At 36.2% G+C, this 72,089-nt stretch overlaps 2 protein-coding genes across 5 annotated transcripts; both read left to right on the plus strand.

The window, feature by feature from the left end:
* The first annotated feature begins 21,022 nt into the window (after positions 1-21,022).
* LOC114745827 (peptidyl-prolyl cis-trans isomerase CYP18-1) lies at positions 21,023-39,740 on the plus strand. Of its 2 annotated transcripts, XM_028933991.1 has the most exons (5): positions 21,023-21,174; positions 21,260-21,334; positions 22,179-22,340; positions 38,655-38,813; positions 39,027-39,740. In XM_028933991.1, exons 1-5 carry the CDS (start codon positions 21,172-21,174, stop codon positions 39,108-39,110), a joined length of 483 nt encoding a protein of 160 aa, XP_028789824.1. In that variant the 5' UTR covers positions 21,023-21,171; the 3' UTR covers positions 39,111-39,740. The 2 variants fall into 2 exon arrangements, with proteins under 2 accessions (XP_028789824.1, XP_028789833.1); XM_028934000.1 differs by lacking the exon at positions 21,260-21,334.
* A 4,876-nt stretch (positions 39,741-44,616) lies between these two features.
* Positions 44,617-51,472, plus strand: LOC114745811 (uncharacterized). Of its 3 annotated transcripts, none has more exons than XR_003740233.1 (2): positions 44,617-45,242; positions 50,724-50,977. XR_003740233.1 is itself a non-coding variant. In XM_028933977.1 (2 exons), exons 1-2 carry the CDS (start codon positions 44,810-44,812, stop codon positions 51,027-51,029), a joined length of 468 nt encoding a protein of 155 aa, XP_028789810.1. In that variant the 5' UTR covers positions 44,617-44,809; the 3' UTR covers positions 51,030-51,472. The 3 variants fall into 3 exon arrangements, 1 of the variants encoding a protein (XP_028789810.1); XR_003740234.1 differs by having other exon boundaries at positions 44,617-44,960; XM_028933977.1 differs by having other exon boundaries at positions 44,617-44,971; positions 50,724-51,472.
* The last annotated feature ends 20,617 nt before the right edge of the window (positions 51,473-72,089 follow it).

The following is a 72,089-nucleotide window of genomic DNA, read 5'->3' on the forward strand; positions in this document are numbered from 1 at the left end:
TTCTTTTGCTTTTACTTCATTCCATCTCATCTTTCTCTACTCCTAGCTGTTATGGTTGATGATTCTACTCCGATTGGAGCTATTCCAAAAGCTATAGAGGGCTATGGTTCCACCTTCTTGAAGATGGAAGATGGTGCTTGAGTTCCCAAGCTCATTAGGGGAGTTTCTTGTTTCTATCCTTAGTCTAGCAATAGATTTATGATTTCTTAGGTCTTAGGAGTTATGGTCTATAGTTAAACTCTTTGCTTATAATTGTAATCACAGTTGGATGGTTAATTTGTGTTTTGGATTGGTTAATGAGGATTTATGCTCTTCAATATATACGATTGTATATATATTCAGTTTTGACTACTTACTTCCCTTTAATTCAACATGATCATGTTAGCTTTTTTTTTTTTTAAAGAAAAGGGTTTTAATTGAATCTAATGTATTGACTAATCACAAGCACACATTAAGAGGATTTCACAATGTCTTAAGGATTGGGTTCATGAATTAAGTCATTGGACTCAATGATAATCGAGGTTTGTTATTTAAGAAGCGTAGTGAGAATAAACTCCCATTATCTTTTATGAACAATGATTGCATTATTCCATTTCAAGAGGCTCACTATCATCCATCTCTATTCTATTACCATTTTATCAAAAATCCAAAAATATAGTAGTTTAGGTTTATTTTTATTGCATATGTTGTAGTCACAATTCAATTTACTCTTCAAAACCTAAACCCCTTTCATCGCACTGCATGGCATGTAGTCAAGCTTAGGTCATCAATAAAGGCTCCACATAAAAACGACCTGGATTGTACTGCTATACTGCATCTCTCGGATCCGGTTATAAATTTCGTGCATTTGACCTTAAGGCATAACGACATGGTCAAATCACTTCCTCTTCTCCTTCTCCTGTTGACCAGCATGGCCTCCCCTCTCTCTTTTCTCATTTGGCCGAAACATTACATAGAATGGGAGATAGGGGTATTTATAATAAGCAAGATTGAATCTTGGCTATTGATCTTGTGTATGTGTGGCTTCATCTTGGCCATCTATTTGATCTTTCCTTAGGATCTTGCCAAGTGTAATCAAGATTGACAAGTGTCCTCATGACATCATGCTTACATCACCTTGCTTACATCATCAAGCCACTTATCTCTTATCCAACCGTACACGTAATACCTTCTTTTCCCATCTAACCGTACACATAATCCTTTACATGTCCCTTTATCATTTTGGCATGAAAATAGGGAGGAAATTAATAAGAAATTCGTGCAAAATGCAGCCTCTAGGTATTCCTCCACCTATCTTGCCATTCTGTACTGTATCGGGTACTTTTTCGGGTCCTAACTTACCTACTACCACTGGGATAAGTTCTAGCATCTTTTTCTCATCTCAATTAAGTCCACATATAGCACCATCTTAGAGAAGCATAGAGGAAAATAGTTAGTTCCACTGATGGGCTTCTTAGCCTTAATGAGTCACATAGTAGAGATTTCACAGTATCGGATTGATAGAAGATGTCTAAAACATACCTGTATTGCATTCTACTTTTTGTACTATCCATAAATATCCCCTGGTGACTCAGCATGATGACTCAGAGGTGTCATAATTGTGCCATAAATGCACTTGGCCCAAGCCATTATGATTGCTTTTAGATATTTTCTTTGATATTGTCTCTTATTTAGGAGACAAAATTGTTTAATATTTGACTGAAGCATTTTATTCAGTCTAAAGCTTTCAAAATTCATCCATCCATACCATAAAATTTCTTAAATTCTAGAAAAAATCTGTGAATTTTCTTAGGCCATAACTGAATTCGTAGGCATTTATTTTTGAATTTCTCATAAAACACCCTTTTTTGCACAGCTAGCCTTTAAATATTTTTAAAGCCATTTTGCTGGCCTTCTAGGGATGAGACTAATTTTATAATTTTTTATAGTCTCTTAACTCCTGAATGCCCATTTTTACTTATTTTTCTGATGCCTCCTTATAACTCAAATAATTAAATCTAATTTTACACCTTAAAGTGAGCCATAATTTTAAAATTCAATTAAAGTTAACTCAAGGGTATTTTTGTCAATTTTAATCTCAAATAAGCCTCAAAATCTCATGTTCCATTTTATGGGAATTTTCTGAAATTTTTCCTGAAATTTCTGGGCTTATTTTCCAATATGCCCTTTTTGCCTCGATATTTCTCAATTTTGCGATTTAGTCTCTGTTCGGACTTAACCTCAAGAATCATTCCTTTAAGGTCTCTAACACAACCTCTAGCCTATATTCATCTCCCTTTCTCATTCCCAGGCCTTGAGACTCTATCAGAGTCTCTAACTCTATTCACATTTTAATCCCTAGAAGCCCTATTATTTCCATTTCACATTTCTAGACTCTTGCTAAATGGGGTGTAGTAACCTATCCTTTTTAGGCTAATTCTGGTACTTTGAGGCTCAAAATTTGGGATGTTACACCAGTTGTCAGACACAATTACATAACACCAACTCACAGCTTATGCTCGCATCACACATCAAACACACAAGGCAATTACTAACACTGATCATATCTCGTGTTCTCGGGCGTCTTATGAGCCTCCTCCTATGTGAGGGTAAATGCTCATCCCTGATCATCGGGTGTGAAACTGTCTCTACCTTGGATGTACTCCCAGCTAAGTGTCCAGGCTTGTCGTATCTATGGCATACATACTGCCTTAACACACACGGCCGATCCCCGCGTTCCCTCCCACAAATCTCACATTCTTTATCTTCCCTGCTAATGTCTAGTCCCCCTCATCATCTGTCACCCCCTTCTGGCTTTCCACTAAAATCGATCCTCTTCCTCTTCTTGTTGTTAAATGTGGTCTCCTCTATATCATCCTGACTTTTGGACCTAGAAGTACCAGACCTTTTTTTAGCAAAGGTCCTAAAGATGAGAAAGGAAGTCAAAGCAGTTTTAGGGACTAAACTGCAAAGTGAAAGTTTTAGGGGCTAAAGTGTAATCAAAGTTAGAGACTTTAGTAAAGTCTTAAAGGCCCAAAAAGAGAAAAAAGGCTAGATACAGGCTAAAGGTTAAGTTAGAAGCCTCAAAGAGATAGTTTTATGAGGTTAAGTCTAAGCAAGGACAAAACCATAAATTTCAAAAAGTTATGACCAAGGGGTAAAAATGAAAAATATACAGAAAATTCCAGAAAAATCCCAGAAAATGGGAAATAATATTCTAAGACTTTTTTGTAAAATGAAATGACAAAAATACCCTTGAGGCAACTTAAATGGAATTTATTAGGTTATAGCTAGTAAAAAGTACACTGTTTGAGGTAATTATTTAAAATAGCAAGAAACCTCAAAAATATATGTAAAAATGAGGTTAAATAGTTAAGAGGTTGTACTAATTTAAAAAAATTAGTTCTACAACCAAAATGCTAGTGGAATGGCATTAATAAAATATAAAGCCAATTATGCCAATAAAAGGGTATTTTCGTAAATAACTTTTATGCAAGTTTAAAGAAAGTGTTATGGCCTAAGAAAATTCATAGATATTCTCTAAAATTAAAGAGAATTTATGGAGTAGATAGAAGAATTTTTTGAGCTCCAGAAGGCCATTAAGAAAGCCGGATAAATGTGAGCCAAGTAAATTGGAAGGAAACTTGGAGATTAAGTTTAATTCAATGGCTAAGATTCATTCTCCTTTCTTTTCCACTAGATTTTTGACACCTAGCACTTCTAGAAGGATGATGTAAGAGGATGAGGCAATAATGATGCACAAGTGTACTTGATGTTCCAAGTTTGCCCTTATCCTTTCTATTAGCTTCCAAGGACATTTTGGTCTATTCAAAGCTAAGTTTTGGCTATAAATAGAACCCTTCCCCCTTCACTTTTCAACCATGATGAGAATAAGAGGGGAAACTCTTGCCATTTTATTTCTTGAAGTCTAATCAAGAGGAAGACACCACCTTTGATCAACCAAGTTTGGATCTAAGGCTAGTAAGTTGTTCCCTCTTGTTTCTTACTTGGATTCCTTGGTTTATATGGTTGAAAAATCTAGTTTCCCTTATGGTGTGATTCTGGCTAAATTATATGGGGTTAGGGGAAGGAAGTTTTGATGTTATATCTAGTTAAAACACATTGATTGGCGGCTGTTTCAAGTGGTATTATGTTGAAATTTGATAGATTGCATGTTATGGAATCTAAGTATGCTATTTAGCTAGATTTGTTTATGCCCCTTAGGATGTAATTTTGATGATTCTAAGGCCTCCAATGGATTTACAATAGAAAATGGTATAGGGTAAACCTAAAGGACAAGCATGGGAAGCATTGGAATTAAAGTTAGAATTTTTGGATTTCAAAACCCCCTATTCGGCCAACGCTAGTTTTTATGGAAAGAGTTAGATTTTCAAGAATCTAAGCTCATATTTGGATTCCTTAGGCAAAATTGTGTAGGATTGGCCTAAGGGAATAATTGTTACGAAGCTAGAACATTAATCTAAAAATTAAGAGAAAGGGTTAAGTTCAAGAAAGCTAGTCTTGAACATTATCTAATCTCTTGGTTCTAATAGATTGTATGATCATTATGGTTATGTTTAGAACCTTGAAACATCCAAGAGGATGTTTGAGGATGTTGATCGAAAGCTAACATGGTTGGGAAGTCAAGGGAGTCAAAGGAAAAGTAAGAGGAAAGCTTGAAGTACAAGGTCACTTACCTATTATCATTGCTTGATGTTGTATTTAAGATGAGTAAATTATGTCTCTACGGTCATGTATCAAAAAGACAGCTTTAGGTATGCTAATATGTCACTAACTAGGAAGACAATAAGCAAGTTGCATTCAATGCATTAGCATCCATCTAGCATGATTAATGTGGTATTGTTTACTACTGAGATTATGTTATGGATGCCAATAATACCATGTAATTAATTATAATGCTTATGGCATGAATGGAAATATATGAGAATAAATGGGAAAGAGTAAGCCCAAGTTATACATGCCAAAGCAATAAAAAGAATTAAAGTAAGAAGTGGTTAAGGGGTAAAACGTAGGTCCTTGAGCAGTTAGTTTTGAGCTTCAGTTCGACATGTCAAATGAATGAATTAAGCCATGAAATTTGGTAAGCTTATAGTACACATCCCAAGATTTAAAATGAGAGGTAGATCATCTCAATTAGATGTGTACACAAGGAGATACGAATTTCTAAAGTTGAGGCACAGAATCTGGAAGTTCCAGAATTTACCAAATGAATTGTAAAGTTAATGAATAAACTGTATGAATTGGGAAGGGATAAGTCCAGTTTGATATTTTCCCCTTAAAGAGCATTTAAAGAGCATTTAAAGAGCTTTCTGTGGAATTTTGGAACATCTCCATACAATTTTTCTAGAATTAGTTATGATTTTTTAAAATTGGACTTGTAATTTGGAAACTACACAATGAACAGTATTTTTCCGTAAATCAGCGTCCAATTACATTTTTATGAGCCTAAGGCCACCCAAAATGGTTAGAAATAGTTCTCAATGGATTCTAAGGTATAATAGAAGTAAGGTGTAACACCCTCTTGCCCAACCCTAAAAGCTTTCTCAGCTTTGAGTATTGCCCTAGCTAGCCCTTGATAGTTCTGAATGCTTTCTATGATTTGGTAGGCCTATACTACCTTATTGAATTTCTCGATTTGTTGAGGGGCCACTTTCTTTCATTAATGTAGGTTTTAGTCTCTTGACCATCTTTTCCGTGTACTACTTCTATTGTTAATATGTTGTAAGTAGGTAGAGTATCGAGACAACTTGATGTACCTTGCTAGATACTCGTTAAATAGTTCATCATCTACTTGTTTCACGGTAAGGAATTTTGCTTTTTTCTGATCCCTTATAGATCGCGAAAAATATTTTTGATAGAATTGCTCTTTAAATATCTCCCACATGATTGGGTATTGTTGGCTTGGAAGACCAATTTTGTATCCCTCCACTATCAGTCAGCCTCTGTCTCTAACTCGTATATGGCCACCTGGGCTTCCTCTCTAGGGAGCAGTCCATTACCCCAACAGATCTTTTCTAGCCTATCTAGTCCTTGTCAATCTGCACATCCAACGTACCCTTAAAAGCAAGTGGGTTATTGATTGAGCTCAAATTGTTTATATTATTTGATGGTATTTTCTAGGTTTTTGTTACACTTTTTGGCTCATTTTAATGATATTTGTACTTAGTTGAGATTGAGAGTCTTTATTCTGAGTTAGTGTTGTTTGAGGATAAAATTACCATATTTATTCATTAATTGCATTCAATTGATTTTTGGGACAATCGATACCTCAAACCATTACTTTTTATTTCAGGACACTCAAGAAGGAGAGCCAAGAGTGAAGACTAAGGAAGTGCAGCACACAAGATGCAACAACGCCTCTGCCAGGTTTTGCCACGACCAACTCATGTTTTTTTGTGATGAAGCAAGGATTTTCCAGCAGAAGATTCCTCTGGGAAGGTTCACCATAGCCAACTTATGTCTTCGTTGCGGCAAAGACAAGACACATCAGCAAGAAGAAGAGCTCTTGACCATGGTTCACCACAGCGAAACCATATCTTTGTCGCGGCGAACCCCTCAAATCAGCAACCCAGACATAAACCATTTTTGGAAATTTTACCTACCTACTCACATAAATTGACCCAGTACACCTTATTACTGATTTAGAAACCCTGTTTTTGTGCAAGTGACATCATACACTCTGACCACAGCCTCCATCTTCGTTCTCTCTCATCTTTCTCTCATCTAACCCTAATTTCTTCCATTTTCCACTGTCAAACCTCCACCATGGGAAGCTCAAATTCATTCCTAGTTGAGATGTTTCAGATTTCTATGTGTGGCTAGGCGTTTTCCTTTCTCTTAAAGGCGTAGCAATGGCTGGAGTTCAATGAGCTAAGAAGGGGAGTAGATTTATCCTAGTTTAGCTTTGAATTTACTAATTTCTAGGTTTAGGATTTGTAACTTGTAGCTGAACTACCTGATTATAGTTGTAATCAGCTTTGAATATTCATTTGTGTAGTGGATTGGTTATTGTAGAACTTTTGAGCTTAAATATATGAAGTATCATGTATGTCAATTGTGATCTTTTGATTCTCTCTACTCTTACATGGTTGTGTCTTGATATTGAGTTGATTTTGACCTGTTGCATTAATCAATCTTTCTACACACACTAAGAGCACTTAACAGGATCTTGAGAAATGGAGTTCATTGATATAAATTCTGGACTTAAAGAGTAATTTAAGGTTTATCATTTTGAAACTCAGTGATTTCTACTCCCATATCAATTGATTTTGAACTATGATAGCCTGAGCACACTTTTGAAAGGATCTTCATCATTGTTTGGTTATCTGTTTATCATTATTCATTACTCATTTCCCTAAAATCCATTCCTATTATTCAATTTTGAATGGAAACATCTCCATCCACTGTTGTTAACATGATATATTAATTAATTTATTGAAAGAGGATAAACTAATCCATGTAAAATTATACATGTGTTTATTTAAATATATTTTGTATAGTGGAAAGAGACACTCACATGCATGCATGTATAACAAGAAAACTTCCATACTAATTGTTTATATCTATAGTGCCTCTTAAACTCTTCCATCCACTGTTAATATATACACATACATATAAATTAATTTGGTATTTTGTGTGTGTGTGTGTTGGTGTGTGTCCATGTATAAGAGAAACAAAAGAGCTTGCTATTCTAGTATTTAAACTTCCTTGTATTTGTAAGCAAGCAGGGATGTTTTTGTATTTTATATTGTCCTTGATATTTCATTTAGTTATAATACGCCTATATATAATATAATATGATTTTAGTTTAAAATAAAATAAAAGAAACTAAAATGTGAAAATTCAAGAATCTATATAAATCGGAGAACTATATGTAACTTATTATTATAATATGAACGATTAAGTTATATATAAAGGGATACATATTTAAAAGAGGATTTTGAGTTCCATGGAGTGATTTTTAAAGTCCTAGGGTAGCTTTAGAGTAACCTAAGAGAAGCTTAGGACAATTCTTTAGTTGTTTTGATTTATACATTAGCATTTTTTTTAATATTTGTGTGACTTTTGTAAACTATCATTGAGAGCTATTGTTGTTTGGATGTGTCGTTTGTCTACTTGTAAGCTAAAAAAGTTCCAGTAACTTAAGGTTTTCCCATATATATGTAAGTCTTGTTTTCTATGATTAAATATATAGACTTTAATGTATAATACTTTGTCTTATGAAGCAAGATATGGTTAAATTGTTGAGGCTGCCCAATGGTAAGGGATGTGATTATGTTATTTTGTTACTCGAATTCCTTTTAAGCATGCTTGTGTTGTAATTGTTGCTGGGGAAAATTATCACAGTTTATATTCTTCCAAGCATGCTTATGACTAATTATATTGATTTAGTGAAGTGCTTAAATTCATTTCTCAAGCATGCTTGTATGTGAGGTATTTATTGGACATGCTTGATAGGTATTGGTGATGGGTTAAGAGATGACAATGATGATGGTCTTATATGAATGTGATTATATGGCTTGCCTCTACTTCACCAAAGTGGTTGGCCTCCTGTAGGGTCACGTTCCATGGGAACATGTGATTGTAATTTGTAAGGCCCCTTTCCCTAATACTTATCCTAGTCAGGTTCATAGCGAGGGAGACGTAGTAGTGACACCTCCTGTGTTAGGCTTTTTAAGGAGGGGAGTCATAATTTGGGTATTGGGCTCTGTAATATTGATTAGGCATATTTAGAGTATCGAAGTAGCTTGGTCAACTTAGTGTGTGGTTTAGGCTATAAACAAGCCTATGGCTCCAAGTTAGCTAAATAAGGCTGGACAGAAGAATAAGGAAGGGTGTATGCATTGCATATTAACTTTTCTTGTCTATGATTACTGTAACATCCCAAAATTTCTAACCTAGAAATAGGAAAATATGTCATACCCTGATATCTTTAGTATGATTAATGAAAGGTTTAGGGTTGACCAAGGCTAGGTGAGATAGACGATAGATGAACAACACAACAATTGAAGTGAGAACTGAAAAAGGACCAAATTGTCATTTTTAAAATGATTGGTCTATAAAAGGCATTATCGTAATTAGTGTCTGGAAATCCTAAAAATTTCCAGTAAATCATGGAAAATAGAATTAATGCCATAGAACAGTATTTAAAGTCTAGAAAGTAAATACAGGTTGAAAATAATTTATGAAAAAATTATTTTAATTATTAATATTCTAGCTAAATTAAGAAAAATTAGCCAATATTAATTATTAAAAATATCTAGAGATCTCAGAAAATTATGAAAATTTAAAGGAAATTCATTTGGGAATTATGGAAATTTATAAAATTAATTCCAACCCTAAATAATGAGGAGGTTAGCTTTAATTGAATTTAGAGCTAAATTAATATAAGTAGATTGTCTGTTTTTACAGAAACGGCACTTTAAGGAGTTATACAGGGAGAAAAATTATGAAATTAATCAAGGAAGTTTCCTTTACTAAGATATAATTAATGGTGAACTAATATAAGAATTTTGAGATACTAGAATTTTTTGGCTATCAGATAAAATAAACCAGTATTGTATTAAGACTCAGTGGACTGTCAGGACAACAGGGGTGATAAAATTTCTTACAGATTGCCAAGGACACATGTCAAGTCCAAATTGGCCAAGAAAGGGAAAAAGAAAATAAAAAGAAAAAGAAAAAGGAAAAAAATAATAAATAAAATTAGATTAAAATCTAATTAGGGATAAGTAAGATGATTAAGGTTTAAGCCATCTTCCATAAGATCTTGACACATGGCAAACATAGTTCATTGGATGGCTAGGATTTAACCATCTAACTTTGAAAAGTTAAAAGTTTCTAGAAGGGCAATTAGCTAAGTTAATCAAGGAATTAAGAGAGTTAACCTTGATTAAGGCCTAATTAATCTTAATGGATAATAAGAGATGACATAAGCCCTAATGACTCATCATCCAAGTGTCAACATACTAAGCTACATAGCCTAAGATTTGTATATGTGGAAAGAGGTAAAAATTGGAGGGCTAAGATTAAGTCTTATGCAAGAAGGGCATATGTGGAATTAGTGAAATATGAAGCCTATAAATACCCCCCACATGTTCATTTCATGCAAGATCTTTCAAGTAGGAAACCTCTTGCAAATTTTCGTATAGAGAGAGAAAGAGAAGAATTCTAGTAAGAGAAAGTCATTTGGAAGCAAGGCAAGCCTCTATAACTCTTTCATTTCAAGTTATAATGATGGTATGTTAGTTTTAGGCTATTTTAAGTATGATAGAAAGTCATTTTTCTAAGGGGAAGTGCTGCCTAAATTTCCTCAAAATGGATAGGAAGGGTTTAGGTTATGTATGGTTAAGATTAAGCATGGTTAAAGGTTAAGGATTAGGTGATTACATGTTAGTTTTGTTGAAAATCCTTTTCCCTATCACTATAATATGGTTCGGCCAAGTCAAGTTCAATGGGAAGGGATTGGATTTTCATAAAACTAATATGATAAATGGATTCTACATGAAAAATGATATAGGAAAAGCCCAAGAAAGTTCAAGAATCAAAGCTAGAAAAATAAACCCTATAAACTAAGAAAAAGGGGTTTAAGGGGTTATGTCAAGCTGTGAAGTTGCAATGATACTTAATGTTGTGTCATTGGTTGCCTAATAGGCTATACACAACAAAGGGGCAAAGATCTAGTCAAGAGGAAAGAGTTCAAAAGGAAGGAAAGCATTCAAGGTAGCTTTTGCAATTCATTATGTTAGAGTGTCACCTTACTTTGTATGATTATGGCTATGTGTTTTGCTAACCTGTTATGCTATGAGGTGGATGAGAATGTTATGTTATATGATGTTGCCTCCATGCAAATTATGCCTTGGCTTATGCTATGTTGAGTGCCATGAATGTTTATGATGATATGTCCTTGCCATAGCATGAACATAAAGTTAAAGTATGCATGCATGTAGGTTGATTTACAATATATTGTGTGACCTTGATAATGTATGCAATTGCTACTAAGATTTCCCAAGAATCTTACCCCAATATTTAAACAAACCCTAGGGCCTTCAACATCCAATGGCAACGAAAAGGAGTTGGCTCTTACTTGAAGAGGTAGTAAGCCATAGTAACTTTATATGGCTTTGAACCTTTCTATTTGGAGGAATGTAATATGAAGCATGCTTTAAGTTTCCAATAGTATGATTAAGGCTTGAGGTATACAAGCATAAGTAGAATAGTCCAAGCATGATTAGAAATAGCTAATATAGCTAAGGAGAGTATATTATGACGTTAAGTGGTCAATTAAGTTAAGTTACTCTTCCAAAAAGGGTAAAAAGTCAACTAAAAGGGATTAAAGTTTGACCAATGACCCTTTGAGTAAACGAGTGAGTTAGGTTTTGAAATTTGGCGAGCAAAGAGATCTTATTTTTCTCTTTAAAATGAGGGTAGTTCGCCTAATTTCGATAACCGAGCAGAAGGTTATGCCTTTCCAAAGTTAGACAAAAATAAAGTAAAAATCCGAAAATGACCAAATGAACAGTAACTTTTTTTAAAAAATTGGGCTCGAATTTCAAGGCAATAAGTCCAGAAACTATTTTTCTTCAAAATTTTATCCAAAGAGCTTTCCATAGAACTTAGAATCACTCCATTTTTATTTTTCTACAATTAGTTATGAATTTTCAAAGTTGTCATATTTTAGGGTGACAATGAATAGTAACCCGTAAATGAAAATTTTCAAACTTGATTTTTCATAACTTGTAGTCTTCAAAAGTGATTCCAAATGCTTCTGCAAGATAAGTTATTTGGTATAAACATAAGGTGTTACAATTATTATGAATTTATCATATGATATTGCTAAATGGAATGAAATGATGATGACTTAATTTTATGTTTATGATTACCTCTATTTGTTGGCTTCTACGTACATGATAGAACTTTAGATTACTGAGATATTAATACTCACTTCATTCTTTAACATTTTTTAGGTAAAAGATCTCATAGGAGGTAAGAAAAGACACTAGAGAAGTGAGCCTTTGGCTCTAGTGCTCTCTGAGCACATGTTGGGCTAAAATTGACTTTGTCATACCATAGAATATTGATGAGTTTTTATGGATAATAAGTCTTTTTTATTTTGCTTAATTTTTTTTTGTGTGGGTAAAATTGACTTGGTTACGCTTAAGCTATAACATTTAAATTTATCTTAGAGTTTAATTGACATGAATAAAAAGGGCAGAACCAATAAATGTTATGAACCATTGAATTTTATTCCAAGACTAAAGGTATTGAGATTGTTGGATTAAATTGATAGTAAGGCGGTATTACAAAACCTCTTCTCCCATGGAAAAAAAAAGACTCATATCGACCCCTACTTACCCATATATGGTATTACCTCCTTTATAAAAGGAGGCATGGGGTGGCAACTCTTCCAACAAACTCTTTGAACATGAATCTTAATGCAATGTTTGAGATAATCCAAAAATGGTTTTTAGAAAATAAATAAAAAGGTACTCATCGTTCTCTTTCTATTCTAAATTTCTAGCCTGAATACCACTTTTCTTATACCAAACATTGCTTTGTTAAGTATTCTATTACTTAACTCTTGCATCATATGTTGAAAAGAATGGTAACATTATTAATATCTCTTTTTTTTTTTTGAATAACAAGGCAAGCAAAGCTTGTAAAAAGGTAAAGGAGATAAACTTCTAACTACTAGCCAGATGTACTAATACTATTGGCAAGGTCTCTATCCATCTAATTCACACAAAAAGTCGGGGGCATATGAATTAGCCTTATCTCCTCATTCCCCTCGTGAGCTATCTATGCAAGGTAGTCAGTGCATCTGTTTGCTTCCCTATAAACGTGGCGTACTTCTAGGTCCCAATTTGAGAATATTATACTCCTAGTCTCGACAATTTCCTCATGAAAAGGGTGTGAGGGATTATAGTTTAAGACAAGCAACTAAACCGCTTCCCAAAAGTCGGAGTAAAGCTTCACTTTAGAGTACCCTTTAGTCTTGCATAATCAAAGACCAGCTTAAATTGCCATTAGTTCTGCAGTTGATCCTGTATGACCAAGTTTTTGTTGAAAGCCCACCAGCCAAGCACCCTAGCGGTCTTTGATTATTCCACCACAGGCTCCCATTCCATTACTCGATACAGAGCCGTCTACATCAAGTCGGATATAGGATGTAGGTAGCAGGATCCATCTGCACTCATCTCTGGCCTGAGTTTGAAAAACCTTGTGTATAAGGCGTCCATTCTCTACCTCTTCCATGAGAAGGAAGAGGCATTTGTTAACTACTTCTTAGGGTTGTTCTTGGGTTTCACCGAAAGCCTTCCTACATCGATTCTTCCAGATTAGCTAGCATAGTAAGGTGAAGACTTTGTTCCAAGGCCATCATGCAAACTTCCCTAAACCAAGTTCATTTTCCATATTCCAGTGAAGCCATTCCTGCAAGTTACCATTAAAGAAAGTACATACATATAAGGGGTTAATGACAGAAAGCCACACATTGTTTGCACTCCTACATTCTCTCAAAGTATGTAAGATTTATTCCTCACACAGACACTCAAAAGGGCATTCAACTGAAGTATTCGGATTTCTCTTTGCTCTAAGGTTATTCGTAGGAATTCTCTCATGAAAAACTTTCCACATGAAGAATTTAACTTGTTCGAGAACGTTCCCTTCCAAAGATTGTGCCAATCCAAACCTCTACTTTGCTGAATTTGATTGGAGATCATTTGGTAGGCTAAGCTAATAGTGAAGTTGCCATCCGTTGACTTCCTCTAGTTGAAGATGTCATCTCCTATAAGTCTTAGGGGTTGAATCTTCTGAATCATTTAAGTGATCCAGTCTAGCAGAAAGGTTTCCCATTTTTGCATGTCCTATGAGCCCGCATTGTCTATGAACTGGGCCACTTTGTCGTTAGTGTTATAACCTAACCAGTTGCTAATCACATAATCTTTGAGTAGACGGTCTAGAGGTATCCATAGATCCTCCCATGATTTTGTATTTCTACCATTTCTCATTCTTTTCCCCAGTCCTTGTAAGAAGAGATCCCACACATCTGTGATGCTTTTTTAAACCCTCGACTGATTCCTCTTTGCCTTCACCGCGTTAAGGTTTTCCCTATTCTAATTGTATTTGTATTGAGGACACTGGACCTATAAAGCATTTGGTCTTACCATCATCCCCCAGCATAGTTTCATAATGAAAGCAATATTCTGTGAGAGAAGGTCCTTTATGCATATTTATGTATGCTCTTTGTCAAGCTTGAGAGTGTTCTAAGAAATAAGGTGCATTTTCTTTGTACCATGCTCCTAGTTCCAGAAAAACTCCTTGTTTAACTTCTCTATGTCTTCCAGGACTCCTTTCAGAAGGAGTAGAGTTTGCATTTGATAAGAGGGAATCGACAAAAGGGTAGATTTGATTAAAACTTTCCTCCTTGCCATGCTGAGATATCTACCTTTCCACCTTGTTAGTTTCATACGAATTTTCTACAGAATAGGCACGAAGGTAACCTTAACTGCGTGTTGATGTAACACTAGAACCCCTAAATATTTTTCCAAGTCTGCCATCAGAGTAATACCCAAGCTATGATTAAGAGAAATCGCTTTGCTTTCATGAACGTTCCATGAAACAAACATCTTGGATTTCTGTAGGTTTATTTGGTGCCTAAAAACTTCATAGAAGAAGCGTATAATCTCTCTGTTCTCCTCCACCTGTTCTTGTAAGGCCTTGCTGAAAAGTATGAGACCATTTGTAAAGAAGAGATGCAAGAGTAGGGGCCCATTTGCGCTCAGCTTTAAGGGTTTCCATCTCCCTCTATGAACTTCCGTGTGTATAAGTTGGCCTAGTCTCTCTATGCATAGGACAAACAGGTAAGGACTGAGGGGGTCCGCCTGTCACACTCCACATGTAGTTGGAAAGGTTTTAGAGGGAATTCCGTTTACAACACATTCGTTGAAGCCATAGACATACAGCTCATAATAAGATTAACAAAACCTTTATCTAGTCCCAGGCTGTTAAGCGTGAATTGGATGAAATTTCAGTCAAGTCTGTCAAAAGCTTTCTCTATATCTACCTTAATAGCTACAAAACCGTCTGCTAGTCTCTTGGTTTTCATGGCATGGATGGCCTCTTGAGCAATGATGGTATCAATCCCTTGTCTGCCCCTAATGAACCTATATTGGTTTGGTCTAATTAGGTAGTTCATGACCCCCTTAAATCTGTTAGCCAGCACCTTAGTCAGAATCTTAAAGCAAACATTGCAAAGAGAAATGGGTTAAAAATCCTTCAGCCTACTAGAGTGCTCGGTTTTAAGAGTAAGGACCAGATTGGTTTGATTAATGCTACCAATGATTGAGGGATTTTCAAATAAGTCCTTAATCAGCCGACACACCTTGGAACCAACTTCATGCCATTGAGTTTGCAAGAAGTAGGCTTGAATACCGTCAGGTCCTGAAGCCTTAAATTTTCCCATATCAAAGACAGCGCTCTTAATCTCTAAATCAGAAATACCTCTTTGCATTTGAGAGAGTTGAAAAGAGGAGAGGTGGGGAAAAGTCTTAGGCCAGTTGTTCACTAAAGTAACATACGGATCTTGTGAATATAAATTCCTGGAGAAGTCATGAGTCATTTGCCTCAGTGGATGCTAATTAGAGACCAAGTTGCCTTGTTCGACTTACAAGGTCTCTATTCTGTTCTTTTTCCTTCTAATAAGCCACTAGCATCTTGACTTTTGGTACCAGATTAACTCCTCTTGGCTATTTACTTTGGCAAACTTCTTCCAGAGACTCTTTTCCAGTTTGAAGAGACCATTACGATCATTCTTTTACTGAGCTCTGTTAATCCCCTCAAGTCTTCTTAACACTTCTCTTTTTTTACGAGGAATATTGACAACTACCTTTTCATTCCAAGCAAACACCTTTTGAATGAAGTCAGATTTACCTTCAATCAAGGATTTCCCCTCCCACGCAGTCTTGACAATTTCATTAAATCCATCCCCTAAGCACCAAGCTGCTTAGTATTTGAAATTCTGTTTCCCTACAGGCCCTACTGCTAGAGATGACTATAACTCTATGATCAGATTTACAGCGAAGTTGATGATGAGCTTTATGATTAGGATGCGAGATTTCCCAATCAAAATTACAAAAGGCCCAGTCAAGTTGTTCTCTAACTCCCTCCTTTTCCCATGTGAAGTGATCGCCAATGATAGGGATTTCCAGAAGGTCACAGTGAGAAACACATGGTTGAAAGGTTCTATCGCAAAATTAGGGGGTGTGCCACCACCTATTTTATCACTGCATTTGAGAAAAGAATTAAAATCACCCAGAATGATCTACAACCTCCGAGTTTGTGCTGCTAAGTTCCTGATAGGCTCCCACAGAGGCCATTTTCGCTGGTTGGTGGTATCACCATAAACAAAGGTGGTAAAGACTTCTTCGCCCGAAACTAAATCTTTGGCCTTGCAGTGGAGGAGGACAAATAGTCAATTTTTGTTTCACTATCATTCCAGAGGAGCCAAATTCCCCCAGCAAAACCAATGCTTTTACTCGAATCCAGTTATTAAATCTAAGTCTTCTTACTACACGTTCGGCGACCTGGCCACTCACTCTAGTTTCCAAGAGGCCCATTATTCTGATATCATATCTATGAACAACTTCTTTGAAGATATGTGGGAACGCTTTGCTATCAGCCCCACAGTAAGTCTATGTTGCTATAATCATTTAAAACACAAGCAAGAAAGAGTAGGGAGAAGAGGAAATCACTTATTTGGAGGTTCTCCATCATGTGGTGATCCCTTTTTCTAAAGTTCTCCTATAATGTTAGCTACTTTCGAGCCTTCCACTACTACCGATTCTACCATGTCACTTGCTGAAGCGATCTCTTATGGAATCGATTCTTCTAAGATAGGCAAAATCATATCCGGCTGATTTGGTCCAGTTGGTTTAAAACGGTCGTTTTTCTCTAGGTCAAGGTTCCTTTTTTATTGGGTTGTTCACAAATCACCTTGGATTGTAAAGCTTGCACAGTTCCACTTATCACCAAATGGCCTCTTAGGCTTTGGTCTTTCAGCCTAGTATCTAGTTTAGTCCCTTGGTTTTTTTCTCTACGCCATGCGCCTTCTATGCTGGCCCATTGTTTCTATTAGCCCAGTCTATACTTTTGGGCTATTGATTCTCTTTTCCCATGCTCGTAGAAGTTGATCTGACTTTGAAGCCCTCGGATACTTTTCCTTTGCCTTTTGCTTTAGTTGTAATCGCTTTCTCTATATGGTCTTCTCTCCTTCCCTCGTGGATTATCAGGGCTCTCTCTTCTATAATTAGTTCATTCGCCTCTCTCCTCAGGCTGGACATCTTATCATTAGACTCTTCCATCTCCTCTGACAGATCAACTATAGCTGCAAATTTTGACTGGTAGGTATGGATTCTACCTTTCCTCTCCGTTCTCGCGATCACTCTATTTCCAGTTGTCTTACCTCTGTTAAGCTCTGTCCTGGGGTTTTTTGTTCTGTTTGAACTTTTCACAAACATCCAAGGTCTAAAATTTTCATCCTCTGTCGAAACTCTTGCCGCTGATGACCTTTGCTATGATGGAATTTCCTGATTCACCTTTGTTGAGGGCTCGCTAAAACCATTCGTATTGTTTTCCAAGGGCAAGCTTCTCTTCTGTGCCCATATCTTCCACAAGCAAAGCATATCAGTCCCAATCCTTCATATTCCACATTATAGAGAGTAGAGGTACATATGATCTGAGAAACCAACTTCTTCTGTAGGCCCAGTTCCACGCATAAGCAAGCAAAGCATCCACACCCAACCTTCTCTTTTGTTGCTTCTGTATCAATGATTTTGTGCATACCTACTTTGAGGGTTTTCCCTATCATATCACCTAACCTCCAGATGTATTTTTTGGACTAATAGTTAGAGGAATGTTTGGTACTCAAATCCATGTTGCAATTCTGCCTAGTGGATTCTGCTAAGGATCGAAGTAGGGAGATCACCTTTGGACAAGTGTACTGTGTTAAGCCACTACCCATAGGCCTTTGAAGAGGACTCTTTTGTATTTGTTTCCCCAATTTTCATCTTTGGTGAATTTTACCACATAGTAGTTATTGGGTATATCAATGAGATCGAAGTCACTAAATCCCCAAATACGGCATAGTCTTTCCTTCAGTTTGTCGAGTTGGAATCTGGCTCTAAGTGCCGTCAGGACCAAAGTGTTATTCTATGGTGAGCAACATTTATTAAATTCCTCTTTAGAGCAAGGTACCACTGGATAGACTTCCATTAGCTTCTTGATATCCTCCAACAGTTCCGGAAGTTACCAAGTTTGGTCCATGATATCTGATAACAGAGGATCATCTTCCATGGCTAGGCCTTTGTGAGATACGCCGTTGAAGTCCCTTGCTTTGAAGCCAAGCAAGGAGTCTTTGTACAACAGTGTTTAGGGTTGCTTTGATGGTTCTTGTTTTTTTGTCAGTACAGGGGACTCATGAAAGCATCCCTTTGCATCTTCCATCTTATCTGACATTAGGGTGTCTTCTTTCAGTTCTTTTTTCGATTTTTTTGGATTAATCTGGTCTCTGTTTTCCTCCCTTTCTCGGCTCGGAGGCACTTTCTGGTAGCAAGACTCTCCAATGACAAGTGTGAACTTAGAGTGGCACGAGTTTCAAGAGAGAGAAGAAATCCTATCAATCCAATTAGTATTAGAAATACACATTATTAATATCTCTAAAAATAAGATAAATGGCGTGTAGACAACAAATGATCTACTAATTTAGTTGGTTGCAATTCAATCATGTTTTATTAATTATAGGCTACAGTATCATTTCAATCCTCTAACTTTGCATAAAGTTTTATTTTCGTCTCTTAACTTTAAAAGGTAAACTTTTAGTCCTTGAATACTAAAACCGTTAACAAAAAATGATAATATTAAGCTCTTGAATGTTAACAAAACATTACTAAATACGAACATATTCAGTTTAATTTTCAAAATAACCATGATTGTTATAAAAAAATCATCATTTAAGACTAATAATTTTAAGGTTAAAAGACTAAAAGTATGTTTTTTAAAGTTAAAGGACCAAACTGAAACCTTACATAAAGTTAAACGACTAAATGTATAATTTAGCCTTAATTATAAATAATATAATTTATTAAAAAAAGTGAAAATCGAACATATCAATGGCAGGCATAAAGAAGATATTACATATGCATGGTGAATTTTATGTTATGGTTTTTAGAGTTGAGAAAAAGAAAAACCCCAAAATATTGATTCTTGATGACCCAAGAAATGTCGCTGACAGAACTTTCAATATAGTTTTCTATAATATTTTCACTTAATGGTTTGCTTTGCAAAAAACTTGTGTTTTATATTACTGCTTCTCTTGGTTTTCTTTGTATATATATGCTATTAGTTCAGTAACAATTTTCCTATATATACATTTCATAGGTGTGCTATTTAAATCTTAAATCATCCAATTTTAATCCTACTTCCTGTACTTAATATAAGAGTTTGTTTAACTTTTAGTTTAGTTTTAAATATAATATTTCAATCCACTTTATTTATCATATTATCTATTTTTTCTTAAGGTACTTCTTGTTATAATGTTAGTTCTAACTAATACACTTAATTAATAAAAATAATTTAGGAAAGACAATACATATTTTTTTTATAAATAACAAATTTAATTAATTTTACCTCTAAAACCTCTCCTTAATTTAAATAAGAAATAAAATAGGGAAAATTAGGGAGAGGGACCCCGTGGCAACAATATTTATGGGAAAAGATCTTAAAAATTATATTTATTTGGAAGGACCAAATACTAAAATATAAATTTAAAATTACCAATTTGCCCTTAAGAAAGTCCCATATATTATCTCTCACCACATCCTATAATTTTCTTTTTTAACAAAATAATTAAAGTTCTTCAGATTAATTCAAACTAATTGGAATTACAAAGTTATGAAACAACTCTAGCTAATTAAATTAAATTCAATTAATAAGTAACACTTACTAATTTATTTGTCCATCATTTTTAAAAAAATAAACTCTTTTTCTAGGCTTCCTGAATAATGAGCCAATCAAAATCATATAGTTGAATTAAAAAATAAAAAAAGTTAAATAATAATAAATAATATATAACTTATCCATAATTAATATGAATAAAAAATATCATGTAGGTTAAAACTTGAATTTTCTTACTTAAATTATTATAACTACTTTTATTATGACAAATATTTATTGATATAATGCATTTTTTATGTCACTTTTTATTTTAAATTTTAAATTTTATTAAGTAAGAGGATTCAACTTATTCAAATAAAATAATAGTATGCAATGGATAAGAAAAAATATGGAACAACTTTTTTTTCCCCTGTGAATCGTAAAACTGTCCTGCACATTTCTCAGAAAACCTACAAAAAAATTATTAATTAAAAATAATAGAAAAATAAATTAACTAGTGTTGGCTATTAATTTAATTAATTAGAATCAGTGTTTCATCTTGAAGTTTAAATTAGTTTGAATTAATTCAAATAAACTGTACTTATTTTACTAAATGATATGAAAATTATAGGACGTGATGAGAGAATATAAGGATGATTTTAGTCTTTTTCAAATTTATATTTTAATATTTGGCCCTTCTAAATACCCATATTTCGTGGGTTCAGTTGGCGAAAGGGTGAGACATATGACCAAGTTGGCATGTGTTCGATCCCTGGGGAGTACCACTTTGTTGTGGTTTCAGTCGCAGCGCTTGGGGAGGCATCCTCGCTCTTGGGTGCCTAAGTAAACGCCTGAGGGTAATTGACGGCTTGCCCTACCCAACATTGGTATGACCTAGGAGGAAGGGAGATTTCGCCCTGCCCTTGGATTGTGGGTGAGCCCAGCTCCTTTCCAAAAATTTGTTTATCAAAAAAAAAAATTTGGCCCTTCTAAATAATTAAGGTTTTAAAGCCCTTTCTAATAGACATGGTCCCTCTCTCTAATTTTCCCAATAAAATGCCGGAGATGGTGTTGATGATACTAGGCATGAAACTGGAATCTCATTCGGCGCTGATCACGCTCGCACTTTTTTCTCAATTTCAAAATTCGGGAAAAAACGACCAAGGTTGGCACAAGGATCAGTGTAGGAGCTTCTGAGAAATTCTGAAGCTTCGTTTCGCGGCAAACAGACCAGGAATCAAAATGGTACGCTACCTCTCTCGCTGGTATTGTCCCACCCTCAATTTCTTCTTTGTATCCTCCTCTTTTCCTTAACAAATCCGCATGTCAGTCTGTCACTCTGCACACCAACCTCGGCGACATTAAGTGCGAGCTATTCTGCGACGAGGTCCCCAAGGCCTCCGAGGTCAGTTCTTGAACGGAAGCACTATTTTGTCCCCCCCCCCGGCCCCTGGTGTTTTTAATTTGACGGCAAAAACAGGGGAGAGTTGTTCCCTCCGTGTTTCAGCTCTTACAACTTTTTTTCGGGTTTCATTTATTTTTGGTGGGTTTTTTTTTGTTTGTTTATTTCTTTGGTTTCAGTATGTACTTTAACCGGGAGAGTCGTTCACTTCGGGTGAAACTGATGTTTCAGTTATTGAAGCTGATTGTTGACTATGTTAGCCTGTGGGGTTAGTTTAATATCAATTAGGAAGCAGCTTGTGTCATTCGAGGGGTGATGCAAATTATCACACTTAATTATTCCCCTTGAGATAATCATATGGATTCTCCAGACTCCTGTCGAACGGAATTGCAAATGTAGTTGGCATATCATTTCTCAAGATAACGGTGGCTTTGACGGTACATTTTGTTGGAAATACCATAAAGTTTCTTTACGTTTAAGATTAGCAGCATCCAACTTCATTTGGGGATCGTCATACTTTTTGGCTGAGTTTCTTGGCGATAAAAGCTTTGACAGAGGAGATGGATTTAGTGTATTTTTCACTTTATCTTTTGTCCTTTCACTTTGTTGTATTCTTTACTTCACCATCAGTTGTTTCTTCAAATTACTACTATAAAACCTTTCAATTACTGCACCATTTCATATGGCTTGAGCTTGAGATCTTTATTTTGCATTTATTCCTTGTTTTCCTCGTTGGTTGAAAAAAAACGAATATGATGATTGTGTTTGATGTTTTAATCTAGCTCTTCTATGGTTCTATTGATAAGCGCAGTAAATAATGATTTTCATATGATGTATTTCAATCCAGAATTTTTTAGCACTATGTGCAAGTGGTTACTATGATGGGACAATTTTTCACCGCAACATCAAAGGTTTTATGATTCAAGGTGGAGATCCAACTGGTACTGGCAAAGGGGGCACCGGTATATGGGGCAAAAAATTTAACGATGAGATTAGAGAATCTCTCAAGGTTAGTCCACTTACCTGGCAAATTACCCTGAGGCCCCCTTATCAGTTCCTTGTCTTCTTTTAGCTTCATATCTGGCATGGTCTTGTGCAAATGAAAAGAGGGAAAAAGAGAGGAGGCAAAAGAAATGAGTGTTTATTTTTTCCTGGATCATGCACATTTAAAGAGTGGACCATGATATAGCGTGTTAAGTACAATGTGAAGTTAAAGGAAACCCGGAGCTTTGTATTGGAGCTTTGTATTGTACCAACCGATCATCGATACAGTTTTAAGCTTGGTAATTTAAGTAAGCTCATTTTTTGTTTTGGAAAAGAATACCGCATTATCTTTTATGTTGTTCACCATAATTAAGATTGCACGCTGGTGATTTTCTTTATTGGCCTTTATTTTCCTTGTTTTCCCTTTTTCCGCTTTTATGTTTTCTTTCCTTATCTAGTTGGGTTTTGTTCACTGTTGCTTCCTAATTAGAGTTTTATTTATTAGGATGTGTTGGATGGCTATGTGGCTAGGAAATCTCTACACTTTATATAGTTTATACCAAAGTTCTATCAATAATATGACCTGTTTAGAAGAAATTACAGATCTTTCTTCTCTCTGACATAGAGGACAAGTTACTTTATCAGTCATGAATCCTTTTCTTCTTTCTCATCCCATCATCTCAACTCACATGTAAAGTTGGCAGCCGCTTGATCTATACAAGGTACACAAACGGTCTTGACTGCTGATGCTGCTTGCTTGCATCAGCTGAAGTTGAAACCAAGGATTTATTAATTACTCTTGGGCTAGTTTTGTAGAGGTTATTGGGAGAATTATGTGTCTGGATCCTTTGCTTTCCCATAGAGAAGTATTACTTATAGTCAAAAGGGAGGACGATAGAAAATCTTAGGCACTCCTAACATGCAGCGCAGATTTCTGATCGCTGTGCTCTAGTGATTAGAAGCTCCTAAACAAGGGATGAGGGGAAGAAAAACCAGGGAGGCGTTATTGTGAACACTGCAATGCGTCTGGGCACTCTATTTTAGGTGCTGTGAGTTGCCTGGAAAGTCTTGCTTAGAGGCAGGCTGAGAGACAAGAAGTGCTTTGGCATTTTGTGACTGGTGAAGACCAAAAACAAACTGAAAATCCCTCAATTAGTGGAGAACTATTTGATATGATATATGATTTGCCGTCAAAACTGAGACTGACAAAGTGGTAAGAACAATAATTATTACTCATACAGGTAATTTTTCTAATGCTTAAATACTCAAGTTCAGCAAGGTAATGCCTGGGTGGTGGGCTCTGGTGCCACAGATTATATGATAGTTAATTCTTGCCCTGTGCATTTTGTTCCATGTTGCTTAGAGCTAGCTGTAAAAGTTGCTGATGATTCTCTCATAGCAGTTGCTGAAGTTGTTACTGTGCAATTGAATTATTCTCTTGGCCTAAAGAGTTCCTCTGGTGCCCTAGCTGACATGCAATCTACTTTCAATAAGCAAGCTCTTTAAGGAATTGAATTGTGCTACTCATTTTTTCTTTGGAGGCTGCAAATTTCAACCCTTGGAGCTCCGTAGGATGATTGGTGTGGTGTTCAGGAGTGTTTAGGCCTCTACACAGTAACTCTTTCTACAAGGATCAATTTTGGTGATGATATGATTTTGATTATCGTTCTGGATATCCCAATATTTAATAACTCAGGAATAGGTGCACACCTATTTATTCTATAAAAATTATATGTTTTCAACATTAGGTGTTCCATTTGTCCAAACATTAGCTATTCTTGTCCAACACATAATTATATTCGTCCAAAACCTTTCTTAGTTTTGAATCATTTGAAATCAAATTCCTTTTTACCATTAAGTTTCTTAAATTTGAAGAAAGTTGTTTAGTGCTATTCTTGGTGAAGTTTTAAGAGAAAAAAGTATATACTATGAAAATTCATGTTTTAATAGCTCTCAACAGAACGGGGTCTTTCTGCTGACAGGATTCTCTCTTACTAAAATTCGATATATATTGCTTGCTGATTCTTAGGGATTTATTTTCCAAACTTGATTTTCCTTTATTTCGTACTCCATAAATATCTCTCCTGGATCACATTTAATTTTTGATTGCAGCTGACCCTATATGTAATTTGCTCTTATCCTAATGACATTGTAGAAAACTTCTCCATTTTTTCACCTTCGCAGAAAGATAAGAGCCTTCTGGAACTTACTAAAAGTGCTGTTTCCAATGGCAACTTATTTGAACAGTAGACTTTTAACCACATAAATGACCCTTTATGATTCCACTCCTAAGATTCCATTTGAGCATTCTAATCCTCATCTCTCTACCACCAAAAAAGTCTTGATTACACCGCTCTCGTGCATATCTACGATTGAGGCAAACTTGACCTGGCTTCACTGAAATATTTTATTCTTAATTATTCTCAAAAAATGGGGTATAAGCTCGATTTTCCCATCATAAGATGGTTTTTCATTGCCGTGAATATCATTTACTCGAAACACAACCTTCCATAATACATTTATTTATGGGGAGAGCCAAGCTGATTGAGCTTTTCTTCGAATTCTTTCATCTCCATCTAAACGGGTGAAGTAAGCTATCAGGAGACCTGTTCTTTTATGACCAAGTCTAATTTTGATGAGAAGGCAAATGCTATTTCATAGAAACAATTAAGTAGGTGCAAACAATTTAAAGAACCTGCTCTACATGGGTCCTGTTGATACAAGCAGAGAAACTACTAACATTAACTATCCAACCATAGAAGAATGAAAAAGGAGAAATAATGCTACTAATGTCTTCTGATAGAATACACTCCTTTTACCTATAGCTTGGGAAGCAACAAGGCGTTCTAGATCTGGCATGAAATCCTTAGGTGCGATCTACCATAGAAGATTTATGAATTCCGAAAGTGTTGATCACTTAGTTCTCATGATCTGTGGAGACTCTTGATCCTTCTCAATAGAAAAGTGAAAAGCATAGCTGCCAACCACATGAACTGATCTTCTTGGCTTTACTCTTTTTTTTTTTGGTTTTGTTTTGTTTTAAAAAAATCTGTGCTTCTAAGAGCATTGCCACACACCATGGTTAACCGTTATTGAGTAGATAGGAATATGGAATGAATTTCTCTTGTTATTTGTTAGGTGAAAGTTACAATGCTTTATATATGTACACAAAGGTAAGTGAAAGCTGAATAATTCTGTTTATTCACTTAATTGAATCAAAGAGTACGGCAGAATAAATAGATAAAAGGTTCTCTCAATAATAGGAGAGAGAGAATCCAAGATACTAGGAATAATAATGACCTAAGATTGAGGACTAATAAAGACCTAAAATCAAATTCAAATACATAATCAGATTAGATTTGATTACTCTAACAGCTGTAACTTAACCTAGATTAGATCTAGGGTTTCTTGGCCCAAAGGCCCAAATAGGGTTCTGCACTAACACTCTCCCTCAAGCTGGCAAGTAGATGTCGTACATGCCAAGCTTGCCTCTGAAGAACTCAAACTTGCTTCTATCTAGAGGCTTTGTAAGAATATCTGCCACTTTAAGATTTGACCTTATGTAGACCGGCTCAATTATATTTGCTTCAATCTTTTCTTTTATAAAGTGCTTGTCAATGTCCACATGCTTGGTCCTATCATGATGGATTGGGTTGTGAACCATTTGTAGAGCTGATTTGCTGTCACACTAGAGTTTGAGAGGTAGGTTAGTATCCATTTTCAGTTCTCCTAGGACTTGGGTTAGTCATATTCCCTCACAAACTCCATTAGCAAGAGCCCTTAGCTCAGCTTCAGCACTGCTTCTTGATACTGTTGTTTGTTTCTTGCTTCTCCAAGTAACCAAGTTATCCCACACAAAGGTAAAGTATCCTCCAGTAGACCTTCGGTTCACTTTGTCTTTTCCATGATCCGCATCTGTATAAACCACAATGTCTCGAGAGGTTCCCTTAGTGAAGAAAATTCCTCTTCCAGGGGTCATCTTTAGATACCTGATACCTTAGGATGGTATATATGGCTTCCATATGCTGTTGTGGTTGAGATGAAAATTGACTTACCACACCTACAGCATAACTTATGTCTGGTCGGGTATGAGACAAGTAAATTAACTTTCCGACCAATCTTTTGTACCTTTCAGCAGCTACAGGCACCCTATCCTTCTTGTATTCTAGACTGGTAGACGAATCCATAGGAGTTGAGGATGGCTTAGCTCCCAGCATACCTGTTTCCTTAAGCAAGTGAAGATTGTATTTCTGTTGAGACACAGATATTCCTGCCTTTGACCGAGCCACTTCCATTCCCATAAAGTATCTGAGGCTCCCAAGATCCTTTACTTCAAATACAGCTGCAAAGCTTTCTTTAGTTGCTTGATTTCCTCCAAATCATCCCCTGTCATCACTATATCATCAACATATACTATTAGAATGGAAACTTTGGACCCGGAGTGTTTCACAAAGAGAGTGTGATCAACTTGGCATTGAGCATAGCTTGAGCTTCTCACGACTTTGGTGAATTGTTCAAACCAAGCTTTGGGTGATTGTTTTAACCCATAGAGGGATTTGTGCAGCTTACTTGCCATACTTCTGTCTCCAAATTCTGCAATTCCTTCAAGAACCTTCATATATACTTCTTCTTCAAGATCCCCATTGAGGAAAGCATTCTTCACATCTAATTGATGTAGTGACCATTCAAGATTTGCTGCCAAGGATAATAAAATCCTTATTGTATTCAACTTAGCTACAGGGGCAAAGGTTTCTTGATAATCAATTCCCTGTGTTTGTGAATATTCTTTGGCCACTAGGCGAGCATTAAATTTACTTATTGTTCCATCAGCATTATATTTAATGGTAAACACCCATTTACACCCCACTGCCTTCTTACCTTCAGGTAATTTTTCAACCGTCCATGTTTGATTTTTATTCAATGCATTTAGCTCTTCATTGATCGCTTCACGCCACCTAGGATCTTGCACTGCCTCTTCAAATGTTGGAGGAATTTTTTCTTTATCCATCTTAGTGACAAAACTTTTCATACATGAGGAGAGCTTATCACAAGATATAAAATTGCTGATAGGATGAAGAGTGCACTGCCTTACCCCTTTTCTTGGAGGAATGGGCCATCCAAGATCATCAAGTTCTGGATTTGAGTTTGATTCTTGGTGTTGCCTTGAGCCAGAGGGATCTCCATTACTTGGATTTTTGGGCTGTCTTGTGCTCCTCATCCTCTTCTTCCTCTGATTCCCCAGATTCCTCAAGTTCATTACTGTTTTCTGGGGTAGTAGTACTTAGTTCAGGTCCGGGATGATTCTGGGATTGGGTTAGAGATCTGGTAGGACTTGTTTCAGGTCTATTGGGGGCAATATTAGGTGCAGTAGGTTCTGTTTCAGGTGGTATTTGAGTGGTTTCAGGTTTGGAGTTATTTTCATGGGTGTTCAAAGGTGCAGAATTATTTCCGTGGATAATTTGTGATGATTTTGGTGGGCTAAGAAACTCCCATTCCCTCTTACTCTCCCCCTAAATGGGTGGTTTCAGATAATAGGCTTGGTGCTCATCAAAGATAACATCCATGGTTACGAAGAATTTGTGTAGGGTAGGGGAATAGCACTTATAGCCTTTTTGGGAAATAGAATACCCCAGAAAAATACATTTGATGGCTTGTGGATCAAATTTGCTTCCTCCTGAATGGTGAACATAAGCTACACAACCAAAAATTTTTAAGGGCATTTGGGTGGCAATGGTAGTGTGAGGGTAGGTTTTGGTTAGGAGACCCATGGGAGTTTGAAAGTTGAATATTTTAGAGGGCATTCGATTGATAAGATGAGTGGCTGTGAGGACTGCCTCACCCCAATACGAATTGGGAACATTGTGAGCAAGCATCAAGGCATGGGTTACTTCAAGTAAGTGTCTATTTTTGCGCTCGACTGTACCATTTTGTTGTGGGGGTTTTAATACAGCTAGTTTGGTGGAGAATTCCATGGTTTTTAAGGTAGGTTTGTAGAGTAGTGGCCATGTACTCTCTCCCATAATCACTTCTTCGTATGCGTATGATTGTTTGAAATTGGGTGGTTATCATTTTGTGGAAATTGATAAAGGTAGGCACCGGGTCAGATTTTTCTTTCATGAGATATACTCATTTACCTGTGTATGGTCATCAATAAAAGTCACAAACCACTTGGCATTTGTCAATGATTTAACACGTGTAGGTCCCCAAATGTCACTATGTATTAAATTAAAAGGTTCAGAAGATTTGTGAGGCTGGCCTTTATAAGGGGATCTGGTGTGTTTTGCTAATTGGCAAATTTCACAAGATAAGATGCTTTTATTGAATTGAGGAAAAAGTTTCAACATGTACTGAAAACTAGGATGGCCTAACCTATAGTGCCATAACAACAAGTCTTTGTTTGAGGAATTGGTAAAAACAGAGAAAGTCTTCAAACTTGAATAGCACTGCATCTGAGAGCTATAAGTTTCCAAGCCATAGAGTCCCTCTAGGATCTTAGCTATGCCAATTGTCTCCCTCAACTCCAGATCCTGAAAAACACATGTAGTGGCAGAAAAATAGGCATTACAACTTTGAGTGTTTGTAATAGTTCTAACAGAAAGTAAGCTGCATTTTAATTCTGGAGCATAAAAAACATCATATAGGACTTCATTTGTTCGAGCAGTCCCAAAGCCCATAACCTTCACTGTTTTTCCATCAACCACTTGAATAGAAATATCTAATGTGCAAGGTCTAATATCCGTCAGCAAATCAGGATTACCAGTCATGTGATCAGTGGTACCAGAATCAACAATCCATAAATCTTGGCGGTGCACATCAGCTTTTAAGGCTAGGATTGTTTTACCTGTATGAGCAATATATCTTGAAGATACTGACTTTTCTTTTAGTTGATGCTTGTCCAGAATTCTTTTTAGAAGTTCTACCTCTTCTCTGTTCAGATCTGGTTCCTTTTCTGAAGTGCTGTCGACAGTTCCAGTGTATCCAGTGTATCCTCTGCTATCCTGTCATGATTTCTTGGCTGGTTTCCCATGTAATTTCCAGCATACCTCCCTTGTGTGGCCTCTCTTTCAACAATGGTCACAGCATTTGCCCTGTTTTGGTTTATCATCCTCTCTAGAGGTCTCTTTTAATGGCAATCCATGGGGTTGTTGGTTTGCCACAGTTGGAGAGTCACTAGAGGTAAGCTTTTTTCTAGTTTCTTCACTTCTTACCATGAAGAATACTTCATGCAGAGAGGGCAGAGTGTCTAGATTCATGAGCCTGCCCCTCACATCATCATATGCAGCATCTAAACCAAGCAGGAATTTAAAGATTCTATTTTCTTCTTTGATCTTTTCGTATAGAGTTGCATCTTCAGGACACTTCCACTCATGAGTATCATACATATCTAATTGCTGCCATTTAACAAACAGGTTAGAGGAAGCTTTCAATTTTCAGAATTGCTGATTTGTTTTTTGGGGATGTAAACATGTCCCTGGCCGCTTCCCATACTTCATGAGCTGTGTGGAAGAAAGAGAAGTGGCAGCTGATTTCGGTGGTCATGGAATTTATGAACCATGCCTATACCATAGAGTTCTCAGCTTCCATGTAGCAAACTTGGAGTCTGTAGCTTCTGGTTTCTTTTGTGAACTAGTTAGATAGCTGAATTTTCCTTTTCCCATCACATGCAACCTGACGCTGCTTGCCCATTGAATATAGTTCTGCTTGTTCAGTCGATGGATGGTGATAGAAACTGGATTGGCATCAGATAGGGCTTGACTGCTAGGGTTTGAAGTATTTGTCGTCAGGCCGGAAGGGTTAGTCAATGAGCTTTTTGAGCTTTGGCCATCGGCATCCAGACCAAAGCCAAATTTGATCATTGCTCTGATACCATGAAAGTTGCATAATTCTGTTTATTCACTTAATTGAATCAAAGAGTTCAGCAAAATAAATAGATAAAAGGATCTCTCAATCCAAGATATTAGGAATAATAATGACCTAAGATTAAGGACTAATAAAGACCTAAAATCAAGGAGAATAAAATCAAATTCAAATACATAATCAGATCAGATTTGATTGCTCTAACAGCTGTAACTTAACATAGATTAGATCTAGGGTTTCTTAGCCCAAAGGCCCAAATAGGGTTCTGCACTAACAGTAAGCCTAGAATCAATGCTAATAAATACTATCTGCTAACTACTAATGGAATATAATAAATACAAGATACCCATATTATCTTTACACTCCCCCTCAAGTTGGAGCATAGATGTTAATTATGCCCAACTTGTTACAAAGATAGTCGACAAAGCTTTAGTAAGTAGATCACCCAATTGATCACTAGTTCTCATATGTCCTGTACAGATAAAGTTTTCCTCGATTTTGTTTCGAATGAAGTGACAATCAATCATGACTTTAGATACACTAACATCCTCGGGATCCCTGCAGTTTGTTTTGGCAAAACACTGTTTTGGGCACCCTATAATTTCTTGTCTTATAGCAAGTGGACTTTTAGCGGTGATCCAAATCAAGCCATACATGCTAAATGGCTCTTCAGGAAATTTGGTCCACCATTTCCTAAAGTTCACCACACAAAATACAAGTCAAGCTTACTAACAAATGATGCTTCCTAAGTGCATCTGTTGATGGTAATGCATTGTTCATCAGTTTCCAGGTTCTTAAATGTCACTTTGCTTGGACTTTTTTTACTGTCTAATACCATTTAAATGCTTCTCTTGTTGGTTTGAAATTTGGATTGGCTACCTCACTATTTGAATGTAAAATAATGCTTTCTTGAATGAAGGTTTGAATGAAGATGTGGATATCGACCAAATGTTTGCCTAGTTCTCTCCTTTTAGTTGTCTGTTTTGAAATGTAATTGTGACTGGTGACTTCGTAGGAGAAAAATCAAGTGCATTAAGGGTGCTCTTGCAGCAAGAGTTTCACAAGTGTGAAGTTTACGAGTTCAAAGAAGGGAATTGTGAATTATAATCATTTAGAAGAAATATACACCAGATCTTTTGGAAGAGATTAGCATTCTTGGTTATAAGCAAGTAGAGACTCCTCTGTAGACTATATGAGTTGGGATTTTAAGAAAATAGTCCTCCTATGGATAATGGAAGATACCAAAGATTTATTGTTACTTGCACGAGGAAGAAATAATAAGTTTTTGCTATTAGCTTAGAAATTGAGTTACGGGGCATTTGCAAAGGGTTGTGGTTAAATCACCTTCAATGTGAATTGAGAATTCTGGTTGAATTTCTTATGATGTGCTTCCTCCGGTTCTTATTATAAACTTCAAAGAACTAATTCATGAGTAACAAACAATTAGTTGAAATTAGTTAAAACCAGTAAATAGGTCAGAAATGTAGTTTTGTTTCCAAATATACCCTTATAATAAATGAGAAAAATCATTAAAGAGAATGTATGGGAAAATGTGATAAGAGAGTATAGCAAATGAGAGAATAAATAATTAAGGGCAAAATTGAAAAAAATGCATTAAATGTTTAACAAACATCAAATTGAAGCTTATAAAATAGATCACACCCCTCTCCAAATTTAAAGCTTGTAAATAGGATAAGAGGGAATATTATGCCACAATATGGCCACAAATCGATATAGTGAGAAAGTGCATCATGATGAGCAAAGCATGTGAAGCTTGACTGAAATTTTATTAACAGAAGCTACAATAGGATATTTGAAATAGTTCACACACCTAATCATTACTCAATTCTTTGAAGATCTGTTGACCTGAGCCATGCCGTGGCAGAAATTTAAGTAGCAAGATGGGAGTGCTAAATTTCTACTCTCCACCTTTTTGTGCTAATAATTGTGATTTTATTGTCTTCATGGTTTTTATTACCTTTTCTTAATCTATGTTTTTGGGCTCTGTTTGCCAATGCTTTTGATCAGTAGTTTCCCATTGTATTGTGTAACGCACCGCTCATGTTTTGCCCAAAATACACAAAGGCTCGCTGCCCAGAACTGTCCAAAGGTGTCCACAAAAGTCTTGGGTAAGTCTGGAACTCTCTAGAAATGTGTGGAGCTTGTTGGGGAAGCTTGGAAGGTTCCAGAACACTATAGATAATTGTAGAGACACCTAACCCCTTTGTAAATATCTAGATATTTTTGTAGAGTATTCTAGATACAACATTGTAACCGTTGGATCAAGTAGATCTTAGCCGTCCATTGAGGAGGTGGAGAACTATAAATACCCCCTCCCCCTCATTCATTTCACACACTCAAGAAAGTGAGAGTGTTGTAAGTACTTTAAGAGATCAATACAAAGTTCTTTCTTTGAGTCTCCTATTCCTTCGTGTTCCTTCGTGAGCAGGCTGACTAGCAACTTAAGGCAAGAAGTTTGCTAGGCCGCACGGTTCGTTGGAATTAAGACCAGTCCGTGACAGTTGGTATCAGAGCCAAGGTTTGAAGATCGTTGGAACATAGAGGTAGATGGAAGGCGGAAGCGAGACTATCAATATGTCCGAGGGAGTCAAGAAGAAATCTAAATCCCAGAGATCTAGTTCAAGGGAAACCATGGAGGGTTTTGAGACACGGCTAGCCAAGGTGGAGCTTGCAATAGCCGATGGGGAGGAGAAGTTCGAGGAGATGGGGCAAAGCATGGACGAGTTCTGTGAGGAGATGCAAGCCGCCATGAACAAAGTCCTCGCCCAATGTCTTGACAGCATGAAGGCCATGGAAGAGTCTCACAGGGATGAGGTTTCTTCGATCCGTGAAGAACTCGAGAGGGTCTCACGCAAGTTAGAGAGTGCCGAAGAGGAGCTCATCTTGTGCAAGAAGGCTCTTGCACAAGGAAGTCCGTCAACGTCCGATGTAAGGACTACATCCTCTAAAGTAGATGTTCCACGACCTAAGGCTTTCAAAGGGACAAGAAATGCGAAGGAACTAGATAATTTTCTATGGAGTATGGAGCAATACTTCCGAGCGAACGTCGTTACCGACGATGCACTTAAGGTTAGCATGGCATGTCTCTACCTCGAGGACACCGCTATGGTATGGTGGAGGAGGAGACAAGGGGACATAGAGAAAGGCACTTGTACCATAGACACTTGGGCTGAATTCAAGGGTGAGCTCAAGAAGCAATTTTACCCTAGTAATGTTGAAGAAGAGGCTAGGGGTAGGTTAAGGCGTCTTCAACACAAGGGAAGCATTCGCGAGTATGTGAAGGAATTCACCGAGGTACTGCTTGAGATCCCTGACTATCCTGATAAAGAAGCTTTCTTTGCCTTTATGGATGGATTGCAACATTGGGCTAAACTTGAGATCCAGAGACGTGGTGCTCAAGACTTGACCACCGCTATCTCCATTGCTGAGTCCCTTATTGAGTTCAAGAAACCCGAGAAGCCAAAGCTGAAAGACAAGGGCGGCAAGGGAAAGAGTGGGGGAGAGCATCACCGAGGCAAGGAGATCACGGACAAGTCGAAGGGTCCCAAGGAGTACAAAGCTGGGGAAAGGCCATCACTTAAATGCTTCTTTTGTGAAGGACCACATAAAGCAAGGGATTGCCCAAAGAAGGCTAAACTTTCAGCATTAATCGAGGAAAGGGAGGAACGGGAACGAGAAGAGGAGAAAGTAGGATCCCTACAACTCCTCAATGCAATTAAGGCAAAGGTGGAGATGCCCAAGTCCGGAAGGAAGGGACGGTTATTTGTGGAAACCGAGATTGGAGGACACACCGTCAAAGCACTTGTGGACACGGGAGCTTCCAACAACTTCCTTAGAGTGGAAGAGGCTAAAAAGTTGGGCATTCACTACCAAGGAGAACGTGGTTGGCTTAAGGCAGTCAATTCAGGATTGAGGGCTACCTTTGGAGTTGCTCGCGATGTCAAGGTAAGCCTGGGCGATTGGAACGGCCTCGTAGACTTCTCCATTGTCACCATGGATGACTATCCAATTGTCTTGGGTATGGAATTCATGGACAAGGTTAAGGCCGTGCCAATCCCCTTTGCCAACACGATGTGCATCTTGGAAGAAGGTAACACCCGACTAGTACCTCTAGAACGGGAAACCCAACTCCGAGAGAAGCAGATTTCGGCCATGCAACTCTCCAAAGGCATAAAGAAGAAGCAGCCCACATATCTAGTTGCTTTGGAGAAGAAGCAGTAGCCTCGCCAACTAAAAACCTCCGAGGTGTATTGAGCATGTCCTAGAAGAATTCAAGGACATGATGCCGCCCGAGTTGCCCAAGAGGTTGCCACCAAAGAGAGAGGTGGACCACAAGATAGAGTTGGTGCCTGGTGCCACACCACCTGCGGCAGTGCCTTACCGTATGGCGCCCCCAGAGCTTGAGGAACTTAGGAGGCAATTGAAGGAGTTGGTGGACATGGGATATATCCGTCCATCAAAAGCACCTTATGGAGCCCCGGTATTGTTCCAGAAGAAGCATGATGGGTCACTTCGGTTATGCATCGACTACCGGGCGCTTAACAAGATCACAGTAAAGAACAAGTACCCAATCCCACTTATTGCCGATCTCTTTGATCAACTTGGCCAGGCTCGTTGGTTTACCAAGTTGGATCTAAGGTCGGGATATTATCAAGTACGGATAGCCGAGGGAGACGAACCAAAGACAACATGTGTCACGAGGTATGGTTCGTATGAATTTCTTGTGATGCCTTTCGGACTCACAAATGCACCAGCAACATTTTGCACCCTCATGAATCGAGTCCTACAACCGTTCTTGGACAAGTTCGTGGTGGTATACTTGGATGACATTGTCATTTATAGCAAGACGTTGGAGGAGCACGTGAAGCATCTTAGGCAAGTCTTCCAAGTCCTCAGGGAGAACGAGTTGTACGTCAAGAAGGAGAAATGTGCCTTTGCTCAATAGGAAGTAACTTTCTTAGGGCACATTGTCGGAGGGGGCAAACTACGGATGGATGAGTCCAAGGTGCGTGCTATACAGGAATGGGAGCCGCCAAGGAAGGTACCCGAACTTCGTTCTTTCCTTGGATTGGCCAACTATTATCGAAAATTCATCAAAGGTTACTCTGCGATAGCCGCTCCCCTCACTGATCTTTTAAAGAAAAACCGAGTATGGGATTGGGATGATAAGTGTCAAGCCGCTTTTGAGGAGCTGAAAGCAGCCGTGATCAAGGAACCGGTGTTGGCCTTGCCTGACCACACCAAACCATACGAGGTACAAACGGATGCTTCGGACTTTGCCTTAGGAGGAGTCCTAATGCAAGAAGGTCATCCGGTGACTTACGAGAGTCGTAAGCTCAATGATGCAGAACGGCGTTACACAGTCCAAGAGAAGGAGATGACGGCCGTGGTGCATTGCCTGAGAACGTGGAGACATTATTTGCTGGGTACCAAGTTCATTGTGAAAACCGATAATGTCGCCACGAGTTACTTCCTTAAGCAGAAGAAGCTTACACCGAAGCAGGTAAGGTGGCAAGCCTTCTTAGTAGAGTTTGACTTTGTGATGGAGTACAAGCCAGGAAAAGGGAACGTCGTGGCCGACGCATTGAGTAGAAAGGCCGAACTTGCCTCCATCACTAGCCCGAGTTTCCCTTTGGTTGATCGAGTCAAGGAGGGACTAAAGCACGACCCACAAGCCAAAAGTTTGATGGAATTGGCAAGTCAAGGAAAGACACGCCGGTTTTGGCTTGAGGATAGGGTGCTTATAACCAAAGGAAACCGAGTGTACGTGCCGAAATGGCAAGGCTTAAGGAAGGAGATCATTAAGGAGTGCCATGACTCGAGGTGGGCTGGACATCCTGGAGTTCGACGCACGATGGCACTCATTGAGCGAGCATACTTTTGGCCCCAGATGCGAGATGATGTAGAGCTCTACGTGAAGACTTGTCTTGTGTGTCAGCAAGACAAGGTGGAACAGCGCCCCGTTTCTGGCTTACTAGAGCCACTTTCGATTCCCGAGAGACCATGGGAAAGTATTTCCATGGACTTCATCACTTGTTTACCGAAGACAGAAGGATGCAGCAACATTATGGTGGTGGTGGACCGGTTTAGCAAGTATGGAGTGTTCATACCAGTCCAAACCAAATTCACTGCAGAAGATGCTGCAAAGTTATTCTTCAAGTTCGTGGTAAAGTATTGGGGCATACCAAAGACTATTGTGAGCGATCGGGACACTCGCTTCACAGGAAGATTTTGGATGGAGCTCTTCAAAATTATGGGGTCCGAACTTAACTTTTCCACAAGCTTTCACCCACAGACCGATGGCCAAACGGAGAGGGTGAACGCTTTACTTGAACTATACTTGAGGCACTATGTAAGTGCCAACCAGAAGGACTGGGTTAAGCTCTTGGACATTGCCCAATTTTCATACAACTTGCAGAAAAGTGAATCAACTGGGTCAAGTCCGTTCGAGTTAGCCACGGGGCAACAACCGATGACTCCGCACACTTTAGCTGTTGGCTACAAAGGCCTGAGTCCTTCAGCTTTCAAGTTTGCCAAGGGGTGGCATGAAAAATCAGACATGGCAAGGGCGTACTTAGCTAAGGCCGCGAAAAAGATGAAGAAGTGGGCCGACGCTAAGAGGAGGCACTTGGAGTTTGAGGAAGGTGACTTAGTCATGGTAAAGCTCCTTCCTCATCAAAGCCGAAGGTTCGCCAAGGTTCATAAAGGGCTAGTGAGGCGCTATGAAGGACCGTTTCCTATAGAGAAACGCATCGGTAAGCTAGCATATCGCTTGACTCTACCTTCACACTTGGAGATGCATCCTGTTTTTCACGTAAGTCTACTGAAGCCATACAACAAAGACAAGGATGAACCAAGTAGAGGTGAGTCTAGAAGAGCCCCTACAGCAATTACTGCGGTGCCAGAACAGGAAGTTGAGGAAATCCTCGCGCACCGAGTAATACCGAGACGTGGGAGTCATCCGAGCTACATTGAATACTTTGTTAAATGGAAAGGGTCTCCCGATAGTGAAGCAAGCTGGGAACACGAGCTGGCTTTATGGGACTATAAGGAGAAGATTGAGGCATACAAGAGGGATGCGCCGAGGACGTCGCCACATTAAATGGGGGAGAATGTAACGCACCGCTCATGTTTTGCCCAAAATACACAAAGGCTCGCTGCCCAGAACTGTCCAAAGGTGTCCACAAAAGTCTTGGGTAAGTCTGGAACTCTCTAGAAATGTGTGGAGCTTGTTGGGGAAGCTTGGAAGGTTCCAGAACACTATAGATAATTGTAGAGACACCTAACCCCTTTGTAAATATCTAGATATTTTTGTAGAGTATTCTAGATACAACATTGTAACCGTTGGATCAAGTAGATCTTAGCCGTCCATTGAGGAGGTGGAGAACTATAAATACCCCCTCCCCCTCATTCATTTCACACACTCAAGAAAGTGAGAGTGTTGTAAGTACTTCAAGAGATCAATACAAAGTTCTTTCTTTGAGTCTCCTATTCCTTCGTGTTCCTTCGTGAGCAGGCTGACTAGCAACTTAAGGCAAGAAGTTTGCTAGGCCGCACGGTTCGTTGGAATTAAGACCAAGTCCGTGACAATTGGGATGAGCCAAGCAGCTATTTGGCTAGTAAATTTCTCTTCTTTGTACCCTGATCTCGTAATAAAATGGGAGAGTCAAGGAACTATTTGAACCCTAACCTTTTTAGCCAAAATTATCACAATTTTGAGGTAGGGAGGCCTTTCAAGCAACTTAGTTTTATCTGCCAATGTTAGTTATCCTCTTAGAGTTAAATAGTGAACCCTTAACTTGTTCTGCCAAAATTAGCATAATTATCTTGGGAGACCTTTCAAAACAACTGCTTAGTGTCATATAATAATGTGTCATACGGTCAAGTTAACTTGTACACTTAGACAAGATTTAGGGTTTGTGACAGTTGAACCAATGAGCCTGCTTTTCGCTCAATTCTCTGGCCTCACCCTAACTGAAAGTGAAGGAAAATGGAGTCTAAAGAACTGCATTATTCTTCTTAGCAAGCAATTATTCCTATTCTTGCTGCAAAACACAGGCAGCTTAATTGACCTTTCACACTCTGGTTCTGCTGCAATTCTGTGGTGGCTGAACATTTTTTCTTTATTTTGCAATAAAGACTTGTTAGTCATTGTATGTTATTTTAATATTGATTTTTGTTTATTGGATATGAGATTGCTTCTGGTTGTTGTAGCCGTCCCTTCTTACAGAGATGCAAGCTTGGCTGGAAAATGTTTTGTAGTCAAATGAAACTGTCTTCCAACTCTTTTTACATTGTAGCGTCTTACGGGAATAATATTGATGCTTTCATAATGTGAGCATCAGTTATTAGTCTTTATCTGCCTGCTGCAAGCTATAGCAGGATAACAGAATTGGTTTGCTACCCTGTAGAACTGTGATGGCCTAGTATTCTTTTAAACTTTTTAATTTTGCAATTTCAGCACAATGCGAGGGGGATATTGTCAATGGCTAACAGTGGTCCGAATACTAATGGAAGCCAATTTTTCATAACGTATGCAAAGCAGCCACATTTGAATGGACTGTATACCGTGTTTGGCAAAGTAATTCATGGATTTGAAGTACTTGATCTTATGGAAAAGGTATATTCTATATTTTCTCATCATTCTTTTTCTGAAAAATAATTTGCATTGAAGATCTATATGGGTGTGGAACTTTTATGGTCTAGGCTCAACTTGGCTGCCATATTACGCCTACATCCCTCTCTGTCTTTAACTTCACGACATAGGAAAGGGAAAACAATTGATGAAAAGGGAAATGGTTGGAGAAAATGACAATATACTTATCTTGTGCAGACTCAAACGGGCCCAGGGGATCGACCACTTGCTGAGATAAGGCTGAACCGGGTAACAATACATGCTAATCCGCTGGCTGGTTAGACATACTGCAGATCTGCATTTTGTAAAATTTAAGGAACTATTTCCAATACTAAATCTAGCAAATTGACGACGAAGGAAGGGAACCCACAATCCATTGAGCACTTGTTTTTACAGTTGGCTGATGTAGATAAATCCTTTTGATGATTTGTACTAGTTAAGAGCTATGACACTGCATGTTCATAGCTTGTGATAAATCCGTTGGATCCAGATTGTTGGCCGGTTATACATTTTAGATTCCATCAAATATTTTGCATGATCTGTTGGCCTTAATGAATTAGGCCTGGATAGTACACCTTCCTATCTTGTCCACTGGTTCTGCATGAGCAACCATTATAGACGCCACTCAACAACTACCTGATTTAGTGATTTCATGAGGGCTGATTTCCAGAATGATCTTTCTAGTACCTCTCATCTGGTGCCGGTGCCGGCTGTTAGTTCAAAGATCTTCAGATTAATTGAGGTTTTTCACTTAATTTGGTGATCCAGATCCGTTTCTGCAGTTATATTCTGTCATTTGTGTCATTCTGGTTTCTGTTCTCTGATTGCTGCTATCCTTATTTGGTTGTGATATCTGATTCAAATTGTGACTAAGGTTCCTGTTCAGTTCTCAATATCAATTCAGAATTTCAAGATCGTTTGAGGTATTATTCTTCTTACTGATATTATTTCCAGCACTGCTTTGTCATTTTCTTGCTATTCTTGAGTATTTGCTGGTGTTGGTTGGATTCTTTTAAGGAACATTTATTTCATTTAAACGAAAAAAGTCTGATTTCTGTTCAGTCATTTTTGCTGTCTGAAGTGCGTTCTGCTGTTTACACTAATTTCAAGTGGTCCTAGTGGTGAGTATTCCCGCCTGACCTGGAATGGATCCCCAGCAACGGTGCTAGTTTAATAAGCCAGTCGTATGGCTATCAATTTTCCATAATTACTCTCTATAGAAAAGGATGAACAATCCTAGGTCGATCTCTTGGTCAGTAGCTCTTAAAAAATTCAGATTAAATGCAGTGATTTACAAATTAAAATCAGAAATGACCGAGTGGCAGAACTGAATTGAAGCAACCAAAGAATTAAACTAGCCGACTTGTTTATTTGATTTTTTTTTTTTGTTTATTAAGAACTGAGAAATAACAGTGCAGAAAACTAGAAGAAGATTAATAAGATCAGAAGAGATTACCTCCTAGGAGTTTTACCTGGCCATCGTTGCTTATCAAAGGAATGGAGTGAAAAGGTGGGATAACAGAGTTATGCAATTAAACACTCTGAAAACAGAGTGAACTTTATCTGCCATGAATCATTCGATTAAGTGCTAAGTTCAAGTCCACTAAACTGAATAACACTTCTATCTACTCAACAACCAGAATGCACACTGAATTACATAGTAGAAATAATTCGCAATCCAAATTCCAATCTAAGCAACAGATCACAATCTATCACAGGTTCAAATCTGAATTACAACTAGCAATTAAATCTGAACTACAGAAATGAAGTGGAAAAATGGATCAAAACTCTCTAACCACAGCAGAAGCTCAGGCCATGGTTTCACTTATAGGAAGAAGGAAGCTTAGCTGCTCATGAAGATCAGATCTGCTACACTTAGCTTAGAACATAATAGATCCATGGATTCAACCTCTGGAAGTGGAAAGTCTTTAGATGAGAGACTGAGAATGAACTCGAACGGGGAAAAACTGAGAGAGAAGAGGAAAGATGAATCTGGACGAAGTAGTGAATAGAAGTCTCCAAAGAAGACAATGACACAGGTTTCCCTCTCTTTATACTCATAGGCTGCCTTCAAGTCATCCTCATTTCTTTGATTTTATGTTAGAAACAGCTTTCCGCAACTTGCTCCTAGTCGAATCTGACTAGCCTAGCTGGAGAAAATAGAGTCATTTCAGATCCCGCCTTGGAATCTCCTTTTTGTTCACTTCATTTCCCATGTTCACTGGAATTTCATTTCAGCATTTGAAATTTTCGAAATTGCCCCTGGATTCATAAAAGCACATAAAATAACACGTCCAGTTTGGGAAAGAAGCTGAACACCAAGATAAAACCCATTTTTATCCATTAAATCCAATCAGAAAATATTCACCATATTTATTCTTAATTTTGTAAAAGTCAGAAATAAAATCTTAAAATCCTCATGGAGTCCTAATTAAAACACAAAAAAAAAAAATGAGATTATCAAATTCCCCCACACTTGTCTTTCTGCACTCCCTAGCAAAAGAGCATGTATTAGAATGGAGCTGAGCAAGATTGGAGCTAAAATGTATTCTAAAGTTCATGATATGTATGTCAAATAATAGCAATCCCTTGGCTTTGCATCATGAATGGAGTACCCAAATGCAAATTGAATGCTCAATGTACGAAGCTTAATTATGATGAGTCAAAGTCAGAATATGACTAAAGTAATTCTGTTTTACTCTCCTTTCCCATTTAGGTAATTCCGTTCTACTCTCCTTTCCCACCCCATAAGGTAAATTTCACTCTACCTCTTTACTTCAACATCTAACATAGGCTTGTAGAGTGTCAATTTCTCCATCACTCTTTAAGTCATTGAAACTGTGAATCAGTAGGACTTTTTATGTTGTTGTAATGTTGGGGAAAGGTCTAATGGAAATGGTAAGAATGAGATAGAATCAATCCAAGTACTTTACATGTCAGCAAATGATTCATGCTAGGTCTTGCGACTTCTAACACTTGAGACCAATTGAATTATTCAGCATGGGTACTTTTGACTAGAACTTCTTTTCTAAAGCAAAATTTGTCACGAGCTAATAGGAGCAGGATTAAGTGACTGCCTCAAATTTTCATAAATTTTTTTTTTTGGCCTTTTTCCAAATTTCTGACTTTCTGGCTCTTCTTTTCTTCCCCCTTGCTGTCCTGGTTTTGCTCTTATCACATTGAGGACAATGCTGGTTCTAAATGTGGGGGACGATTGCTAATGTAGATATTTAGGAAGATACTTACAATTTAGTTAATTTTAATTTGATGTTTCACTTTTATTAATTAGTTTATTTTTGTTTAGTTAGCGGGCAGTTAGTTACATGTAACGCCCCCTATTCCATTATTCACGTTTTCAAATTTCATTTTATTTTAATTTTCGTAATTAGCTTAGTTTACTAACATTTTAGGAATCTGGGAAATGACCTGAGCACTGATCGGGATATCATATGGGGAGTGACAGTATGAAAACTTTGGCAACGGAGGAATGACTACTCTTTAAAAATGGCTTCTGTAAACCACAATCAGGCTCCTGTTATCTTGAATCTATTTTTCATTTTTTGCAATTAAAAAAGAGCCTGCAGGAATTCAATCTACGAGTACAACCGAAATTAGAGGAAGCTGGATACCTCCATCTAGCTTGATAAAATGTTGATGGTGCCAAATCAAATTCTTCACAAACAGCGGCTTGTGGTGGTGTTCTTCGGGATTTTACGGGACATTAGATTACTGGATTTTTATATTTCCTTGGTAATTGCACTGCTTATGAAGTTGAGGAGTGGGCTATGCTCAAGGGCCTGAATGTAGCTCTTGATATGGGCTTTAAAGAGATGGTGAACAATGATTGTGGTGGAATTACATTTGAAAATTTATAATCTGGGCAATTAACCCTCCTTCAGTGCCAAAAACAAAATGTTCACATCTCTGCATTCGTTGGAACACTTGTTCGACGATTTCAATTTTGAATTTCAACGTGTCCCTGCACATTGCAATACTGTCAGGGACGCTCTGGCAAAATTGGGTCTCAAGGAAACGGCTTTTCAGATTCTTTATGGTTGGGATTGCGATCGTCTGTCGCTTAGCTTCCTTCGTTGGCACAAGCCCACAAAAAACAAAAAACAAAGGCTTCTTTTTAGGCTCTAGCCTTCTTTTATACCGGGGGAAAAAAACTTTTGCAGAAAGCCTCAGTAAGGAAGCCCGTTTGCTGCCCCCAACATCCTCAAAGTATGGAATTTAATTTCAGCTTGCCAAACATGGCATAATGTTAAATTTAGAAAATTGTGGGCTTGAAGCGCCAGATACAATGTATCCAATATTAGTAATACTTTATCTGATTGTACATGAAGGAACTAGGTAATTAAATTCTAGAAGTAAAAAGAAAATTACTTTCTCCGTCCTTTTTATAAGATTTAAATTTTGGATCCCTCTATTCTTTTTTGTAAGATCTCTTTGGCATCGTCTTAGCATGAATGCAACTTTGTCAATTTAACTTCTAACTAATTTTTTCATACACTTTTTTTAATCATTTTTTTCATTATCACCTTCTCATTTACTTACTTATAAATAATGGCATATTTAAAATAAAAATATATTTTCTAGCATATTCATTATTTTTAATTATTTTTAACATATTTTAAAATCATGTAATTGAGTTATTTGGGTGGTATAATAATGGACGAAGAGAATAGTTATTGGTTAAAAAATATGTAGGTATTAATTTATTGATGTTAAAAAATTAGTTAAGCTAATTATTTTTTTACTAATATGTTGATTTTTTAAAGTACTTTTTAAAAATTTTTGCATTGGAAATCACTCTTTTAATGAAATATTTCTTTAATATGTACCATTAATTTTAAAAATTTAAAATAGAAAATGGATTGAAATATTAAATTAGGAATAAACTGATCCACTGGATTTTATAAGAGAGTAGTATCACGTAAGATCAATGTTTTCCGCCTAACTGCTGAATCTTAGTCTTTCATATGTTGCACTCTAAAATTACTTTGGGCATCTATGAAGAAATTGAATGCCTTCAATTGTGATATCTGCCAATCTCATGAAGAAGACGTCCTTCACGTGCTATGGGACTGTGATAAGGCGACAATTATTTTTTGAAAAACTTGGATGCAGAAATATGGGCCCGGTTAATTAAGTGCGAATACTGATTTTTTGCCAATCTCAAATAAAAGAAAGTTTTACCGTCAAAGTCTCTGTCACCCCACTGCTTTAAATTTGATGTTACCCACTGTTTTTGATCAAGAGATTGCGAATTTGATCCTAAACACACAAGTAACCCTCTCAACCTTTAAAACATTATAAAAGATCCACATAAACTTTATATTTCAAATTTGTACCGATCAACCCCACTCATGAATTACATACCATTAAATTATATTTTTGTAAGTGTGTATATTGTTAGTGTAAGATATACCCAAGAGGGGGTGAGTTGGGTAAGGATGAAAAAAATTAAATGCAATCTATTATCAAATGCAAAATATCAAAAGGATAAAGTTAGCAAGTAGACCTTCGAGGTGATTGGAGTCTGGGAAGAGAGCTAAGAAGATAACGCACACAAGTTATCCTAGCTCAACCGAATCTACAATAGGCTGTGTCCAGTCTTCAAAAACCTCATTAGATTTTAAAATATACTATTTACCTCAAGTTTAATATAGATACTTTCAAGAAAACGTTGAGTCCCGCTTGTTGGGTTAGGGAGAGAAGCAGTAACTTCTCTCTAACTTCTTTTGGTTCAGTAAATGTACTGTTGCTCTTTTGCGCTTGGCTCCACGTTTTCTTTCTGCAGTTTGCTTTTTCTGTTACTCGCTGTCCTTCTTTTTTATCTTTGTTTTCTACTGGTTTCCATGTCTTCACTCGGTGATTCTAGAGGATATGGGTGGTCCCAAGAAAGTGAATCTGGGCATGAATCGTTGTCTCCGGATAATGCAAATACTGGACCCCCTTCCTTACTTTATTAGTTTGCTATGCAAGGTCCTGCGATTAGGCTGGATCAACTTCCTGGTGCAGATGCGGAAGATTTCTGGCATAAATGTTTGATCGGCTATCTTATTGATGTCAAAGTACTTAACATTGAGAAAATTCATGCTGCTTTAGGACATGCATGGCATTTAAAAGGTCAGTTTCAGGTAATCGGTAATTTTGGTAATGCCTATTACATCTGGTTTCAGTTTGATGAAGATCGAGAGTATGTTCTGTTTCGTGGTCCATGGTCTGTTGAAAATACTTTGATGGAAATGAGACCGTGGCATACGGATCTGTTTTTGGATGAAGATCAACCTACTCGCATTGCCTTATGAGTTCAAATTTGTGGTCTTCCTCCGAGTTATTTTACTCTGACCACGGCTCAAGTTATCGGAAATGTTCTGGGTGAATTTTGTAAATTTGATCTTATGTCTGGTAATTCATATAATGTTCGTTTTATGCGTATTCAAGTTCTTGTAGATCCATCCTTACCTTTAGTTACTTCACTTCGTGTTCGTCTGAAGACACTGAGGCGGGTTTGGTTAGATTGTCGGTATGAGAGTTTTTTAGACTGTGTTTTCAATGCGGAAGAATTGGTTATGTAGATCGACATTGTGACTGGTCACCTTTAAATATGAAAAATGCAATCCTTCATCATGAGTTGCAGGCTTATATGAAATATGGGGTTCGTTATGTTAAGGATTATAAGTTTCCTTATGTTTCAAGAAAGAATATTGCATTTTTTGCAAAAGCTGAAGTTCGAAAGACTACACGGATCTGGCATATTTTGGAGAATGGGCAAGATAAATATGTGATTAAAGATTTCTCTCCTTTTGCGGGAGCTCACCTAGAGCAAGCTTTTAACCCACCTTCTGGGATTATTGGTTTAGATGATAGTTCTGATTCTGATAATGATGAGGATAATGGTCCTCAGGACCATGGTGGTTCTCAAGGTAATTCTTCTAGTTCTCCTTCTTCTGGTGCTCCTGATTTGCCTTCTCAGCAGGATCATGATTCTGGCTTTATGGGTGATGACTTGAATAATCATAATAATGGTGGGGTTTTGGAGAATCAAGTTTCTACTCATGCTTTTAACACTTCTTCAGATGAAGATGACATTCAGAACCTTCCAAACTCACCTGATAGTCTCGGGTCACAGTCTCGGGGCTCTATTTTTGCATGCGGATCATTTGGTGGTCAGGATTCTCCTTTGTTTACTGATACAAGTGGTGGTGTGAATGTGACGGGTTTATGCTCATGGGCTTCCTTTAGAGACACGTATCATTGAGGATGCTCATCCTCAGGTAGGATTTCAGTGTGTCCCAGCTGGATCTAATAGCTGTTTTCCTTCTCACTTAGGTCCTCAAGGGAATCAAGGTATTCAAGACACGTGTAATATGATTTCAACAGCTGGCTCAACAGATGGCTCTCTTCCTACTATTGTTAGAAGTCATTCAAAAAAGAGAAGTTTAAATGATGTATTACACTCTTTGGGCTTGTCTTCTTTTCCTCATACGGTTGTCGCAATGGAGTCTGACAAATGTTAGACCTTGTCTTGATGGTGCTCCCACAGATTTACAAGCCCAAAATTCTCTACCTCAAAGTTCTTTAGTGGGTTCTCAAAATGAAAGTGATATGGGCTTACATTTGAATGGCCCATTTTCTTTGACTGCCCCTGACCCAGCACTAATTGACTGTAATTGGACCATGGGTTCGGATATGGTTCACTCTTATCGGGCTTGGTCTAATTTTATTCCTGGCTTACACGATACCTCTATTGTTATCCCGACTGTTTCAGATCCATTGCTGGTTTCTGTTCCAGCATCACGGGTTGCTCCTACTATTGTTGCTGGGTTGGAAGATATAGTTAAGCAAAGCTCAACTCTCAAACGTAAGAGAGCTGAAGAGGAAGAGGACTCTTTTGGTCGTGCGAAGGCTTTTGCTGCTGATGTGGCCTTACAGAATAATATCTTGACTGTACTTTCTATTGGAAATTGTGCCCTAGGGGCCAATCATTGTGTTATGAACATTGTTGATTTATGAATTTCTTAATTATGTTATCATATTATTTGCATGTTTACTATGATGACTATCCTTAGATAACTCATGATTTATCCTAAATGTCCCTGGTTGGTCATCTATGTGGGAGCAGAGATGAAATAAGACCAGTATGACTTTGAAGATATATAGAGATATAAATCAAAGTCATAGGCACATGTAAGAGTACAAGGTGTTGGACCGACCCGCTATGAGAGAACTGCATGGGTTAAGTCATAAGCTTCTCTCATATACAAACCATGTCACTGTGCCCTTTGACCTGAGATCATCATGGATTCCTACATGAGAAACGCTCAGCTTTGACATAGTCAAAAGTCACTTTTGACCGAGTGATCATAAAAACTATGTTCAGGCTTAGTGGTTTTTCATGCGGAGGAATGTGAATGGTCAAGATGGAATTTGTCCCTCACATTCGTAGATAGATATTACTGGGCCCCTCGATGAGTGAGTCTGAGAAATGTATGGCCATACTATAATGGAAAGGTAGTTCTGTTCTATACTTAGACTACTCAGGGATCGAGAAAGTAACGATCATGAATAGGAGGATGACGTTCTCCATGCCTCATCCATGACCAAAATGTCGTGTGACAAAAGGGACGTGATATGGTTATATGAAAGGTTATATCGTTCAACGATCCTCATATGATTTGGGTAGTCGTGATGCCTTGCTAGAGACTGCTTATGACTTGTGAGTCATTATAGTTAATGGCCACTGCCAACTTCATATGGGCCTACGGGTCGCACACAAAATAGCCCAACACGAGCTATGATATCCAGATTCATTGAATCTAAGATATGTCCAGATTCAATGAATAATATAGGGTGGACGTATATATATATATAAATTCGTATATATATACATATTATATAAATATAAAAGATATTAATTATTAGATTTAATTTATAAGGATAAATTAGATCTATATCACTTTTAAATTTGAAACTTAAATGGATATGATATCTTAGATTTAATTTATTAGGATAAATTAAATCTATATATCAATTTTAAATTGATAAGAAATATATATCTCTTAGATTTAATTTATTAGGATAAATTAAATCTATATATCAATTTTAAATTGATAAGAAATATATATCTCTTAGATTTAATTTATTAGGATAAATTAAATCTATATCAATTTTAAATTGATAAGATATAATATAATATCTCAAATTTGATTTATGAGAATAAATCAAATATAATTCCGTCATATCTTTATTTTGAATTAAATAAATAGGTGAATTAAATCTGTGGGACGGATTTAATATAAACCATATTTATTTAATTGTTTTCTTATCTGATTACACAATATTTGATATTGTATTAATTTCGGAATTAATTTAGGATTAATTTTGAAATCAAATATCTTTCATAATACCTATAGCATCCTATATATTTGATATTAGGAGTTAGGGTTTTGTGTGTGAGAGTGCAAAAGCTTGCAGATAAGAGACGGCCAGTAAATAGAGAAGGGAGGACGGATTCTTCGATAATAAACCATAGAAGGACAAGAGGCGTTAGCACGTTGTTCGTGATTGGAACGCTGTTCGTGTGGATACCGGTAGAGGAAGCCGATCTGAGTTGTCGACTTCGAGCGATAAAAGAGGCGAGCAGAGGCATCCTGAACGGCGGAATCCCCGAGTCACCAAGAAATCGAACATCGAAGGTAATACTTCTTACTACTTGACTTAAACACAATCGGTAGATCCGGGCAAGGGATTGAAAATTTAAAAGTTATTTTCCGTTGCGCGTCTTTCAATTCCCTTCACTTTCTTCTTCTGTTTCTCTAAATTCACAGGTAACACCTCTTGATATTTCTGGGGCTATGGAGGCTTGCCTTCAAAAGCCTCCACAGGGGCCATGATGCTTTTAAGTTGGAACTGTCACGGATTGGGTAGGTCTACGATGGTTCATCATCTTCGAAAGCTACTCAGCAAATATAAGCCTACTTTTGTCTTTCTTATGGAAACCAAGATGGTAGTAAATAAGGTTTCTAAGCTTTTGCTTCCTTTTGGGTTCTCGTTAGTGATGGGGAGTGATCCAGTTGGTAGGAGTGGAGGTCTAGTTTTTGGTGCTGCTTTGGGGAACTCCGTGAAGTTGTTAGACGTTACTCCTAACTGGATCCACCTTGCTGTAAATATTAATGAAGATATCTTTTGTTATTTTTCGTGTGTGTATGGTTTTCCTACATTGCAAAATCGTTTTAAACTTTGGGATTGGTTAAATTCAATTTCTCCTTCTATTAATCACCCTTGGATAATTGTGGGGACTTCAATCAAGTGGTTTCATCAGAGGAAAAACTAAGTAAAAATTTGGTAATTCATAGTGCTAGACCTTTTAAAGATTTTATTCAAAATGCCAAATTGTTTGATTTCCCCCCTAAAGGGAACTGGTTTACCTGGACGACTAAGAGGACTAGTGAGGATATCGTGTAGGAACGGTTAGATCGAGTGCTTGGTAATGATCTATGGCTTTCTTCCTTTCCACAGTCTACATTACAAGTTTTGTCTGTGGCTGGGTCTGATCATGCGCCTTTACTTTTTTCCTCAGACAATGTGGATTCTTCAATTGGTCATAAACCTTTTTGCTTTGAAAATTTTTGGCTTAATTTTCCTGATTGTGAAAGGATTGTTTTAGACGTCTGGCAAGCTGTTCAACATTCAAATATTTTATGGTTTGCTCTGTGTAAACTTGAGTCGGTTAAAGAGGAACTTAAGATCTGGAATAAATGGTCTGTTGGGAGAATAGAAAGCAAAATTGAGTTCTTTGAAGCTGTCCTCAATAATCTTCAAAAGCATCTTACCATGCCTGGTTGTAATGATTGGGTTAATATAATTAGAAATCATCTTGAATTTTGGTTGGAGTGTCAAGAATCACTGTGGTGTTAGAAAGCTAGAATTAATAAAATTCTTTTTGGTGATCGAAATACTGCTTATTATCATCGGATTGTTAAACAAAGGAGAATGAAGTCAAATATTGTGAAGTTGAGGGATGAAAATAATAAATGGTGCACTGGATTTAATCAATTAGCTGCTTTACCTGTGGCCCACTTTTCTCATAGATATTCTGATACTTCTCATCTTTCTCCTCAAGATGTTTTATCTCATCTTGCTGATGTGCCTTTGCCTGTCCTTACAAATAATCACTTTCATTCTCTTTTGAAACCTATTTCATCTGAGGAAGTTGAGCTGGCTGTTAAGAAAATGAAAGTAGATGGAGCACCAGGTCTGGATGGGTTTAATCCAAGATTTTATCAAACTTTTTGGCCTTATGTGAAGGAGGATGTGTATCAAAGTGTTTCTCATTTTTTTAACACTGCCTCCTTACCTCTTGCTTTGAATAGAACTTTTATCTCTTTAATCCCTAAGGGCAAGACCTTTCAATCGTTTAATGACTTTCGCCCAATTAGTTTATGTAATGTTCTCTACAAGATTATAACCAAAGTCCTTTGTAATCATTTGCAGCCTGTCCTTCAAGATGTCATTACTCCTTTCCAAAATGCTTTCATTAAGGGGCGTTTGATTTCTGATAATGTTTTAGTGGCTAGTGAAGTTATGACTAAGATCAAGTCCTTCCGTAAACAGAAGAAAGGCTAGTGTGTTATTAAGTTGGATATTGAAAAGGCTTTTGATAAGTTGTCGTGGTCCTTCATACATGCTGTGCTCTTGAAGATGAATTTTCCCCCTCTTTGGATCAAATTAATCATGCATGTGGTTACTTCTGCATCATATTAATTTCTGATTAATGGGTGTCCTTCTCCAGTGTTATACCCACAGAGTGGCATTCGGCAGGGTGATCCACTCTCCCCCTATCTTTACATTTTATGTGCTAATGTTCTCTCCTCTTGGATTTTGTAGGTGCAACATCAAGGTCAATGGAAAGGACTTTCTTTGAGTAGGGGTTCAGTGCCTATTTCTCACTTATTATTTGCTGATGATACTCTACTTGTGATCAGAGCAGATGAACAGTCTTTTGCACTTGTTAATCAGGTGCTCGATAAATATAGTTATCTAGCTGGACAAAAGATTAATAAAACGAAATCATTGATGGTGTTTAGCCCAAATGTTCCTCATGATTCTAAAATAAAGTTATCTAAATTTTTAGGTATTAATTTTACAAATCATTTAGGAAAATATTTGGGCACTTATGTGGATTTGGGTTGACAAAGATCAATTTTATTCAATGAAATCTTGGACAAAATTCACTCTCAAAGTTACAGCAATGGAAGGCATCTTTGTTATCTCAAGCAGGGCGCTTAACATTGATTAAATCAGTAATGTCTTCCGTATTGGTTTACCCTCTTTCTTTTCACAAATTGCCTGCAAATATTGCACACCAAATTGATATGAGGATTGCGGATTTTTTCTGGGGCTTTAATGTTGATAGAAAAAGGATGCATTTGTTGAGTTGGGATAAAATCTACCTACCTAAATGTTTTGGAGGGCTAGGTGTGAGAAGAACTTTTGATTTCAATGCTGTGTTATTGGCAAAAAATGTTTGGCGTATGCTTACTGCTCCAAAGAATTCTTTAATTGGCTTAGTTTTACGGCAGAAATATTTGGTACATGGTAAGGATGGTATATTAGCCACCAGAAGTTTGCAGTCTAAAATTTGGAAGGATAGTTGTGCTATTAAGGATGTTGTTGTAAATCATCTCTCATGGTCTGTTGGAAATGGCTCTTCCATTAGCCTCTTTAGCCGCCTTTGGTGGCCATTGCGGTCTCTTTTACCACTGACATTAAACTCAGTTGGTGATCTATTACTGCAGCATCGAGGATGTTGGAATGAGACTCTTATTAATTATCTGTATGAACCTCATGTGGCTCAGTGTCTCTTAAGAACCCCTTTTTCACTATTTCATCAAATGGATAGATTTGTTTGGGTGGGAAATATTTCTGGTAATTATACGGTGGCTGATGGATATCGTTCTCTTCTTACACGGCCTGCTCATGCATCTATTGATTTTAAAAGATTTTGGTGTCTCACGTCCAGATTGCGACTCATTCCTCGTCTTTCTCTTTTCTTGTGGCGATGGTTCTTGGATGTTCTACCGACAAGATATAATCTTAACAGACATCATTTGTTAGTAGAATCATCCCGTTTATTTTGTGATTGGCCTTTGGAATCTTGTTTTCATCTATTTTTTAGCTGCCATTGGGCACGTGCTGTGTGGTTTGGTCCATCTTTAGGACTACGAGTGGATATTATTCAGGAATACAATTGTCAAGATTGGGTTTTCCAGATTCTGCTTGATATGGATGATTTCATTGCTATGAGCGTCTGTAGGGTATTGTATTATATATGGTTTTTTCGCAATCAAAGAATGATGGATAAGGTTGACATTAATCCTTTATTAGTTACCCGTCAGGCTTTTTCTGAAGCTGCTTTTTATAGTCATATACAAGCCTCATTTTCTTTAACATATAAGAGTTGGTCCCTTCCTCATAATCCTCGCCAGCCAACTGGGACGTTGCCTAATAATGTTCACTGGTTTATTCGTATGGGAAAATTGCGCAGCAAGTCTTCCAAGGCAAAGAGAATTTCTTTCTCTGTATTTTTTTATAATCAGCATTTTATTACATGCACTGGTTCATCTTGGAGAGGGCACTGCAAGTGGCATCCTTGTTTGACTCTTTTGCACAGGGTGTTACTTTTGATATGTCACCAAAGTCAAGTTCTTAGTCCTTTGTCTTTTCCACTTTACCTTTGGGTTAAGGAAAATGGTTTTTGGAGGGTTCTTAATGGTGCTGTCACTGTAGATATTGGTTTTAGAGGTGTTCTTCAGGATTGTCTTACTCTTTGTAGTATGATTGCTGATTTTCATCTTATGTAAACATTTGTATTTTTTTCTCATAAAAAAAAATAGATACTTTCATGACAAAAAAAATTTAATATGGATACTTGAGTGAAGGGAATTGAAAGACGACGCGCAGCGGAAAAACAACTCGAAATTTTAAAGCTTTCAATCCCTTGCCCGGATCTACCGATCGCGTTTAAGTCAGGTAGTAAGAAGCATTACCTTTGGTGATCGGTTTCCAAGTGGCTCGATGATTCCGCCGTTCAGGATGCCTCTGCTCGCCTCCTTTATCATTCGAAGTCGACAACTCCGGTCGGCTTCCTCTACCGGTATCCACACGAATAGCTCTCCGGTTACAGACGGCGTGCTAGCGCCCTTTTTGTCCGTCTAGGGTTTTCAGAAAATCCGTCCTTTCTTCTCTCTTTTGGCCGTCCCTTATCTGCTTAGTGCTTTCACTCTCACTCTTAAAACCCTAGCTCCTCATATCAAATATATAGGATGCTATAGGTTTAATGAATGATATTTAATTTCGAAATTAATCTTAAATTAATTCTGAAATTAATACAATATCAAATATTGCCTAATCAGATAAGAGAGCAATTAAATAAATATGGTTTATATTAAATCCGTCTCACAGATTTAATTCACCTATTTATTCAATTCAAAATAAAATATGACGGAATTAATTTATATAGATTTAATTTATCCTTATAAATTAAATCTAACAATTAATATCTCTTATATTTATATAATATATATACGAAATTATATATATATATATACACGTCCACCCTATATTATTCATTGAATCTGGATGTATCTTAGATTCAATGAATCTGGACATCATAACTCGTATTGGGCTATTTTGTGTGCGACCCTGTAGGCCCATATGAAGTTGGCAGTGGGCCATTAACCATAATGACTCACAAGTCGTAAGCGGTCTCTAGTAAGACATCACGACTACCCAAAACATATGAGGATCATTGAACGATACAACCTTTCATACAACCATATCACGTCCCTTTTGTCACACGACATTTTGGTCATGGATGAGGCATGGAGAACGTCATCTTCCTATTCATGACCGTTACTTTCTCGATCCCTGAGTAGTCTGAGTATAGAAACGGAACTACCTTTCCATTATAGTATGGCCATACATTTCTCAGACTCACTCATCGAGGGGCCCAGTAATGTCTCTCTACGAATGTGAGGGACAAATTCCATCTTGACCATTCACATTCCTCCGCATGAAAAAAAAAAAACTAAGCCTAAACATAGTCTTTATGATCACTCGGTCAAAAGTGACTTTTGACTAGGTCAAAGCTAAGCGTTTCTCATGTAGGAATCCATGATGATCTCAGGTCAAAGGGCACAGTGACATGGTTTGTATATGAGAGAAGCTTATGACTTAACCCATGCAGCTCTCTCATAGCGGGTCGGTCCAACACCTTGTACTCTTACATGTGCCTATGACTTTAATTTATATCTCTATATATCTTTAAAGTCATACTGGTCTTATTTCATCTCTGCTCCCACATAGATGACCGACCAGGGACATTTAGGATAAACCATGAGTTATCCAAGGATAGTTATCACAGTAAACATGTAAATAATATGATAACGTAATTAATAAATTCATAAATCTACAATGTTCATAGCAATATGATTGGCTCCTAGGGCACAATTTCCAACATTGAGAACCATTACGGCTCTCTTAAGTTTACACAGGTACTTAAGAACAGCTTTCTACTAAACACTTCTTATCATAATGAGTAAGATTATAATCAATCGATCCCCTCAAAGACCCAAACTCCATGAATAACACTCCAAATAATAAATGATCGTAATAAATCAACTTTTCCTAGTGAAGTATATTATTTGAAGCACTAAAGTACAACATGAGATGATAATAGTGTTACAAGTGAGAATTCATGATTCAAAGTTTTGACACTTTATTTGCTTTTCTTATGGGTTTGCTCTATTGCAAATGCGTCTCTCTTTATAGGTGAATGTTGGTGAGTGGCCATTAAAGACAATAAACTTCTTGTTGGAAATTATATTACGTCTTTTCATAGAGCTTAGGTTGTTGAACGTTTGATGAGCACTAGTTGTATATGCACCAAATTAATTACTAGTTAAACCCAAGTCAATCTCTACACAGAGTCAATTAAAGCCAAAACAATTGATTAATTAATGTGATTATAGAGACATTAAGAAGTAGGAGAGAAGATTGATTAGAGAGGAAATAATGCACCATTTGGATGGGAAGAAAAGTTAGGAGGAAAGAAAATGGGAAGAGAGAAAATAGAGAGAAGAGAAAATATTATTACCCATCTTATTTGGATGAAGCAGAGAAAATACAAAGGAAAAAAAAAGCTAATATGTGAATGACTAAAATACCCTTATCTATATGCTAAAATATATTATGTTTAAAACCAAATTAAATATCACAATAAAAAAAATTATATGAACATTAATATTATCAAATAATTTAAAAAATTAATTAATAAAAATATATTACCGTATTATTACATTTAAAAATCAAATAGTTTAGTAAAAAAATGTTATTTTTAATAAAAATAAAAAGTGGATTTTTTAAATTAAATTAAATAAAATAAAATAAATAAAATATTTATTATTTGCAATTATTGTTAAATAATAAAAATTTATTATAAAATTTGGCTATAGTGAGATAATTTTGCTAAATAATAAAATTGCCATAAATAAAATAAATTGTTGAACGTTTGATGAGCACTAGTTGTATATGCACCAAATTAATTACTAGTTAAACCCAGGTCAATCTCTACACAGAGTCAATTAAAACCAAAACAATTGATTAATTAATGTGATTACAGAGACATTAAGAAGTAGGAGAGAAGATTGATTACAGAGAAAATAATGCACGATTTGGATGAGAAGAAAAGTTAGGAGGAAAGAAAATAGGAAGAGAGAAGAGAAAATATTATTATCCATATTATTTGGATGAAGCAGAGAAAATACAAAGGAAAAAAAAAAAGCTAATATGTGAATGACTAAAGTACCCTTATCTATATGCTAAAATATATTATGTTTAAAACCAAATTAAATATCACAATAAAAAAAATTATATGAACATTAATATTATCAAATAATTTAAAAAATTAATTAATAAAAATATATCATCATATTATTACATTTAAAAATCAAATAGTTTAGTGAAAAAATGTTATTTTTAATAAAAATAAAAAATTGGATTTTTTAAAATTAAATATAATAAAATAAAATAAATAAAAAATTTATTATTTACAATTATTGTTAAATAATAAAAATTTATTATAAAATTTGGCTATAGTGAGATAATTTTGCTAAATAATAAAATTGCCATAAATAAAATAAATTGTATTAAAGTCAAAATATGTGTCTATTGGCCCAGTACGAGGGAGGATATACGAGAAATGTAAGTTTTCTTCTCATTTTCTCTCCATGTGTGGAGAGAAAAGTTGGAGGGAAAATGACATGAGCCCTGCAATCCATTTTCTCTCCTTTTCTTTCTTCCTGCTTTTTTCTTCTTATCCAAATAAGGGAAAACTCATTTCTCTCTTTATTTTCCTCTCTAGCTTTCTTTCCTCCCTCATTTTCTCTCTATCCAAACAAGAGGTAAAAGAAAATGGCAAGAATAAAATAGAAAGATATTGCTAGTGTGATGAGTGTAATAATGGTTCTTTAAAAATTAGCTTTGGTTAATCAAAACCTTTTAATTTGAAAAATTAACCATGATAAGGAAAGATAAACCTTGAATTTATAAAACTACTATCATGGTTATAAGAATTGAACTCATTTTAGAAATCTCTACCCATAATAGAAAAGGACAAAATCAAACATTCAAGAACTATATTGAAACTTTCCTAAATCATTTCACATGTAAACCATGTTAGAAAAGACTCTGCCTACCTAACATGGTTAAAAAGATTCACATCTCTAATTTACCAAAGCATAAAGTCACATTTGGGCCTTGGACCTTGGACCACAACTAATCAAGTGTTAACCCAATACGATCAGAGGCCTTAACCCTCTAACAACCCAAATCTTATCATAACCAAAGTTAAACCAGTCCAACACCTCACTCAGCTTCCTAGTAGTTCAATTAGCTTATCCAAACTAATTGCCAACCTCAAATTTCACAATTCAATCAAAAACGTCAATTTCAACTTAAGGCTATAACCTCCCAATATCCATGTGAGAATTTCAAATTCTGTCAACAATCAAAACTGACTAAACATCAAATGTTACTCACAATAGCATAATCCAACATCAAACCTCATTTGAAATCTTTATATTATCATCAACCATCATAAAACCTCCAAAAATCATCCAATCCTAATTTTAAATTTCCATAAAACATCAAATCTACCAAACTAAACCAATTAAATTCTTAATTTAGTCTATAGTAGTCATTCAAACCCAAAAGATTTGGTGAAAACCTTGGCACATTCAAAAATCACCACAAACCCTAGCTTCTAACTATTTCCAAATTGAGAAATTTAAGAGGGAAGGAGAGAAAAGAGGCTAGAAACACTTACCTAAGTGTTTAGAAGCTTGAAAAACACTCCTTCTTGGCCAAAAATTGCAACCCTAGTAAATGAAACAACTTTTCTAAATAAACAAATAAACTTAACTTTTTTATAGTAATTTTAAGAAATAACTTTTTATAACCAAACCATACTAAATAGAAACTAAAATCTATCGTAATTTTATACACTAATTAATTATATAATAATGTTATCCATGATAGAAAAGAGCAACATCTAATCATACATCCTATCACGGATAAAAGAACTTTTCTTAACTCATTCAAATATAAACTATGTAAGAAAGGACCAATCTCATCTAATATGGTTATAAAACAACATATAATATAGCTAATAAATCAAAATAGTAAGAATTAAATCTTAATTCATATTTTATAATAAATTTATAAACAAATCACATGCGATCCTAGGTCTCTAGCCAACTACCAGTACGCATACCACAATAGTGGAAATCAAAGGACATAAAACATAATAATGCATGAATTAATTAAATATAGTTTGTTTTAAGGTGGCAATATTCAAGAAACAACATAATTCATAAATCAAGGAGACGCTACAAGTCGTTAATGTAGCTTTACTCCTCTTGAGCCTTCCCTGATGTCCTTCCTCTAAAGCTTTTACTTGGAAAATGTTAAACAACAAGGATAAGACAACATTTCAGTAACTAGATCCTCACCTATCACACACACTAGTATTGACTAGCGAGGTGTCAGGTATGCACAATACAACACAAATCAAAAGACATAAAACATAATAATGCATGAATCAATTAAACATAGTTTATCCTAAGGTGGCAATATAAAGGAAACAACATAACTAATAAATCGAGGAGACGCTACAAATTGCTAATGTAGCTTTACTCCTCTTGAACCTTCCCTGATGTCCCTCCTCTAAAGCTTTTACCTGAAATATGTTAAACAACAGGGATAAGACAACATCTCAGTAAATAAATACCCACCTATCACACACACTAGTATAGGCTAGTGAAGTGTCAAGTATGCATAGCATAATAGTACAAATCAAAAGGCATAAAACATAATAATGCATGAATCAATCACACACAGTTTGTCCTAAGGGGGCAATATATAGGAAACAACATAACTCATAAATCGAGAAGACACTACAAGTTGCTAATGTAGCTTTACTCCTCTTAAGCCTATCCTGTCATCCCTCCTCTAAAGCTTTTACCTGAAAAATTTTAAACAACATGTATGAGAGAACATCTCAGTAACTAAATCCCAAATTGTCACACACATTAGCTTGGGCTAGTGAGGTGTCAAGTGAGATACACAGAGTTAATAACAGTCAATAGACATTTATTTAACAGTTAAACTCACAATGACCATATAAGTCAAATATTTTTGCCAATCTCATATAGCCGATAATTTCAAAAGAGATAACATACTTTTTATTTATTCAAATTAGAATAAATTCCTTATTTTTGTCGATTGGACCCATGGGCTAAGCTCTTTCCATATGAGTCATATGGATAGGCCAAAGACCACAGAGAACTCGATAAATCATGGGTCCCTGTTCGAAAAACTAGTGGGTTGTGGCAGTCCCTTGAAGAACTAGTGGGACAATAATAGTGGCCAACCATAGAGCTCCGTATGGAGGCCAATACCATGTGGCATGTATACATCTATATGCTCTATCATCTCCTCCCCCAACCAAACGAGATGCATAGGGTTTACAATAACATATTTATATGCGTAATCAAATAAATTCTAGAGTAATACCTCATAGTCATAATCATTAATTTCTAACAATACAAAGATGTCAACCCTTTTCAAAATAGCATCCCACAAGATAGTTTGTACAAAACATAATATACGTATATAAAAATTGGTTATATAATCAATCACCAACCTCATACCAGAGCATGCAACAAATAGAAATTTAGTTACCTAGGCTCCTAGCTAATAGTTAAGTATAAACAAGGCCCGTACTAGAAAATGTCATAGTAGTATTTATATCTACAAATGAAATCAAAACATTATCTCTACAATATTAGAGTAAACTACTCACAAATTTCTAGCTCGAAAGGCTTGTTCTAAGATTTGGGGTAAGAACATATATATGAGGATTTAGATTCAATTCCTAGGTTCCCTTAACTTATATTATCTTTAATTATTAAATTACATCATTTGAATCACCAAATTCATAACCTAGATAGAGAACTCTCAATTTATAGTTTATGTTCTATCTTCAAAGAATTTAGACAAACAACCTCAATATGAGTTAATTTATTCTTTTTGTAGAAGTCTAATTATTATTCCAATCGTTGAATTTAGTGTCTTGCATGTCACAACTCTACTCCCTAAATTTCAGATTAATCCAACGGTGAACAAATTTAAAAATGCTAATTTACTATTTAGTAGTTTATCTACCAAATCTACAAAGATAAATTAAAAACGTACCCAATAACTTGTAACTTAGAGAACTAATTGATGGTCCAATTGTTGAAATTGATGATTATGAAGTCCAAGACCAGCTAACCAAATTGCAGACTGATCCAACAACTCACGAACTCGTAAACATCACTTTGTCGAGACTATCTCAGTTTTGTGCGACAATTATTTAACTTACTCTTAACTCTCTTCTACTGCCACCCATATATAGTGTCACACCTCTTTTAATACTATATTATATCACAAACAGAGCCATTTGGAATCATTTCCTAACAATTGAAAGCGAGAAAATTCAATACTTTAAAATTTGGTCTCGAGTTACTATTCACTATCCACTGAAATTTTTGCAAATTTTGAAAATTCATAACTGATTGTAGAAACATCAAAATGAGATGATTCTAAGCTCCATTTGAAGCTTGCAGTACATTTTTTAAGACAAAAATACTCATTGGTATCATATCCTTATGAGTGAGGAAATTCACAAAATTGTATTGTTCATTTGGTCATTTTTCAATTTTTCGGTATTTTAGCCCAACTTTGTAAAGGTAGAACTCTTAGTATAGAACTTCAAATTTGATGACCTGCCACTTGATTTAAATCTAAAATGAGATCTATAAGTTTGCAAAATCTCAGGTCTAAATTTGTTCATTTGCTCATTATTTTATGTGTCTCAAATTCGTCCAGTTTTAGGCCCTTTTTATCCCTTCAATTCAATTTTCTTGAATTTTCTTTCCTTTCTTCCATACCACATCAATCTAGCCATACCAAACCATATTTTTGAACAATAATACAACAGTATAAGTACATGCTCATAAGTTTATAGTATCCAAGATTCAATACAAAATTATAATAAAGTTCTCCCAAAAAGGCAACATAATAACAATACATTGTCATGAAATCCATATAGTCTCATCATCCCAAAACTATCTCCTTGCCCTTATCCTTGCTTGATTCATTCCCTAATTGGTACATAATTTAACATAGGAAGGAATGAGATTTCATAGAAATCTCAGTAGTAATGAACTATAATTTTCATGTTAATCAAGCTTTGCATAATGTGATATATTACAATACTTCAATACATCCTCCAATCATATAGGATTATGTCATGCATTATGCAATGAAAAGAAAATAATAACATAATCACATTGGCATATTATTATGCATTTGGCTAAAGCATATCAATCATCATAAATTCAACCATTACAATAACATAATTAAACCAACATAAACATATTAAGCAAGCAAGAAAAACAATCAAATTATAGATTCAATGCTACCTTTTAACCTTGCTTCAATTCGGTCTCCTCAATTGAAAAATTTTATAATTTTTCTCCACCTCTAACTTTTTATTTTGAATTTCCTCCAAATAGGGCTTTATCGGTAAGATTTTTGAAAATAAATTTCCTAAAATTAATTACTGCACTTCCAGGGCCTGAAATCAATTTTATAAGTTCAATCAAATATGTAGATAATTATTTCATATTTTTCCAGAATTATTGAGGCCTTTAAATAATTATAATTATTTTTACTCAATTTTTACTTTTTCCCCCCAAAAAACCTCTATTTTCAGGAAATTCTATAATAAACTATTTTCATACCATTTTCACCTTTAGGGCATCCATTAAGGTTCCAAAACCTCTAATTTACCTTTGTACCATTTTTCAAAATTTTTTTTGGGAATTTTCTCAAATATTCCCATTTTACTCTTTCTAGACTGATAATTCTAAAAATATCAATCCAGACCCTATTGGGGTTTTATATCAAAAGTTGTTTTGTCTTTCAGTCTACTTTTTATATTGGCCCTCAACTTCATTTTAAACTTCCAAGATTGGGATAAATTTTTCTAGATGTGACATATAGCCCCCAAGAGCTCCATCTACTTATCATTTAGTCAATGTGGGACTTCTCAACATTTGCTATTTTATCTATCTTCTGATTATTTAGTCAATGTGGGACTTCTTAACATTGATATTTTATTTACATAAGATCATAATTATTTTAATTGCTTATATATATATTCAACCTTTTTTTATTGGATCATAATAAATATCTACTTAAACTTGAGGGATAACAAAATTAGGATGTTATAGTAAAGCCCAGTTGAAAACCTTTCCAAACTCATTCTATTTTTTGAGCTGAGATATGATTTTCTAAACTAGATCTTGACATGTTCGTCATAGTAGACAATTTCAGCATATCTAGGTAATTATAAATTTTTATTGAGGGCATGCCTTTTAGATCAACAATTAGATATTTGAATAGCTCATACTAAGCATCTATATACTTGAATTCAATTGTATCATTGATATCATAGTCTTAAAACAAGTCTAGGTTTAGTTCAATCATCGACAAAGTCCATTAGATGGCTGGTCCTCTTTGTCACCTAAGGGTCAAAAGCAATTCGAACAATACTACAGTACAACAAAACGATCCAAGTCGCGTTCCCTTGGAGAAGCCTAAAAGGAAATAATCCCTAATAAACTAAGTATCAACAATTGACAATAAATGGGGGGGGGTTTGGTTTGGTTTCATCTAAAATTAAATTTGCAAAATTGATGATAAATGGCTGGAAATAACTTTTTTTTAGTATTCTTTCTTATAAAAATTACTATAAGTTTGAAATTTAAATGTGGAAAACAAATGAAGACTATTTAATGGATGCAAATGATGAAAATCTCTTTAGTTTGATTAATGCCTTCTTAGCTTCTAAATGGTATGGAGTGTTATAAAATTATTTTCAAAAGTTGATTAAACAATTGTTTAAGTATAGGTAAATTGGATTCATTAATTGAATTTTAACTCAAAACCCAAAACTACACTAATCGCCCTTATTAAAGCCAATAGAGAGATTAAATTATTAAGCACATGTTCACGTTCAACAATTGAACAATTGAAGAACAAAGTACTCGAATTAATATCATTAGATTAAGAAAATGCAAGTCAATAAAATTAATCCAAATAGTCAGATGTATAACCCAAATGCTATAATCATAAATCTCAGTATCCAAATCCTAAATAGCATTACAAATATAACATCTTACATACAACATCGTCAAATGACTACTATAACTATAGAAGTTTATTGAGAAACTTAGAAACGAGGAAATTAAATGTAGAACACTCCCTAGTTAAGCTCCAAACTCCAGCATTCATCTCCATTCCTTAGAGATGAGTTGTTTATCCACTTATCTATGAGAAAAAGCTCCATCGATTTTCCCTCCAAGAGCCCAAGCCTCCATAGTAGCAAAACAGGGAAAGAATGGTAGACTTGGAGTGGAAAATGAAGGAAAATGAGAAAAAAAATGGGAGATAAGGGGAAAAGAGATGGAAGACAAGGGAGAGTGTAACACTATCATTTTAGACCACAAGTAAAGCCAAAACATGTCTATTGGGACCATATTGGGTGGTCTCAAGCTTAGGAAATTCAACTTTGAAAAATTAGTTTCTCAGGTTACTATTCATTTAGTAACCTTAAAATTTTGGCCAACTTGAAAAATCATAACTAATTCTAGAATTTTTGACCTAGAAGTACAAGAACTGGCTTGAAATGGATAGGCTACTAGACCTTTTTTAACAAGAGTTCTAAAAATATTTTGGAAGGATAAGAGGATTTCTAGGGAATAAATCATAAAGTAAGAGTTTTTTGAAATCACGAGACAGGCAAGTTTGAGACTCTAATGAAATCTAGAGGGCTCGAGTATGGCAATTGGAGATGATTAAGTGCCAAAGGTTGTGCTATAAACCTCAATGAGAATTTAAAATATGGGATCGGGGCAATTTGTAGGCTACAGGTCTAACTCCAAAGAGGATCTGAAATGATCCTATATACTTTGGAGTCAACTTCTTTAACTTGATGGATTGACCCACTCTAGTAGTTGGGGATACGTTTAGGAACACATGGTCTCCATCTTCAAATTCCAGTGACCTCCTTCTAGTATTGGCATAGCTCTTCAATCTACTTTGAGCTGCCAGTAACCTCTATCTTATTACTTTTATCTACTCGGAGGTCTGATCTACTATGTTAGGACCATATACTTTCCTCTCACTGAGTTCTGTCCCTGCATAAACAGGACCTATACTTCTTGCCATATAGTGTCTCGTATAGAGCCATCTGGATATTGGTGAAGCATCCTTCCATTTGCCCCTTTTAATGCACATTCAGAAGCATTACAGCTCAAGCAAGTCATGAAAAAAGCCTGTAGATTGAAAAATTGTATTTAATTTCTTGGATTACTATTCACTGGTTACTTCCAAATTTTTGGTTAAATTTTGAAAATTCATAACTAATTATAAAAAATTATATTGAGGTGGTTCAAAATTCTATTTGAAGCTCTTTCAATTATCTATAGGAAAAAAATATAAATCTCGACTTAACCCTTTCCAATTTATACAGTTAATTTGTAGAATTTTACTTTTCATTTGGTAAAAACTGTACTTTCTAGTTTCTCCCCCTAACTTTGAGCAGTCATAGCTTTTGGCATACACATTTATTTTAAGTGATCCACTACTTGTTTTAAGGAACAAGATGTGAATTTTAAGGTAACAAATTTAACTAGCAAATGCCATTGTTTGCCTCACTTCCACTTTGTCACCATTTCGTGGCTCATTTAGGGATAATTTATCCCACTTACTTACATTGATAATTCCTAATTAATTCTTCTCATGCATCTTACCATTCTATCAATGCACTCACTATTTCCATACATCACTATATTTAGTCTTATATGCTATCATCATCATCATTTATCATCACATAATATTAGTGGCATATTCATACCATACATTAGCATACAAATTACACAATATAATATAATATATTTTCTCAATTCTTTTCCTGCATCCTTTTACTTGTTCATTATCACCTATTAGAGTTGGTTAAGGGAGGGTGAGATTCAAGAGAATCTCAGTAGTAAACACTTACCCATATGTGTGCAAGATAATTACTTGGTGGATGACATGCTTGGCATTAAAATGACATGCTTTTATGCTTATAAAATGACATGCTCTAATACTCAATGTTTCATTCGGATATGGCCATGGAACATACAAGAAATAGAGCAATATTCAATGTTTCATAATCTAAATCACTATCAAGCAATATTAACACACAAGCATATATATCAAGCACACAAATAGGGTAAGTTTACTACCTCGTAACATTGAGCTTTGTCTTTGCTACCTTTGCCCCCAGCCATTTAGGTTGCTTGATCAACCATCCCATTTCTCTACCTTGATGTCTCATAACCCTAAATCCATCAACATACTATTGCCATTTATTCATTAGAGCCATCGTAATAAACAACATCAACACTTTGTTCTCTTTGAACCATATTAACTTCTAACTTTTTAGCTCAATTGCCAACATTTTCAAAATTAATTCCGTATGCTCTTCCCCTATAATTTTGCATACATTCATTTCTGAGCAAAAAATAATCAGAATCAACTTCCTTCTCCTTCAAAACAACTTGGTTGAAATCACCTAGGGTTAGGGTTCAAACCTACAATTTTTAATTCTAATACTTCCAAACTTGTGTGCTCACTTGAATCCTACATAATTTTTCATTTTAAACACATTGAAAGCATCAAAATTATCAAATTCCAGCCCTAACTCAAACCCCAGGTGATTCAACTGTTCGTTAAGTGCCTTGGAGGTTAAATTTAAAAGTTATCCAAGTGTGGGAGAGGGGCACAACTAGTAGTAAAAGGTAGCTTGTGTGTTTTAATTCCTTGTTTTGTGTGTTGTGCCAGTTTTGTCCATCCTACCCTTTCCCTTTGTTCTTGCTTATCTTTTGTTTAGATTTGCATTGAGGACAATGCAAAAATTAAGTGTAGGGGGTGAATGTTGTCTTTGTTTTGCATGTTTTGTGTCTTTTGTAAAAACCTCAGTTTTCAAAAAAGTTTTTGAATGTTTAAGTGTGTTTCAAGAGTTTAATGTTGCATTTGTGATTGATTTTGATTTGGAAATTGATATCATAAAGTGAAATGTTCTAGTGCATTGAGATTAAGCATTATGTGCTCTTTAGCCTAAATAAGTGAATAGGAAAGACAAGCCTAGTTGGAAGGATTCTTTAGGCCTTTATATTCATGTCTTGTGTGCATTCACTTGTCACTACTACAAAAAAGTTCATCTTCATCTCCTATTTTCGTCTGAAATTGAAAACAGATGCATATAGGAGCCCATACTCGTCAGTTGGGACAAAACAGACGAATATTGGCTCCCATATTCGTTTGGTCCGTATACCAGATGAATATATGAGCCCATATTCATCTGGTATATGGACCAGACGAATATCGGAGGCCTATATTCGTCTGGTCCGGCTGATCAGACTAGTATGGGCTCCCTTTTTTGTCTTTCCTGCCCCTCACACCCCCCAAAACACTCTTCATTTTCACCCTCATCTTTCATCAGTTCCATTCCTTCGGTCCCTCTCCCACAAGTCGACATATTGGCGCCACCCCCAATGTCTCCAAAACCCCAGACTCTCTCCCCCCACCTCGCCGTCCGCATCCCCGGCCCCACATCCCTCGTCAAGTGGCCCCACTTGTCCCTAACTCCGGCGGGGTCCCCCCTTATCCCCACTCAGTGAATGCCCTCGCCCCGCTGACCCCAACCAAACCCACCCGACCCCACCCCCACTCCCCAGCCCCCCCACCCAACCCCTACCCAACTCCCCGTAACCCCACCCAACGTTTTTTTTTTCACTCACAATTTTTTGGTGTTTCTAGCTCACTTGTGGGTAGTCTGCAGCTCTCTTCATTTTGCATTCCTCACTTCATAGGTAAGTATGATATCTTCTTAAAGATTAATTGATCATATATGTTGCTTATTGTTGTTTGATGAACTATTGTTGGAATTAAGAGTCTAGCTTGTGATTGTATTGTAATTTAGATTTTTAAGTAACTTGTGGGTAAGGCAGATGCATGTATAATCAATAGAATGGAATTGATGAGTTTTGGATTTTCTATTATTTAGATTTTTGTTTTCATGATATCTATGAGTTATGAAGAATGAGTGGTTTTAAATATTTTGTTGTAGTAGTTATGGTGTTTGATGAAACGGCTATCTGTATGAATTATATGAATTTGTGGTAGAAACAATTAATAATGATATTAGATTAAATAAATTGGTGAGTTTAAATAGAAAAATATATCTTTTATTTATTGAAAAAAATATTTTTGGATGATGTATTTTATTTGTGAAAATTAATAAAATTTTCTTTTGTTAAATTTTAGATAATATTTTCTTAGTATTATTTCGTATAAAAAGGTTTTAATTTATGTTTCTTATTTGTAAATTTTTTAAAATGCTTAATTTAGAATGATTAAATTGCTGAAATTAGTTGAGTTGCTTAAATTTTCTTGGAATTGAGCTGAATGAAATTAAAGTATTATTGATTTCGGTCTTAAATTAAATTTAAAATTTTTTACAATGACTTATATATTAACAGAATGGATCGTAGTTGGATGAGTGCTTTGAGAACATCTAAGGAGTATGAGGACGGGGTAGAAGAATTTATTGAATTTACTAAAAAGAATGCTTATGACAAAAGTGGAAAGTATTTTTGCCCCTGTGTTAATTGTTTAAATGGGAGATGTTTGACTATTGATGGTTTAAGGGATCACTTATTTTGTGAGGGGATAAATCTTCGATATATAAGATGGATATGGCATGGCAAAAGAGGAACAATGCCATTGGTTGAAGAAGAGGAAGTAGTGGGTGGATTCAATGATAGAATGCATGATATGATTCATGATGTTAAGCTGGGGTTCTCCACACAATTGCATATAAATGATAGCTTGCAAAGTGATGCAAAAATAGCTTTATACCTTAGGTGTTCTATGTATACATGGTTGACAGCTCTATTGAAGTTATTCAATTTGAAGGCAACTAATGGATGGACAGATAAAAGTTTTACGGAATTACTTCAATTGTTGGGTGATATGCTTCTGGCTGATAATGTTCTTCAAAATAGTATCTATGAGGCAAAGAAAATCTTGTCTCAGATGGGAATGGGCTATGAAAAGATACATGCTTGTCCTAATGATTGCATATTATACAGGGAAGAGTATGCTAATCTTAGTGAGTGTCCAAAATACGGATCTTCACGATATAAAGTGAAAAAGCACAAAGATAGTGATGATGGCGATGCTAATGAGACAACTAAAGGGCAACCTTTGAAGGTACTATGGTATCTTCTGATAATACCACGATTCAAAAGGTTGTTTGCTAATGCAACAGAGGTAAAAAAGATGACATGGCACATTGATGAGAAAATATTAGATGGAAAATATCTTAGGCACCCTACTGATTCTCCCCAATGGAAGAAAATAGATGAAATATATCCAAAATTTGGTAGTGAGCCAAGAAATCTTTGTCTTGGGCTTTGTACAGATGGAGTTAATCCTTACGGTACTCTCAATAGTACACATAGTGCATGGGCAGTTTTGCTTGTGATTTACAACTTACCTCCCTGGTTATGCATGAAGCACAAATATATGATGTTGTCTATGATGATATCAGGACCAAAACAGCCAGGGAACAATATTAATGTCTACTTGGCACCTTTGATTAAGGACTTGAAGAAATTATGGGAGGAAGGCGTAGATGTGTTTGATGAACATAAACAAGAGTCCTTTAAGCTGCATGCAATTATCTTCACGGCGATAAATGATTTTCCTGCCTATGAAAACTTGTCAGGATACAGTGTAAATGGACATAGAGCATGTCCTATATGTGAAGCGGACACACACTACCACCAACTTAAGCATGGAAGGAAAACAGTTTATCTTGGTCATAGGAGGTTTCTTGATCGATTCCAGCCATACCGTAGATTGAAAGAGGTTTTTAATGGTACACCAGAACATGGATTGGCTCCGAAGCCATTAACTGGAGAGGAAGTATATCGTAAAGTGGAAAGAATTGATATCATGTTTGGTAAGAATAAAAAGATTGTAGGTGAGAAGAACATTTGGAAAAAAAAGTTCATATTCTTTGATCTTCCATATTGGTGTAATCTTGATGTTAGACACAGTCTTGATATGATACATCTGGAGAAAAACATTTGTGATAGCCTTATTGGTACTCTTTTGCACATACCAGGAAAAACTAAGGATGGAATCAATGCTAGACTAGACTTGGCTGAAATAGAAATAAGAGAACGGTTACATCCGCAACTAAAAGAGAGTGGTAAGAGGGTTTATTTGGAGCTAGCAGCACACACATTATCGAAAGCAGAGAAAACTAGCTTGTGCCGATGTTTGCATAACATTAAGGTGCCATAGGGTTATTCTTCTAATATGAAAAAGCTTGTCTCGATGGATGATTTAAAGTTAGTTGGGATGAAATCTCATGATTATCATGTATTGATGCAGCAACTATTACCAGTGGTTATTTGAGGTATTATGAAAGATGATGTGAGAAACACGATAACTAAACTGTGTATTTTTTTCAATGCTATTTGCAGCAAAGTTATTGACACTGAAAAGTTAGATGAATTGGAAAAAGAGGGTTATGTTATTCTGTGTCAACTAGAAATGTATTTTCCACCAGTATTTTTTGATATCATGGTATATTTGATAGTGCATTTAGTAAGAGAGGTAAGGCTCTGTGGCCCTGTATATCTAAGATGGATGTATCAATTTGAGAGATTCATGAAAGTCTTAAAGGGTTATTCTAAGAATCCTTATCGACTTGAGGCATCAATTGTTGAAAGATATGTAGCTAAAGAGGCCATAGACTTTTGCAAAGGATATCTATCTGGAGTGGAAGCACAAGCTTGACATGACGATGGGATAGGTAAGGGAAATTGAGGGCTTAAAGTGAAGAGTATTGTCCGTGAAGAACTATTCCAAGTGTACTTATACATTTTAAATAATATGAAAGAAGTTCAACCGTACTTAGATAACCATAAGCAGATTTTAAAGGACAAGTATCCAAAGGAAAGCGATAGACAGATAGTAATGAGCATAACAAGACATTTATTGCGTGGTTTAAGGAACAGGTTTGTAGGGAGACAAATGTTTCTGACACCATAAAATGGCTAGCTTAGGGGCCTCGATTTGATGTCACCACGTAGAGTGGATATGATATAAATGGGTATTCCTTCTATATAAAAGCTCAAGATGAGAAAAGTACTATACAGAATAGTGGGGTAATGGTAGTTGCTAAAGCAATGCATTTCTCTAGCACCAAAGATAAAAACCCTAAATTGGCATCCATGGCCTATTATGGTGTTATTGAGGAGATATGGGACGTAAGTTACACAAATTTCAAAGTTCCTATCTTCAAGTGTAAGTGGGTTAACAATAATAGTGTTCAAATAGATCAAAAATTTGGATTTACATTAATTGATCTTCATAGGATTGGTTATACAGATGAACCATTTATTTTAGCAAGTCAAGCAAAACAAGTATTTTATGTCACCGATCCTATAAATACCAAATTGTCATTTGTGCTTCAAGGTAAAAAACAAAAGGACATTGATCCAACATTTAACATTGATGAGACATCACCTTTCACTACAAATCCACCTCTATCGAATGAAGTAGAATTGGTAGATGACGATGATGAATATGCTGTTAGGAATGATCACTGTGAAGGAATATGAGAAAATGCATAATGTAAGACCCTAACGGAAAAGTTATGCACTATATTAGAATTTTGTGTTTCATATTTGTTAATTTTTTATTGATTTCATTACAGTTGACTCACTTGGTTCACTCTGGTTTACTAACAGGACATAGAGGATGATGATAAAAACATGGACAATTTTGGTGAAGATCAAGTGAACGGTAAACCTAATAGAAAAAGGGGTAGAGGCACCATGAGAATGCCAAAGCTAGCAGTACGTCACGGGAAAATTCAGAGGTAGCATGTGGATTTTGATGATAATATGAATCTAGTTGGTCCAGAAGCAGATAGGTTCAAAAGCTACGTAGGCCTTCTGGGTCGAAACAAAGTGAGCATTCTGTATTCTAACTGGAAAGAAGTACTAGATAAAACAAAGAATGCGATTTGGCAAGATATGTTGGTGTGTAACTTCATAAACTTCTTATGCTTTTTAATAATATTTCTTACTGTTAAATATTCTAATTTCATTCATTACAAATGAACTTCATAGCAAACCTATGATATCCCTCCCACAGAGGAGATGAGAAAACGGTGGCTAGACCAAGTACGCGAGCGATGGAAAGATTTTAAGACATTTCTCACTCGTACTTACATTCGAGGGCCTAAACAGGATGAAAACCCATGTGATATTTACTCATTTCTTGACGAAGACACTTAGAGAAAATTTGTGGCTTCACGTCTAGCTCTTGAATTTTAGGTAAACTTATTCTACTTAGTGAATATGACCATATAAACTAGTTTATTTCATTGAACTAACTTCATTTTTGTTTGTTTTTTATAGAAATTAAGTGCTCAAAATAAAGAAAAACAATCTAAAAATCTATACCAGCATTACATGTCTCGTGGTGGTTACAGAAAGGCACAACAAGAGATTATGGAAACTGATTTGCAAAAAATGCAAGAAGCTGCAAAGTTAAACCCTGGCATTGTTGTTCAAGCCCCGTCTCCTCCTTCTCAACATAGAACGTGGAAGTATGCAAGGATGAAGAAAGGTGAATATATCAATCAGATTGTTGCTGACATTGCTCAAAAAATTGTAAGTACTTGAATTAAAACAATCTAAATTAAATCAATGTTCACATTCTGTTGACTTATCATTTATTGCTTGTACGTTATAGGATGCACTTGAGGAGTAGAGCAGTCAAGGTTCTTTTGCTCCAAGTGGAAAGATGGATATCCTGGTAGCTGCAACTGGGAAGTTAGACCATCCTAGTCGAGTGAGAGGGTTATCAAAGATAGTTGGTTTAACCCAATATTTTGGTTCTGGTTCACAAAGCTCTACAAGCAGAAGTGTCCCGAGTACTGACTTGATGGACAAAATTCGAGCACAAGTTCGTGAAGAGATTATGAAAAGTGATGATGTTCATCAATTCTTCAAAAATGAGTTTATGTCTGATATTCGGGAGGAGATGAGGTCTTTGGTTTCAAGCATGCAAATTGGGCAATTTCAACCACAAGAATGTACACCTCAGGTATATAATTAATCACAACATAATTAATTTGTTTTGAATTTTGTCAACATTGTTTCCATTTAATTCCATTCTTTCATTTGTATCATGGTCTCAGAATTCTCCAGCCTATGGCAGCACAAAAGGGAGTTTCAATCCACAAGTGTCGTCAGTTCCCTTTAACCTAGTCCCCCACTAAATAATGGAGAACCTTGTGTTCTCTATTTAGATGACCCAAATATGCGTGTTGTTGCCAATGCCATTAGATACACAAACGGGTCTAAAATTCATAATCAAAAAATCCCAGCGGACTCGGTCAAAGTGACGGTTACGGCTGTTCGAGAGGAGGAGGTAGATGTAGATTTG

This window comes from Neltuma alba, unplaced genomic scaffold (assembly GCF_004799145.2).
Source record: "Neltuma alba isolate B1F8T4 unplaced genomic scaffold, ASM479914v2 tig00000790_pilon, whole genome shotgun sequence".
Taxonomy (NCBI): Eukaryota; Viridiplantae; Streptophyta; class Magnoliopsida; order Fabales; family Fabaceae; genus Neltuma; species Neltuma alba.

Coding starts and splice junctions, on each gene's coding strand:
- LOC114745827 (XM_028933991.1), top strand. Junction 21,335..22,178: donor AGGTCCCCAAGGCCTCCGAG/GTCAGTTCTTGA, acceptor ATTTCAATCCAG/AATTTTTTAGCACTATGTGC. Junction 22,341..38,654: donor AGATTAGAGAATCTCTCAAG/GTTAGTCCACTT, acceptor TTGCAATTTCAG/CACAATGCGAGGGGGATATT.
- LOC114745811 (XM_028933977.1), top strand. CDS start 44,810: ATGCAAGGTCCTGCGATTAGGCTGGATCAACTTCCTGGTGCAGATGCG. Junction 44,972..50,723: donor ATTTAAAAGGTCAGTTTCAG/GTAATCGGTAAT, acceptor TGGATTTTGTAG/GTGCAACATCAAGGTCAATG.